At 40.1% G+C, this 72,089-nt stretch overlaps 3 protein-coding genes across 3 annotated transcripts; all 3 read right to left on the bottom strand.

The window, feature by feature from the left end:
• Positions 1-28,358: 28,358 nt before the first annotated feature.
• On the bottom strand, positions 28,359-35,459 carry LOC118591620 (leukocyte immunoglobulin-like receptor subfamily B member 3). The gene is made up of 11 exons (XM_036200076.1): positions 35,299-35,459; positions 34,771-35,055; positions 33,749-34,051; positions 32,817-33,113; positions 32,291-32,593; positions 30,978-31,097; positions 30,587-30,662; positions 30,471-30,502; positions 30,178-30,230; positions 28,808-28,963; positions 28,359-28,725 (listed from the first exon to the last, which is right to left on the bottom strand). The coding sequence occupies exons 1-11, from the start codon at positions 35,456-35,458 to the stop codon at positions 28,615-28,617; spliced, it is 1,896 nt and encodes a 631-aa protein (XP_036055969.1). The 5' UTR covers position 35,459; the 3' UTR covers positions 28,359-28,614.
• Positions 35,460-35,722: 263 nt separating this feature from the next.
• On the bottom strand, positions 35,723-38,373 carry LOC118591098 (leukocyte immunoglobulin-like receptor subfamily A member 6). The gene is made up of 6 exons (XM_036199183.1): positions 38,298-38,373; positions 37,789-38,073; positions 37,345-37,647; positions 36,944-37,033; positions 36,306-36,608; positions 35,723-36,021 (listed from the first exon to the last, which is right to left on the bottom strand). The coding sequence occupies exons 1-6, from the start codon at positions 38,371-38,373 to the stop codon at positions 35,723-35,725; spliced, it is 1,356 nt and encodes a 451-aa protein (XP_036055076.1).
• Positions 38,374-58,952: 20,579 nt separating this feature from the next.
• Positions 58,953-64,235, bottom strand: LOC118595407 (leukocyte immunoglobulin-like receptor subfamily A member 2). Its single transcript, XM_036205901.1, is given in 8 exon segments — positions 58,953-59,472; positions 59,575-59,625; positions 60,974-61,276; positions 61,994-62,278; positions 62,522-62,821; positions 62,960-63,244; positions 63,551-63,853; positions 63,995-64,235. Coding segments are annotated over 8 exon segments (1,785 nt in total). The 5' UTR covers positions 64,113-64,235; the 3' UTR covers positions 58,953-59,332.
• Positions 64,236-72,089: the final 7,854 nt, after the last annotated feature.

The following is a 72,089-nucleotide window of genomic DNA, read 5'->3' as shown; positions in this document are numbered from 1 at the left end:
CTTAACGCACAGTGGGGAAAGGTACACATACAAACACAATGTGTTTGTGACAGCATGCACAACCCCCATGTAACCTCAGTCCAGACCAAATAATAGCATGCAGATGGAAGATGGAAATCATGCCATACTCCTAGCATAGCAGCTATTGGAAATTAATAGTTTGGGGGAATGCCAGCTTTCCTTAAGAGTGTAGGTTTACCACACATATGTATAACACATGTATAGTACGAAATGCACGCCAGTGAAAGGTCTCATGTCCATGAATACATAAGCAATGCAAATTGGGTCTAAGAGGAAGAGATGGGGTAGAGGCTATTCAGTTAGGTAGAAAAGGGGGTGGATCTGGGAGGAGTTGGGGGAATCAAAACTCACTGTAGAAAATTCTCTAAGAACTAATAAAAATAATTATAAGAACAAGGACATACATTGGTTGATACCTTAGGGAAATGGGTGTAACTGAAAATCATTCTGTAAAGGGAAACAAATGAGATTTATAAGTCCAACGCTACATATACCCAGAGTCTAAATATAAAATTATGTATATGTGTATTTATGTATTTGCAGATCATATAACTAGGAAGTGAGGCAGGAAACAGAGAAGGTAACAGAATTCACTTAATGGGATAATATAGAAGTAAGTCAAAGGGTGAAGAAAGGAACACTCTTATATGAAATCTGTAGAACAATGCGTGTGATAACAGATGACAATGAAATGTAATGACATATATGTATGAAGATGTCACAATGAAACCCATTACTATGTATGATAACTTAAAAAAATCAAAAGACTCAGTAACAAAGCAAATGAGCTAAGTCTTTGGGTTGAATCCATGAAGCAAAAGGAGGGTGTTGAAGCCTGAGCACAGGGCAGGACAGACATGGGGGAAGTTAATTAGCACAGAAGAGGCTTAGCTGTTCTGAGAAGTGAAACTCAACTGAGATCCTGGGGCCCTATTTCTCAGAGTCTTTGGTACATAAATGTGTCCTGGAATCTTTTCTTGATGTGGATTAGCTGTTCTGAGAAGTGAAACTCAACTGAGATCCTGGGGCCCTATTTCTCAGAGTCTTTGGTACATAAATATGTCCTGGAATCTTTTCTTGATGTGGATGAGAAATGTTTAAGAAAACTTACGTGTCAACTGGCTGCTGCTGTGAAAAGACTTGCACTAGGTAGGGAACAGACAGTAGAGGATCATAGTTATAGATACATCTTGTCCCAGCCACAATGGCTGCTGTTGAAGAAGAAGCAGTAGACAATACTGGTCAAGATTTGAGGAAATGAAACATGTGCCCTATAGCTGTGATGTGAACTGCTGCAACTACAATGAAACCTCTGTGAAGGTTCCTCAGAAGATTAAAAATAGCATGACCTATTGAACTAGCTATACCAATCAAAGTTGGCCTGTTGTAGAGATAGTTGCACATCCATGTTTACTGTGGTGTTATTCACAATAATGAATATATGGTATCAGCTTAGATATTTATCAATGAATAAACAAAGAATTTGTCATAAGGAGTTTTACCCAGCTATACAGAATGAAATTATATAATTAAACCAAAATGGATGAAACTATAGATCATTATGTTTTTGTGTGTCATCTTCTAATGCCACATGTGATATTACATTGGAACTGGCAGTTTGGCCAAGAAGAAATTTAATTCAGTAATAAGCAAATGCCACATCTCAGGAGTTTAAGAAAGTATTTTCTTTAAAAAAATTATTGAATTTGTTCATGCAATATATTTTGATCATATTCTTTTTTCTTCTGTAGCTCTTTCCATCTCCCTACCTACCCAACTTCATGTCCATTCTCTCTTTCAAAAAAACATGAAAAACAATAAAAAACAACCACAAATCAAAACAAAGTAGATAAAGAAGAAAGAAAATAGAAATAGAAGAAATAAAGAAAGGCAAGAATACCTAAATAAAACTCTAAAAACCACACATGCATAAACACACACACACACACACACACACACACACACACACACACACACACATACACATTACAAAACAAAGTTATGGGGAGTCTATTTTGGGTTAGATAAATAATCTCTGTCATGGGGGCCTGACCTGGAGTATGGTGGATATACCTGATACTTCTAACATGGCAAAGAACCTGAGACTAGATATGATGTTGTTTTTTTTTTTTTGCATCAATATTACTACGATTATTCTACTTAAAGAACTTAGCCATAAAATGACTCCTAATTACCTATTGAAATACCTACAGATTAGTGCATCACTCAGATAACAGAAGCTTCTTCTTGCAATAGTTGGAATTATCAAAGCGATTCGCCATTAGACCAGGTATGGAGAGTGAGAGACTGAGAGACTTTTCAAGTACTCAGCCCTGAATGTTTGTTTGTTTGTTTGTTTGTTTGTTTGAAGTAACTGAGGACACAAAGTTGGGTGGGCATGGAATGGGATTTGGACCTGGGAGGAAATTGGAGAGTAGGATGAACATGATTAAAATATGTTATACAAAACTCTCAAAAAACTAACAAAAATGAGAAAAATAAATCAGTATACAATATATAAATATATTGAAACATTACACGCCATACCCCTAACATTTGTATGTTTTGTTCAACAGGCAAAACAATATAATGTAAAACAAAACAGTGGAAATAATACCTTTAAATTTAAATTTAAATTTTTTTCAAGAATTTAATGAATTAATAACTTATTTATGTATTTTCTACCCTTCCTCTCTCCCTCAACTCCCCCTATGTTCCTTCCACTCCCTTCCAAATTCATAACATCTATAATTATTATTTTCCCATACACGCAACCTACTTTCATGAAAATGTCATAATGAGATCCATCATTTTATAATTCACATGTATGCTCACTTCTGAGGTGATCCTTGGGAACAAAGACTGTGAGGACCAGGCACAATAATGTTCACAGAAACGGGCAGTGGGCAATGATTCTGTGTAGCAGTGCTGACCTGTGGCTTGAATTGTGGAAGCCAAAGCATCTATGGTGTTGGTACACTTGGAATCATGTCTTTCAATAGATTTGTTAGTGGTTCCACCTTAATAAGTGTTACTGTTCCACCAAGTCCCAGGTACTGCTGAGATCCGTAAAATCTCAGCTTCCATAATAGTATCAACAGAAGTTGACATTAGCCACAAGTCAAACCACAACCCTGGCTTTAGAGTTTTCACGCAGCGTTATGCTGTGTTTTCCTAAATTTACATTAATTCTAGGTCAGTGGGTTGGCAATGTCTAGAGATAATATTTCTTCTCCCTGTCCATCCAGCCTGGCCTCTCTTATTTAATTTGCTTCAGTGGTATCACTAAAGTCCCATTGTGATTAACTGCAAGAATGCTTCCTTTTCCAATCCTATTTTTCCATACATCTCAAATCTTCTTCTTATTTTATCTGAGATTTGTAATTCTCAATGAGACTGAGAGCATCTACTGAAGCAAATATCATAAGCAAGCTTTTACCTAGAACAGATGAACCTACTCACCTCAATATCATGATACCCTGTGTAAAACTGCACCCTGGAACTCTTGAAAATTGAGTCTGAAAACCTCTAATCTTACATTTGCTCTCTTCTCTTCAGTGGAGGGATGATGGGGATAAATGTATTCAGAGTGGCTGGAAACCCAGCATAAGTGAGATCTGACAGTTTCTTCCTAAGAGTCCTTGAGAAGTTCAGAAGTGACTAAGTGGAAATGCAGGATTATGTCTTTGACAGGTGGAAGAACAGAATCACATGGTTTTTTTGTTTTGTTTTTTACAGTTTATCAAAATCTGCATCTTAGCAATTGGTGAATCAACTCACCTTTGAAGAATCACTCTCAGTTAATTCCCAAGCACACATACAAGGCAGGCATAGCTCTTCAAGACTGTAATTGCCACCTGGTATGTGTGTTGGGAGTGTTGAATTAGAATGATTCCTACAGGGTTATATATTTGAATATTTGATTCCTAGTTAGTGGAACTATTTGGAAAGGGTTAGGGAGGTGTGGTCTTGGTGGAGGTGTAGCACTATAGGAGGGCTTTGTGGTTTTCAAAGCACATACAAAGCCCAGTGTCTCCCTCTCTTTCTGTGTCTAGAGATTAGCATGTAAAGTTCTCAGCTACTTTCCCATGCCTGCTCACTCCCATTCTTCCTGTCACAATGATCATGAATTAACCCTTTGAAATTGAGACAGGAATTAAGATGAGTTTTCATACCTTTCCTGAATAACCACTTGAACTTTTTCATAACTTACCACCTTACAAGTGACCTTCTGGAGACCAGCCAGGAAGCAAGATAAGAGTCAGTTCCTAGCTAGCGTGTCCCCTGGAGTACTATAATCTCATTCAGGATCGTGGTCATAGATTGCCCTAGCTCCAACTAGGTAGATGTTGTCAGTTTTGTAGATTTCATGTGCATGGTCCCTAGCCTGTTTCCAGACTTTCCTGTGCTCCTCTGGGAGAAGATTCTTGGTGAGAATCATGTAAACATCATGGAAGGTGAGGTTGAAAGATTGAGTAATATATTGGATACTCGATTGGTTAACATAGAACAAGGCCTTATACGTGATAGTTGAGTACTCTGCATTAATATCATGTACTAAGCTCTGACTGGGTGGGCAGACTATTGCTGAGAAGGGAGAAAGTGAAACCAGAGAGACTGGGGAGGAAGAGAAAGATTGTGGGTTGAGTACAATAAGGGGGATGCTTGTTAGTGTGATTGAAAAGATTGGAGTAACCATCTGGTTTGGGCTTCAGTTAGGAGTTGTTTCTTCCCCAGTTGGTTTATCTCAAAATGGCATCACACCACATGGTTCCATTATGATTACCTATATATAGATTTTTAACTATCAACCCCAATGTTATAGACCTTTCAGATTTGTAACCTTTCCCAATAAGCTTGTAGACCTTTGGGTAATATTTATACCTTAGCAAAAGTTTTAAAGAGTTATAACAAAGCCAAAAATGTATGAGATGAATAGCAATAGTCCCCATTGGAAATAACCTATACCCTTTATTTTGTTTCACTCTCCTTTCTCTGTTGAACAGCAGTTGGCTAGGCTGATATAGGACAGAGATCTTCAAGGAAATCTTTTAAACAAACATACTTGCATGTAGAGGTTGGGAGACATACCCCAACTCCAGAATCAGCTTTCAATTAAAGTGAGATAGCATAAAGCAACAGTCTAATGTCACTCATACATACAAGACACCTAAGTCCCTGGAAACCTGAATCCAGGAAGATGAGAAGAAAGAAGGCTTAGAAGGAAATTTTTAAGTCCTAGTCATAGACAGAGGACACTGCAGGAGAGAGCTTAGAGATGCACCAGCCAGGGAGGAGTATATGCCAGATATATGCATACTGCAGCCGGCCTACACCTTTGCTTTCTACCCTCCTAGTTCATCTAGCTTCCAGATGCCACTTTGCAATAAACTTATAGATACATCAATGGTAACTTTGGACATTTACATAATTGTGTGTGTGTAAACGGTTAGAAAAAAAACTGGGATAGAAGTGGAGAAAAGATATAGCTTGAATGTACATGATATGGAAACTTTCAATTTTTCTGATTGCTCACAGTAGCTGTAAAGATTCCAAATAATATTAGGACCTAGGGTATAATTAGCCAGGCATTGGATTGATTGTAAGGAATATTGATGCCAAATTTGTTTGCAAAAGCAAATAAATTTAGGTTCCTCAAGGTACCAGGTGCACAGGTTGGACATTTTCTGAGAGGCATCCCAAAGGGTGAATGCGATGGTATGGAAGACACCATTCCCATGGATGAAATAGGGAAAATGTTATTGCAGGTTGTGGTCACAGGCGTTCCCAGGATTCAGAGAGGACCAACAAGTACCAAGCCACTAAGTGTATCATCACCACCGTATGCAAAACCACACTCAATGGGGGTCTGGGACTTAGTCTGACTAAACCAGAGAACTGGCTCAGCACCTGGTACCAGGGCTTTTTAAAAGCCAGAAGGCAGAGAAAAAACTGAGCTCTATAGGATGGTCTCATCCACAGGAAAGGATCAGGGATTGGGCTGCAAATGTCACAAGTTGCTGTGGGATTATGGGCAACTCCAAAGCAAAGATGAGGGAAGAGAGGAGAACTGGGGAACCAAATGTAAGCTTTGCAACTCAGATGGAAAGTTATCCTGGCAGTCAGGAGCCAAGGAGTAACACAAAGTCACTACAAGTGTAGCTGTTTACAGGCTCTGCTCTGAGGAAATGCAAGTGTAACAACTCTGCTACAGCAGGGGTTGGTTTTCACATTCAAGTTGTTACAGCTCAGCTTGGTTCCTCTCCTGAGAAAGCTTCAGCTCTGCTCAGGTCCAGCGAAGCCTACAGCTCTGCTCCACTGGGGGAAAGTTTCCCCAGGAAAAGTGTTACAGTTCTGCCTGGCTCTGGTTCCCTTGAAAGCTGTTACAGCTAGGCTCTGCTCCTGTGGAAGTGTCACACTGCACAACAAAACTCACTCAAGAGATTTATTTATTGGGAAGGGAAAAATCCAGGAAGATGACTGCATCTAGGGTGAGCAATAGAAGCAATCTGAACAGGGTACAGAGCATATATAGGGTTTCTTGGAATTGGGGGGGAGGCAGATTTCCAAGGTAGCTTGGTATTGGTAGGGTTTGTAGCCTGATTTGGGGGCAAGCTCAAGGACTGGTGGGATTCCATGCTAAGGGATCTCAGACATTGGTGGGATTCTGTGCTCAGGGATTGATGGGATTCTGTGCTCAGGGATTGATGGGATTCTGCAACCTGACTCTGGGGCAATCTCAGGGACTGGTGGGATTTCAGGCCCTGGTCCTGTGGTCAAGTCATGTCAGGGTGTTTTTCCTTGGCCCAGGTCTTGATTCTAGTCAGTGAAATACTGTTTTTCCTTGGCTCTTTTCACCCTATAGCGAGACCTTGTCTCACAGAATTAGGCGAAGGCTAATAAAAAAGAGTTATAAAATGTCCTTCTCTGGCTTCCCCATGTGCATACACCACACACACCCAAAAAATCCCACACAATAAATAAATAATAAACAAAAAATAAAAAATAAGCTGGACACACAATGTAAAGTTAGAGATATTGTTTACTTGTTCTGGGTGACAGGGTTTCATTTTTTTTTTTTTTTTTAGCCCAGACTGGCCTGGAACTCTCTATGAAGTCCAACCTGGCTTTGAGCTCATAGACATGTGCCTACAGGTACTAGAATTAAAAGCTAAGAGATGATGATTCAGGATTCTGTCATGTCTATGGTCTCCAGACTCTTGTTGGTACATGTTAGAAATCCACAAGAACAATTATGTCCTAGGATTCTGTTACCTTGGCAACCTGCAGACTCTTTCTAGGAATGATGAGGACTGTGATTGGCTCAGTGTGAGGTCAGATGCTCACATTCCAGGACCTTTTCCAGTTTTCTACCTGTGAACTCATGTCAGCCCTGTGGAAGCTCTGACTGACCCCAAGTGAGAATGAAAGTCCGTGACGCTATGTGTTTATCTATCACCAGCTTTATGTATCACTTTTGAACTTCAAAAATGTGATATTAAATTTGGCATTAAGACTGTTAGCCACAAAGAGTAAAGAACTGTGAATAAAAGAGCTTGCTGTCAAGCCTAATGACCTGGGACTGGTTCCAAGGAATCCTTATAATGGAATAGAGAATTGAAACCTCTGATTTCTACAGACATACCATAGGATATACACACTCATACACATATTCTCCACTCTCCAAACTACCCATAATAAGCCAATGTTTTCCAAAGAGTGATAAAGGGAATGTAGAAAGTAATTAGGAAACACATCATAAGGATTTTGTTTTTCAAAAGATGATTCCAAAGCTGTGTCAGCAGTGTCTGACCAGTGAGTTCTTTCTAACACTGGTGTATTGATGACAATCTTTTCCATTTTAAGAGAAATCACATAATAAGTGTATGTTAAAATGAAAGATGTTGAGGCTTCCAGGAAGAGCTTTATGGCATAATTCAAATTAGGTTACTTATTTTTCATTCTGGATTTTTTTTTCACGTTTTAAACAACGTTAAATTTCTTGATAGCATTCATGGTAGATTTATTAATAAAAGCAAACCAGAAAAATAAGTCACAAAAAGGCAAATGTAAGCAGACAACACTATGGAGCCCAGAGGTTAAGATGTGTGAAGTAACTGTTCACAATGAAATTATGTGCTTTCACACGGAGCCAAGTGAACCCAAAACTAGGTCTGTCTGTAGCAGAAATGACCATCTGTGTTACTTTCTTTTTTAAAACTAATATTTGTATTGATTCTTGGGAATTTTGCCTTTTACACTCTGATCACACTCACCTTTCTGTCTTTCTAAGTCTGTCCCCCTGCTCTTGTGGCCTCCCCTCCCAAATTAAAAAAAAAAGTCCAATTTGTGTTGTCCTTACACTTATTGGAACACAGTCAAACTCCCATTTGCCTGTCCCCTAAAGAAGATTGAGTATTTCTCAATCTGCACCTTCACCAGAAGCCATCAATTGTGGAGAGCTAGACCTCAACATTCCTGTCATAATTTTAAGATTTCTCAGTAATGACTTCCATTTTAGGCTGCTAATTTGGGTGGGGTGTTGAGGGTATAGGGGTTATCACAGAAGCCTTCCATATTCCTCCTTCTCAATTACACATATGGAATCATTGGTATCACTCTCAAAGTAGTTTCCTTGCACGTTACATTCAGCTTTAGCTCTGATCACGGCTTCCTCACGGTTTCTAGTAACAGCACATACCACAATCATGGCACTCAGCTGCAGTAGGACCATGGTCCCAGACAAGGCCATCAGAGGCAGCCCAGACTACAGACATCAACATGACCTCAGCTGGCATCATAGGCAACTCACATCAATATGGCCTCCAGTGGCAGCACTGCCCATAGACATCAGCATGGCTTCAGGCTGCAGATTAGAGCACAGTGTTCAATTTTTCGCATTCACAAAGCAATTCACAACTGTCTTTAACTCCAATTCCAGGATATCTGAGCTTACATCTGGCCTCTGTTAAAACTATATGTATGCATCACACAGACACACATTCAGTCAAAACACCCATATACATACATTTTTAAAAAATTAAATTTAAGCCCCTACTTCAAAACAGAATTGCCACCTATAACTTATTTATAAATACGATGCAGTGTTTTCAAGGCAGCAGTAGATTTACAGGATTTTACAGTAAATATCTATGTATCCTTATAGTAATTTCTCAAGAATGTATTTTTTGAAAACTTTTAGAAAAGTAATAATATACAAGTTTAAACACAAAATCCAGAATGGAAGCAAGGTGACTTTCACAAAAAGACAGACTAGACAGATTCTGAGGTATTGAAATCAGCAGGTGCACAGTTTCTCCCTGTTCCCAGGTTTGCATTGAGTATAGAGTCCAGGTGAACTCAGGACAAACCATGTAGATTGGTATCCACAGTGCTGGACTCTTCTCCCTAAAGGGATGTGATTTCTTGGGCAACAGCATCCCACCAAAAGAGACCCAGGCTCTCAGATGGGAAAAAGGAAAAATACCAATATACACACAGGCAGTTGCTATGTTTTTATTACCATATATGTCCTTGCTATGATCTGTAGGGGAAGGGGACTTCTGACCACTTGGAGAAAGGACATTAAAAACAAAGAGAAAATCTTGGCCCTCTGAGAAGCTATTTGCTGTCCTCCACTGTTGAGTACATTAAAAATTATGACTCTCCTGAAGCAGGAGGTAACCAGATTGCTGACCTGATTGCCTGGCAAATAGCCATAATACCAGTGGTATCTATAGAAACTATGGTGACATACCTTGACCTGGTGCTACCAGAGACTCCATGGTACAACCAAGAGGAAAGAGAGATGCAAATGTAATTGGATAGCTTGAACATACAGGCTTGTGGAAAGCAGAGGGAAAGATCATTCTCCCTGAAACAATTAGCTGACTTTGGTAACCGACCTTCAACAGGTTACTCAGCTGGGGTTCACAAAACTTTCTGAGTTGCTCTGTTCAAGGTATGTTCTGCCTAGATTAGATAGCCAGGCATGGAATGGGATGTCTCAGGTAGGTACTAGGTTTGTGCTCAAGTAAATTCAAAATAGAGTCCTTATTAAATAGATAGGGGTATGGATGAGAGGCCAACACCTGGGAAAACTCTGGAAAACTGATTTCACCAAGAACTCACCTGCCAGAGGAGGATAGATATATTTTCCAAGTGAGTAGAAGTTTTTCCCAACCAGAACTGTTCAAAGGGTAGTTTAAAGGCTCTTCTAGTAGCTGGTCCCCTGATTTGGCCTCCCCCTAACAATAGGGTCCATCAATGCCCTAACTTTTGTAGCCAAAGTCTCCCAATTACTAGCAAAAGCTTTGAACATGAATTAAAACCTTCATTATAAATATAGACCTCATAATTCTGGGCAGGTATAAAAAAGTAAACATGATGTTAACAAAGGAACTTAACTCTCACCAGAGTCTAGTGAAGGGGGATAGATTCCTTTACTTTATTTCAGGTCTGATGCACTACATACAGGGAAAGATTTCCCAAATATGAGATTAAATTTGAAAAACAAACAAACAAACTCTCCCACTACTTCCCCAGATCAGAGTTCAGCAATTGACATAACTCTCTAACCGTTCCATTCTCAAGTCAATACAAGTTCTCCAGTCCTCAATAAAGGCTATTTGTAGTAAGTAGCCATGCCAGCTTTGATCTGGAAGTTCCAGCCCCCACTCAGGCTCTGGTAACTGTCACGCCTACAAGGTGGAGCTGAGAATGGACCCTGAAGACCCAAGATCAGGATGCACCTGCGCTCTTGGTTCCTGGACCCTGGATGCTGGAGGTAGACTGAGCAGAGTTCTCCAGAGAACACCACCAGACAGCACTACACCTTTCCCAGACCCTGTAACTTATCCCTTCACTTGTAAGTTACCCCACAAAATAAACCTCCCTTTTAACTAAGTGGAATAGAATTAATAATTTCACCAATAGCTATTCACAGATCTATCTGTAAGAACCAGCTGATCTTTCTGATTCCACTATCAGTAGTGCCTCATCTGAGCCAGGTGATACTGTCTGGGTCAAGTAGATATTCAAGGGGTGCTGAAACCAGATTGAAAAGACCCTAAACAGTGATTTTCTCCACTCCTATTGTCACGAAGGTAGCTGGCATTATGCCTTAGAACCACCATACCTAGATCAAGAAAGTGGAAGCCAACAACAGTCGTGCCAAATGGACTCTCTACAGACTATGGACTCATTAAAATTAAGATTTCATTAGTCCCCAGGCCATTCCACTTCCCACTCCTTTAACTCCTCCAGAGACTTGTGTATTCCCTATACATATAAGTGTAGTGTTGTGGTCCAATTCCCATCAGCCTCAGTACTTAGCCTGGAAACTGAGGAAGACAGATACAGAAAGATGATAGCTAGCATGACGACAGACCAAAACCCATATTCCATCATGACTATTGTTCACTGATGCTCACTTTAAATATCTGCTTATGCTGAAGAAAGAAAAGATTGGAAATTTACTTTATGAAATAAAAAGAGAGTTTGCAATTCTATGCATGCCCTGTAGCTGGACCCTCTAGTTGGCAAAGGCAAATGAATTTATATTACAAAAATTCAGGTTGTGAAACAGGTTTCCTGGAAAACTCCTTAAAAATTACTCTGGTCTTTGGGAAACAGGAAACACCTGTGGAATCAGACTCTATGCCACAGGAATGGATACTAGAGACAGATTTAATATACCGAGAAATAAGTGCTCCCTGAGGTCCCAAGACCTTTGGGTCCTAACAAAGATCCCTTATTAAGGCCTGGACATATTTTCGCCTTCAAAGCACTTAACATACCAAGGGTCAGAGTCCCACCTCTTGATATACAGGCAGCTGAATGTTGCCCATCACTAATATTTTTTGTACCTGTCAGAATGGCAAAGATAAAAAACACAGAAGACAGCTTATATTGGAGAGGATGTGGAGCAAGGGGAACACTCTTCCACTGTTGGTGGGAATGCAAGCCACTTTGGAAATCAGTATGGTGCTTTCTCAGAAAATTGGTAATTAATCTCCCTCAAGACCCAACAATACTACTCTTGGGCATATACCCAAGGAATGCTCAATCATACCACAAGGAAACATGCTCAACTATGTTTATAACAGCATTATTTGTAATAGCCAGAACCTAGAAGCAACCTAGATGCCCCTCAACTGAAGAGTGAATAAAGAAAATGTGGTTCATATACACAATGGAGTACAACTCAGCAGAGAAAAACAATGACATCATGAGGTTTGCAGGCAAATGGATGGAACTAGCAAATATCATCCTGAGTGAGGTAACCCAGACTCAGAAAGACAAACATGGTTTATACTCACTCATACATAGATACTAGATGTAAAGCAAAGGATAACCAGACTATAACTCACAGCTCCAGGGAGGCAAACAAGTAAATAGAACCCTAGGAAAGACACAGGGATTGCCTGGGGGCCCCTTAAGCAGATCAAGCTACATAACTGTCTTGCTTATGCAGAGGGCTTAGTCCAGTCCGATATCGGCTCTACAGCTATTAATGAAAATTTCATGAGTTCCCACTAGTTTGGTTTGGTCATCTCTGCACGTTTCCCCATCATGAACTTGTTACCCTTGCTCACAGCATCTCTCTTCTCTCTCTTCGACTGGACTCTTGGAGCTTGGCCTGGTGTTTGGCTGTGGATCTCTGCATCTGCTTCCACCAGTTACTGGAGAAAGGCTCTATGATGATAGTTAGGTTATTCATCAATCTGATCACTGGGTTAAGCCACTTCAATTCAGACATCCTCTCCACTATTTCTAGTAGTCTAAGCTGGGGTAATCCTAGGGTATTCCTGGGAACTTCCCTAGCACCCAGTTTCTCCCTATCCCCATGATGTCTCCATCTATCATGATATCTCTTTCACTGCTTTCTTACTCCATCCCTGTTCCAGCTCAACCATCCTGTTTTCTTGTGTTCTTATCCCCCATCCTCTACCTACCTTCTACTGCCCCCATCTCATGCCCAGTTTAGTCATGGAGATCTCATTTATTTCCCCTTCCCAGGGTGATCCATGTGTCCCTCTTTGGGTCCTCCTTGTTAGCTAGCTTCCCTGGAGCTGTGGGTTGTAGTTGGATTATTCTTTGTTTTATATGTAGTATCCATTATGAGTGAATGCATACCATGTTTGTCCTTCTGAGTCTGGGTTACTGTTGTGAATATTGCTCTGTATGCTGTGAATGTGTTGCTCTGATTTGGTTGATAATTAAAATGCTGTATGACCAGTAGCCAGTCAGGAATTATAATATAGGAGGAATAAGCAGCAAAGAGAATTCTGGGAACAGGAAGACTGAGTCAGAATTCACCAGCCAGATATGGAGGAAGCAAGATATAAAAGTACCAGTAAGCCACAAGCCATGTGGCAACTTATAGATTAATAGAAATGGGTTAATTTAATAAATAAAAACCAGATAACAAGAAGCCTGCCATGTCCATACAGTTTATAAATAATATAAGTCTCTGTGTGTTTACTTGGGTCTGAGCAGCTGCCAGAGCTGGGTGGACACAGGAAAACTTCAGCTACAGGTTACCTCGCTCAGAATGATATTTTCTAGTTCCATCCATTTGCCTGAAAATTTCATGATGTTATTGTTTTTCTCTGCTGAGTAGTGCTCCATTGCGTATGTGTACAACATTTTCTTTATCCATTCTTCAGTTGAAGGCCATCTAGGTTGTTTCCAGGCTCTGGCTATTACAAATAATGATGCTATGAAAGTAGTGGAGCATGCACAGTTTCTACTACTGACAAAGTCCACTTCTTAGACAGATATAAGCCAGGATTGCTGATTATGCTTAAAGTGTCCCCAGCCCTCTTACTATACAGAGTTGAGAACTAACCAGACCATCAGCTCATTGACTAATAAGATTAATTGTGACTGGAGGCATCCCAAAGTAATGTTAAAGGTCCTACAAGTAAATAAAATTTGTTTCATATTCACAATCTTAAACTGAGCACTTCCCTTTGTCTATTGCCTGCTATTCTACCTTGATGTTTAACTTATCTGGACAATAGCAATGTTCCTGGACCCCTGAGATGACTTGATTGGCATGTACTAATAGTTTGACTAAATGTGCCTTTTCTGAGGCTTTTCAAGTGGAGAGACTCCTTTTGTACATCTTGGTGAACATTCTGTCCCAAGTATACCTACATAATGGGAAAACATATGGATTCTAGACTACAATGTAAAACAAGAGCTGGGCCTAACCAAAGCTCAGTCTAGGCTGCAGCATAGCCAGCCCGATATCTCCAGACAAATCAAGCCTTTATTATAAACTTTAAAATACTAAGTAATCAGGTTTATCAGGACCTAGATGGGTTAAACATTTCTTTTCTAAGTTAAAACAACTAGATTCTCTTACAGAAATGGCCCTACAAAATCAGAGAGGCATAGACTTATTTCTCATGACAAAAGGGGGATTACTTAAGGTTTGGGGTAAAATTGTTTCTGTATTTCAATCAAGAGTAATTAAAAAATATTTCCATCATTGGGGAAAATGTGAAAGAGAGAAAAAGGTAAAGACATGATACAAATAATTGTTACCAGTCACTCTTCTCTTAGCGCCCCCATATAACGACTCTGATATCAGCATTTGCTGGGACTATAATTCTCATTCTGACTGGATTAAAGGTAAGGTTCTACAGCTTAAAACATATTGCCAATTATGTATTCATTATCCTTAGAACCTCTACATCAGGATGAGTCCATGGTTTAACACATCCACTAAGACCAGAGTGGAATGCAACAGGCCCCCAAACCTTAGTAGGAACCCAGACTTTAGCACAATTTACTCCACAATTGAAGTACCATCCAGGCCATAAAACTCATCATGTAATCAGCGCTACTTGCTTAAATTAAAACACAAAACCTCATCCATCAAATCCATAGTTCTGTGAAAGACTCTAAATGTACTACCCTTGCTTTTTTGGCTTCTTGAGTTCTACTTCTTGCTAAGTGTTCTTGTTAACTAACGTATGTCAAACCAAAATATAGTTTTTGTACTGAAAAGCTTAACCTGAGGAAGGCTGGGGCTACACTGAAATCACAAATACCCAGTGCAGTCTTAGGCCAGCTAATAAAGCGTTTCTATTGACTTTAATCTGTGTCCCAGTTGCCTTCTTTTGTGGCTACCTTATAGCAATATATATGTATAAAATTCTCAAAGAATGAAAACCCATATATGGAAATCAAGTAGAACTGGGTAGTAGAAAGCCAGGTGGTGAGGACGCACGCCTTTCATCCCAGCACTCAGGAGGCAGAGCCAGGCGGATTTCTGTGAGTTGTAGGCCAGCCTGGGCTTGAGTTGGAGGCCAACCTGGGCGAGAGTGAGTTCCAGAAAAGGAGTAAAGCTACATGGAGAAACCCTGTCTTGAAAAAAATGGGTAGTAGAAATATAATAAGAAATACAAAATTTATGAATTAAACTATCAGCCTTAATCATAGAAGCCTCTCTTCCCAGCATACAACCATGAAGGTAGAAATTTTGACCTCACAAGGTTCTGAGAGGATGTGACTATTGAGTTCTCAACTCTAAACTAGACACTTGCCTTCCCCTCAAAGGCTCAAGAAACATTGATGAAGAAGGGCCTAAAAGATTTAAGAGACAAAAGATACAAAGGACAATAAAATATCACTGAGTTATACACAACCATTTCAATCACGAACTCCCAAGCTCAATAGGCACAGATAGATGGAGAAGAGTCACAGAGGATTCTATCCTTCACTGATAAAATACTTCCTACCTTTATATTCAGAGAAGGAAGGGGTCACGTACTCTGTTGTGTCCCCACTGGTTACCCCACCAGGCTTAAGGGCAAATTCCAAATTCACCTGTCACATATATGACCCTGAAAAATAAAATGGGTCACACTTCACAACCCAAACTCATGAATATGGGAAAGTGATTGGATTATAGGGTTTCTGACCCCTAGGAAAATAGCATAGACTCAAAAACAAGTATAATTAAAATGTATTGATTAGTACTAACAGGACAACCATCTCTGAGACAAACTAGTGATTCCCTTGCAAAGGATGGTGAGGAGGGAAGGATATTTAAAGTAAAAAACCACAGTATAAATGTGAGGGTTTTGCTCCCTCTTACCAGCTGCTTGATGCAGGGATGTGGGAGACAGAGTCAAGACAAGATTCCCGGGAAGCAGGCTCTGGAGACCAGCACTGAGGTACAGATTTGTTTTAATGTGTATGTCCCCTGGCACATATGCATACATTACCCAGTCAGCTAAGGTCATATCAAGTTACTGTTCAATAAATCCCAATGACACACAACCCATGTTATATGAGGGTGTACAAGCAATATGTCCTGGAAGTGTGTCTGCAGAAAAAGGACAGGAAGCAGGCAACAACCTTAGCTTTGACACTGAATTGAATGGCCTCCAGTACCTGGGACTCCATTAGGAGTCATCTAGTGTTCCATAGACTCAGTTCTGCTCAAATAGTCACAAGAGGTGTTGTCACTTCTCATGTTCCTTGTGTTTTAGTGACACCATCTGAGCAGAGACTGACCCCTCATATGTCATTGAGTATTTGCACAAGCAAGCCAGGAGCTGTTCTGCTCTGCCAAGATCAAGTAGTTAACGTGACCTCAAATAAGTCCTCAACTGTCTGCATCAGCAGGTTACAGAAACTGAAAAGAAGTTAGTCATAATGTAGCAAGTAGATGGTCATGGCTTGTATAATTCTAGGTAGGGGAGAGTCACCAATCCAGGGTTACTAGGTACTTACTGGATTCATAGACAAACAACTAGTAGGTACCAAGATGGATGCCTAGAATAAAATGGAAGCGTTTCTTTAGACATCATATTTATCTAGGACTAGAGTATTATATTTTGATAGTGTTAACTTTTTAAATATCTGTAAGTAACCAGTTTATGATATAAGGGCCTATGATAATCTTCAGGAAAAAAAGAATGAGATGATCTTAGTCCTTTACATCTGCCATTAGCTCTAAGAAATGAGTGGTGGAATTTAATTTTAAGGTACCTGGTAACTATGCTGCCTGACACTGACATTTGTAAATGATCATTAAGATAAATAAAGAAGTGAGACAGAGAAAATAAACATTGGCTTTCCCCAGGGAAATTTGGTAACCACAAATTTGGTAACCGTTCAATCAGATCCCTGCCCCCATCTTGAATAACCCTTTTTGTAAATTTCATGACCATTAATGAGGAATATTTTTATAAACAAGCACTGAGAAAGGAGGAAGAAAAAATCTAGATATCTGTTGATAGCATTTAGCCATCATTTTTATATTATTTATTTTTAACAAATTTTGCACATAAACTAATATCAGAGAACATAAATCATAGCAACTACATGTACATGACAAAATACCCAAATGTGTGTAGAGTCAAGAAGTTGAATTTCTTTGAAGAAATAGCTGAAAACATGAGTAGTACTGAGATGCAAATTTAAGGCAAAATAATGATATACATGTACATTATTGAAAATCTAATTGGAAATTATGACTTATTATATGACAACCAATGTAGTAAAATGATTATGAAAATTGATCTTCTATTTTTATAATTACTCATGGCAGGTTGTGAGAGGTGCAATATCTTTCAATATTAATATCTTAAAATGTTAGACGAGCTTTTAATATTTTATTCACTGATAAAGCATTTAAGTAAAATGTGAGGCTTTAATTTATTTATTTTTATAAGCCAAGGATAAACATTTGACATTAGAATACTAACTTTACTCCCAAATGTATTCAGACCAGCCCTTTCTTTCTTATTCAGGCTCATTCTTAGTTCTCAGAAAAACACAAATTAGTCTTCAGTTACTGTGTATTGGGTATTTCTAAAACATTTATTCCAGGAGAGAGACGAAGAATAACTAAACTCATAAGAAAATTACAGCATTAAAGTAAATATTACTGTGATTATGCAAGAAGTCAGTAATATGGGAGACACTCTTCAGTAGAACTTCCTGCAAGTTGTGCTTGAAACTCTAGTGAGTCTAGGGTTAGTTATGAAATGGGGTAGGAATTTTGAAGGTTGCCTTGAAGTCTTCAACTATCATGTAAATATTCTTTCACACTACTTTTATTAAGAAATCTTATTAACTTACAAGAATCATTAAAAGAAAAAAAAGATGGCCAAAAGTTTTAAAGTTTTCAAAGAGTTAAAGGACATAAAACATATAAGAAAAAATAAAATAAAAATATTGAGAAAAGCATGTGTAAGAGAAACATGTATGTATAAGCAGTTAAGAGACACAATTAAAATTGAGCAAATTATAACTAATTCTAGTAAGTTATTACTAGAGAAAATGGTTCAGATTCATAAGAGATTCAAATTAAAAGTAGCAGTATTTCTTTCTTCCATCATAATTTCATGTAAATATTTTTATTAAAAAATTTAATAAACACGAGTAACAGTAGCAAAAAATTCTAAGAAATTTTTCCTAAGGTCAGTGTCAGACACTATCTGGATCCTTTATCATTTATCACATATATATATATGTGTGTGTGTGTGTGTGTGTGTGAGAGAGAGAGAGAGATGTGATATATATATATATATATATATATATATATATATATATATATATATATGTATATGATATGTATCAGCTTTTTCATTGTATAGGTGGATTTCCTCCTTATTCTTATTTTTAGGTTGTATACCATAGTTTTTCCAGGAAACCTTGAGGCCTCATCCAATCAGGATCAAATTACATTCATTCAGCTGAGAGGAGTGACTGCATACTTTGGTGAAATTCCAATGACCTTGTCTATTTTCTTCTTTAAAGGAATATTAACTCTTAACACATCCATCTCTGGTTGTTTTAAGCAGGCATATCTGAGGTTATTGCTGAGAGATTTTATACAGAAAGTTTTTTTTATTTTATAATCAGTTTTTGTATATCTTCAGATAGGAACAGACAACTTATAAACCTTAATAAGTATTTTTCATAAAGTCATCAAGTTGCAAAAAATGTAATTATCTGTAAACTGGAGGCCATTAAAGAGAGAATTATAAAAACCAGACATCAACAGGAGCTCAGAAAATGTTCACATCAGGTTATTCTTATTTTTATTTTTCAGAATTTTAACTATATTAAATAGGTTTACAATTCCTAAGTTATTGCACTTTTAAAAGCACCTGTTTTAAAGCACACAGTGTCCTTTCTTGGGCACTTTTGTTTTGTCTCTTTGCTCTAGAGTCAGATGGACTTCCTATATAAGACAGAAGTTTTGGAAGAAATTTTTAAACAAGCATGTTCTAATGAGCCATAACCCAAGTCTAGAGCCAGATTTTTAAATAAAGTAGAATAGTATAAAATAATACTTCAACATTATCCCTACCCAAAAGGCACCTGGATCCCTGTAAAACAAAATCCAGTCATCAGAGGGAGAGACCAAAGCATGCAGAGAACAGAGAATGCTTAGAGATAAGGAACTCTGTGTGAGGGCCAGAAGTAGTGTGGTCAGCTGCAGCATCGCAGTCAGCATCAAGCATCAGAACAGGAAGCTTGTGTGTGCCTGGGTCACATGCATCACCCCTGCCTGGTGATACAGGAGTGGTGGTAGCCAGAGCTCCGTTGTCAGACACAGCAGCCTGTTGGGAGATACAGGAAGCAGGGAAAAAAAGACATCCTTCACAGGCAGAGTGAGAGAGAAGGATCACAAAGAGAAGGGTGTAGAAAAGTGTCCAATGTACCAGGATTCAGTGAGACAATGAGAGGGAGAGAAACAGAGCAAACTGACAGAGGGAAAGATAGCATGGAAGCAGCCAAGAACAGTCCTCATCTCAGAAGTCCTGAAAATGTTATACTATGGAGCTCAGGACTGACTTGGCTGTTTTCTGTTTAATTCACATCTTTGCAACTAAACTTGAAAACAAGTCCAATAGAAAACAGAAAACAACACAAAACAACACAACAATGCAATGGGGGAAGACCAGATGAGCTCAGACAAGTGGTGGCCACCTTCGTCCATACACCAAAACCAGAGGTCAGTAGGTCATCCTCTCTGCCCTGGGTGCTAGGTCTGCTCATCAGATCTTGCCTTTGTCTCTCCGAAAGTCCAGACTTCAAAGCAGAAGAAACAACTCACCAATTGGTCTGAGCTTCAGAAGCACATCGGCCAGAAATTCTTACTTTTGTCTTGCATACTGAGCTCCCTGTGGCCTAAGAAGTCCACCTTAGACTTGCTTCCTCTGGGGCCTAACAACTAGTAGCAGCATTTAATTTGTGGCAGCCATGGTCTCAGGCTCCCCAGACTTCCAAGTGAACCAGGGCCTAGCCAGAATTCATGTCCCAGAGTCTGCTCTATTCCAGGGATCTTGCTGGGTTATAAAATTCCCAAACCCTGGATAAAGATCATAGATTTAATCCAATTACACTTAAAATTTTTTATTGTTTATTGTTATCAGGGCAACAATCTCTGAGGCAAATGAGATTGCCTTGTTAAGTGGGGGGCAGGGGAGGTGAGGGAAGTATTTTTAAAGGTAAAAACCACAGGAAGAACTTGAGTATCTTCTCAAGTAAGCCAGGAGCTGTTTTGATCTGCCAAGATTAGGTAGTCAAGGAAATCTCAAAACAGTCCTTGAATATCTGCACAAGTAGATTACAGAAGCCAAAGAGATGTTAGTCATATCATAACATGTAGATGGCCGTGGCTGTACATTTCTGGGTGGAAGATTACTATGAACTTCTCCTCAAGGAACTGGAGTCAATGATAAATAGCTAGTAGGTACCAATGTCTAGAAAAGATAAGGTTTTTTATCCACCACAAGGGGATGGGGTTTGATAAAAGTAGAAAATAAAGAAAAAGGAGTGGAGAGAGCACTAAATACATGCAGAAGCTTGTAGGAGATTATTAAAGAACTAAATTAATATTTTTATTATTCTCTCATATAGTACATCCTGACCATAGTTTTCCCTCCCTTCTCTCCCTCAATATTCCCCATCCCTAGTCTCTCCCATCAACCTCTCTTCTCCTGCATACACATTCCTCCTCTATTTACACTCAGAGAACGACAGACATCCCAGAGGCATCAACCAAACATGGCATGATGTGCTACAATAAGACCAAGCATATACCATCACATCAAGGCTGGATGAGGCAACCATGCAGGAGGAAAAGGGTCCCACAAGTAGGAAAAAGGGTCAGCAACCACCCACATTCCCACTGTTAGGGATATCACAAGGCACAAATCTAATCAACCATAACATAAAAGCAGAGGACCTTGGTCAGATACCTACAGGCTGGCTGATCTCTGAGAGTCCCCATGAGTCCCACTCAATTGATTCTGTGGGCTGTGTGTGTTTGCATCACATCCTTGATCCCTCAGGTTCCTGAAAACCCTCTTCCCCTTCCTCCATAGGACTCCCTAAGCTCTGCTCAATGCTTGGCTCTGGGACTCTTCATCTGCATCTGTTAGTGGCTGGATGATGTCTCTCTGGTCTCTTTGATGAGGATTCTGCTAGGCTCTGGTCCCAAAACACACTGCAGGTAGGACAAACTGTGGGTCAAAGGGCTTGGAGCTGACCTGGTGTCCCAGTCTCTCCATTTGAGGTCTTTCCTGGTTACAGAATATGGCCACCAGTTCAGACTCCATGTCCCCCATTACCAGGAGTCTTTGCTAGGGTTACTGTTGTAGATTACATGGATTTTCCATTGTTTGAGTTTTCCAGCTTTCAGGGGAGGGACCCTGAAATGCCCTCCAGTTTCAATCATTTCTCCCAGTATTTTCTCCTTCCCCCAAGTTGATCCCTTCTGTTCCCAATCCTCCATCTATAGCTTCCCCAAATCTATTCTATTTCTCCTTCCAAGGGAGATTCTTGCGTTCCCCTTAGGGTCTGTGGATTGTAGCATGATTACTTTGTTTGCAACAAATATCCACTTATAAGTGAGTACATACCATGTTTTTCTTTCTGAGTCTGGGCTACCTCACTCAGAAAGATTTTTTTAAGTTCCATTCATTTGTCTGAAAATTTCATGATGTCATTGTTTTTAATAGCTGAGTAATACTCCGTTGTGTAAATGTACCACATTTCTTTCTTTTTTTTTAACTTAAAAAACATTAATTTTTATTTATTTTCTTCTTCTTTGTCTTTTATTATTATTTTTTATTGTGTGTTTTAATTTTATACATCAGCCATGGGTTCCCCTGTCCTCCCCGCTCCTGCCTTCACCCCCCCCTTCCCCCGAGCCCCTCCCCTCCATTCCCATGTCCTCCAGGACCAAGACACCCCTGGGGATTCATTTAAACCTGGTGGATTCAGTACAGGCAGGTCCTGTCCCCTCCTTCCAGGCTGAGCATGTGTCCCTTTGTAAGCCGAAGTTTTCAAACAGCCAGCTCATTCACTAAGGACAGGTCCTGGTCCCACAGACTGGGTGCCTCCCAAACAGATCAAGATAGTCAATTGTCTCACTTATCCAGAGGGCCTGATCTACCTGGGGGCTCCACAGACATTGGTTGATAATTCATGTGCTTCCATTCAATTGGCTATTTGTACCTATGCTTTTTGCAATCTTGGATTCAACAATTCATGCTCTTACAGTCCCTCCTCTTTCTCAACAGTTGGACACCTGGAGCTCCACCTGGGGCCTGGCTGAGGATCTCTGCATCTACTTCCATCAGTTATTGGATGAGAGTTCCAAGACGACTGTTAGGGTGTTTAGTCATCTGATCACCAGACTAGTTCAGATCAGGCTTTCTCTTGACCATTGCCAGCAGTCTACAGAGGATATATCATTGTGGATTTCTGAGGACCTCTTGAGCACTCTGCCTATTCCTGTTCCCATGTGGTCTTCATTTATCATGATGTGTGAAGGACCTATATGACAAGGACTTTAAGTCCCTGAAAAAAGAAATTGAAGATGTCAGAAAATGGAAATATCTCCCATGCTCCTTGATAGGCAGTATTAACATAGTAAAAATGGCAATCTTACCAAAATCAATCTACAGATTCAACACAATCCCCATCAAATTACCAACACATTTCTTCACTGATCTGTAAAGAATAATACTCAACTTCATATGGAAAAACAAAAAATCCAGGATATCAAAAAGAATCCTGTACAATAAAACAACCTCTGGAAGCATCATGATCCCCAACCTCAAGCTCTACTATAGAGCTACCATAATAAAAACAGCTTGGTACTGGCATAAAAACCGACATGTGGACCAATGGAATGGAATTGAAGACCCTGACATTAACCCACACACATATAATTTTTGACAAAGAAGCCAAAAGTGTACAATGGAAAAAAGAAAGCATCTTCAACAAATGGTGCTGGCATAACTGGATGTCAATGTGTAGAAGGCTACAAATAGATCCATATCTGTCACCATGCACAAAACTTAAGTTTAAGTGGATCAAAGACCTCAACATAAATCCAGTTACTCTGAACCTGATAGGAGAGAAAGTAGGAAGTACTCTTGAATGCATTGGCACTGGAGGTCACTTTCTAAATATAACACCAGTAGCACAGACACTGAGAGAAACAATCAATCAATGGGACCTGTTGAAACTGAGAAGCTTTTGTAGAGCAAAGGACACAGTCAACAAGACAAAGCAACATCCTACAGAATGGGAAAAGTTGTTCACCAGCCCCACATCTGACAGAGGGCTGATATCCAGAATATATAAAGAACTCAAGAAATTAGATATCAAAATGCCCAACAGTCCATTTAAGAAATGGGCTATAGAACTAAACAGAGAATTCTCCACAGAGGAACCTCAAATGGCTGAAAGACATTTAAGGAATTGCTTGGCATCTCTAATTATCTGGGAAATGCAAATCAAAACGACTCTGAGATACCACCTTACACCTGTCAGAGTGGCTAAGATCAAAACTACAGAAGACCCCTTATGCTGGAAAGGATGTGGAGCAAGGGGAACTCTCCTCCACTGCTGGTGGGAATGCAAGCTTGTACAGCCACTTTGGAAATCAATATGGTGTTTCTTTAGAAAATTAGGAATCCATATCCCCCAAGACCCAGCTGCAGTACTCTTGAGCATATACCTAAGGAATGCTCAATCATACCACAAGGGCATTTGCTCAGCTATGTTCATATCAGTATTGTTTGTAATAGCCAGAACCTGGAAACAACCTAGATGCCCTTTAACTGAAGAATGGATAAAGAAAATATGGTACATATACACAATGGAGTACTACTCAGTAGAGAAAAACAATGACATCATGAGGTTTACAGGCAAATGGATAGATCTAGAAAAAATCATCCTGAGTGAGTTAACCCAGACTCAGAAGGACAAACATGGTATGTACTCACTCATAGGAGGATACTAGATGTAAAACAAAGATGACTAGACTACTACACAACTCCAGGGAGGCTACCTAGAAAACAGGACCCTAGGAAAGACCCAGGGATCACCCAATGACAGAGAAATGGATGAGATCTACATGAACAACCTGGACAACAGTGGGAGTAATGAAGGGCATGATTTGAGGGAAAGAAAGCTTAGGGGAGCAGGAGATCCCAGCTGGATCAAGAACAGAAAGGGAGAACAAGGAGTACTACATTTCTTTATCCATTCTTCTCTTGAGGGACATCTAAATTGTTTTGAGGTTCTGGCTATTAATGAATAAAGGTGCTATGAACATAGATGTGTAAGTGTCATTGTGATATGATGGAATGTCCCTTGATAATATTCCCAAAAGTAGTATAGCTGGGTCTTGAGTTAGATCAATTCCCAGATTTCTGAGAAACTGCCATATTGATTTCCAAAATGGCTCTACAAACTTGCACTTCCACCAGCAAATGAGGATTGTTCTTCTTGCTCCACATCCTTGACAGAGTGAGCTGTCACTTGTGTTTTTGATGTTGTCTATTCTGAGAGTTATAAGATGGAATCTCAGAGATATTTTGATTTGCATTTCCCTGATGGTTAAGTATGTTGAACATTTCTTTAAGTGATTATCAGCAGTTTGAGATTCTTCTGTTGAAAATTTTCTGTTTAGATGTATACTCCATTTTAATTGGATTATTTGGTTTGTTAATATCTAGTTTCTTGAGTTCTTTATATATTTTGGATATTAGTTCTCTGTCAAATGTGGAGATGGTAAAAATCTTTTCCTACCCTGTTGGTTGCCCTTTAGCCTGATTGAGTGTCCTTTGCCCTACAGAACCTTTTAAGATTCTTGTGGACTAATCTGTGGATCTTAGTGACAGAAAAATTGGTGTTTTGTTCAGGATGTAGTCTTCTGCAACAGTGCGTTCAAGGATATTCCCCACTTTCTCTTCTATCATGCCCAGTGTATCTAGATTTATGTTAAGGTCTTTTATCCATTTGGACTTGAGTTTTGTGCATGACAATAGATATGGATCTATTTGCCTTCTTCTACATATCAACATCCAGTCTGCCAGCACCATTTTTTGAAGATGTTTTCTTTTTTGATTGTATATTTCTGGCTTCTTTATTAAGAATCTATTGTCTATAAGTGTATGGATTTGTATCTGGGTCTTAAATTTGATTCCATTGATCAACGTGCTTGTTTTTATGCCAATATATTGCAGAAGTTTTTATTTTTATTTCTTTTTTTATTCCTGAATCTCTGTAGTACAGCTTGAGATGCAGGAGGAGATACCTTGAGGAGTTCTTTTATTTTGTAGGATTATTTTAGCTATCTTGAATGTTTCTGTTTTTCAGTGTGAAGTTGAGTATTGTTCTTTAACAATCTGTAAAGGATTGTGTGAGAATTTTGATGAATATTATATTGAATCTGTAGTTTGCATTTAGTAGGATGGCCATTTTTTCTTTGTTAAGTCTACAAATGCATGAGCATAGGAGATCTATCTTCTGATATCTTCTTCAAAAACTTGAAGTTTTTATCATACATACCTTTAACTTGTTTGACTAGAGTTAATCCAAGATATTTTATACTATTTGTGGCTACTGTGAAGGGTGTTGTTTACCTAGTTTCTTTCTCAGTGTGTTATCATTCATCATTTGCATATAGGAAGATTACTGATCTTTTGACTTAATTGTGTATCCCATCACATTACTAAAGATGTTTATCAGCTGTAGGAGCTCCCTGGTAAAAATTTTGGAGTATTTATGTATTCCATCATATCATCTGTAAACAGCGAAAGTTTGCCCTCTTCCTTCTGTATCCCCTTATATCCCTTTTGTTGTTTAACTACTCTAGCTAGAACTTCAAAAACTACATTGAGTAGATATGGAAAGAGCTGACAACCATGTCTTGTTCCTGATTCTATTGAAATTCTTTGAGTTTCTCTCCATTTAATTTTATTTTGCCTATAGGATCTCTGTAGATTGGCTTTATTATGTCTAGGTATGTCCTTGTATCCCTGATTGCTCAAAGACTTTTATCCTGAAGGTGTGTTGGATTTTATCAAAGGCCTTTGGAGCATCTAATTAGATGAGCATGTTTTTTCTTCTAGTCTCTTTATATGCTTGATTATTTTGACAGATTTTCAGATGTCAAATGGGATTAAACCTATATAATCATGGTGGATTATCTTCTGGTTTGTTCTTGGATTCAGTTTGTATTTTATTGAATTTTTTGCATCTCTGTTCATCAGGGAAATTGGTCAGTAATTTTCTTTGTTTAGTATTTGTGTGGTTTTGGTATCAGGGTGACTGTGGGCTCATAAAATAAATTTTTTAATGATCCTTCCGTTTCTATCTTGTGAAATAATTTGCAGAATATTGATATTAACTTTTATTTGAACAATTCTGGAACAATTATATACTAAAACCAGCACACTCTGGGCTTTTTTTTTTTTTTTTTTTGGTTGGGAGACTTTTAATAACTGCTTCTATTTCCTCAGGAGTTATAGGTCTATTTAAATTGCTAATCTGATCTTGATTTAAATTTAGCAATGGGTATGCATCAAGAAAATTATCCATTTCTTTCTGATTTTCCAATTGTATGACATATAGGTTTTTGGAGTGTGGCCTAATGATATGTGGATTTTCTCAGCGTCTGTTGCTATGTCTCTCTTCATTTCTGATTTTGTTAAATTAAATATCCTCTCTCTGCCTTTTAGTTACTTTGCATAAGGGTTTGTCTATCTTATTGATTTTCTCAAACAACCAACTCTCTTTTTTCATTGATTTTTCATATTATTCTTTGTTTTTATTTTATTGATTTCAGCTCTGAGTTTGATTATTTCCTGCCTTCTACTTCTCTTGGGTGAGTTTGCTTCTTTTATTCTAGAGCTTTCAGGTGTGCTTTTAAGTTGCTAGTGTGAGATCTCTGAAATTTCTTTATGAAAGAACATATTTTATTGAATTCTAGGAAGTCTTTATTATCTTTATTTTTGCCTTCACACAGTAGTCAAGAACTGAATTTATTTACAAAAATAAACATATAACAGAAGTGCCTGTGGGGCCATCCACTACTTATGAAGAATCAATATCAGCATGCACTTTTTCTCTCAGACTGACATTAAACTCACTATGTAGCCCAGGAAGACATAAAATATGTCTTCCATGCATCAGTCTTGCAATTGGCTGAGATTACCAGACCGTGTTTTCCACTTATAACCTCTTTCTGTATCATTTATATCTTTATTCCTAGTTTGTGATATGTTGCTATTCTCTTTGTATAGTCTCAATATGAGATTTATGGATTTAGAAAAGTTTTTGCCATATTTATTTGTGATTCTGTACAGTAAGTTGTAATGACCCAAGACTTTCTAAGGGGCCTTGACTAAAGGACAGTGGTAACTTTGGTTATACATTTTCATCCAAGACCAGACTTGTTGGCCAGTCTGACACTTAGGCCAATGTCTCCCAGGAGTTGAAGTTGCAGCTTCTGAGGACAGAACTCTGCTTCCCAGGCAATGGTTATCCTCCTAAGGAATCTGTTTGAAATTTCTCAAGTTCTCTTTTCAAGCATTGTCTGACTTGCCTCTCTGCTAACCTTGTTCATTTGCCCTCTGTAAATATATATAAGGTAGTCTGCTTCTTAATAAATTTGCTTAATAAATATTCAAGACCTTCTAATCCAACTACTGCCTCCATCATCTTTATTTCTTATCCCTGGCTTTCTCAGTCCCTGTTTGGGACTATTATTCCTCTGTTTCAGACAAGTTCTGATTTTTCCAGTTTCATAGTACAATATGCTACAGATATTTCATCATTCAATTTAGAGCTTTATTGAAGTATGATTTATAATATGATATATAGAGACATAGACACACACATGTATATATATATATATTCAGAGAAATTTTTTCTAACTTTGTACATACCTATTCACATGTACATGCAATAACAATGAAAAAGGTCATGAATTTGAAAGAAAAGCAGAAACCAAAGAAAAGCACAAAAATAAAACCAGAAATTTCCTTCACTCCTGCTTTCTTCCATTTTATCCATTGAGTACTTACAAAATATTTGCTTTATTTATAAAATGCATGGATATTACTTATCTCTGACTACATAATCAATTGAGTCCCCACAGTTAACAGTCTCTGTGCAATATATCTGCAAAATGGCTGTACACCTGTGACATTCTATTTTCTGTTCTCCCTGAGTCCTACCTCCCCCAAAGAATATAGAGGCTGGATCGCCCTGGACCTGGATCTCCCTGGACATCAGAGTAGTGTCTCAAGTGGGACTTTTTGGCCTGAGAGATGCAAGGTTCAGCTGCCTCTGTCTTGGAGTCATGATGTGCAGCTGGGCATAGGTCACATCACAGAGCTCCTTGGATGCAGTACTCTGGAGTGGGAGAAGGTAGAATAATGTCTGTGTTCAGCACTGGGGGGGGGGGGGCTAGGGAACTGGAGAGGTCAGGACCCACCTGATGGTCTCTCTCTTTGTCTTCTTTTGCCTTCCTGTCCTTTGAAGCCAGTAATTCCTTTGGCATGAGGGAAGGAGAGGTGGACTCTGCCCTTCTGAGTCTCGAGGGTTTCACCTGGGCATACAAGTCTTTAGGGTGATCTTCTTCATGTTGGCTCTGCAGAAAAAGAAAACAAAGCACAGGGAGTGTATACTGATGCCCCAGATGCTCTACTCCCACTCGATTTCTATGGGGTGGAAAAGTAATACTTTAGACATCTAAGTCAAACCATGCCATTGCTGATGATGGGGTCTCTGGAGCTTCCTAAGACCTCTGAGTGCTTGGCAGTTTCTTCCTGAACTTCTGACATATTCTCCATGCAAGGTGATCTCACTCCATGGGCTCCGTTTTTTAGAAAGAGAATGTTCCTTCCTACATAACACTTGTACCTGCCATGTCCTGCCTATACCAATCCATCACATGTTTCTAGTATCCTCTCCACTCAGACGTCTGTTCAGAAGCCTATTTTCAACAGTCCCTTTAAATTCACATTGATGATGTTCCCCACACAACCACAATTAATTCCCTCTAATTCATTTCCCTCAAACACTTTACAAGGCTCAGTCTCTGTGTTGTCTTCATCATATTTCATCCTACACCTTGTCCCAGTGTGTGGAATTCTGTTCTCTCTGTATCTGCCACCCCCAGAGGAGGCAGTCAAGAGCAAGATCCCAGAAATTGGAAGATGAATCAAGCAGCAGATGGGTGGCTTTGCAAATATGAGTGACCGAGTTACATACCCAGTGCCCACACTTTTAAAAAAGCCGAGCAAGAATGCATATGCCTAATACCCAAGCACTGGGGAAGGGAGACTGGTGTCCAAGGCTCAATGGTAGCAGTCTAGCTAATCAATGATCTTCAGAGTCATTGAGGGACTCTGTCTCAGAAAATGAAGTAGAATAAAATAGAAGAAGACATCAATTATTGACCTCTATCATCTACCTGTTCTTATACATGTGTGCACACAAACATTGTCAGGTGCAGGGTTCTCATATATTCATAGTTTTTGTTCACTTGCTTGTTAGTAGTGTCGATAAGATTAAGCCTTATGCATTCAATAATCACCTTACCATTGACCTGGCTTCAGACACTTACATATTCTTCTGAGACCAGGATGCATGCTAGCAAGCAGAGAGATGCTGTGAGGACAGAATGTATGGCCACATGGTCAAAAGTAAAGAAAGAAAGTGTGAGGACATAGCACACAGAAGACAAGTGTTTCCAAAATCAAGAAGCCAGCTGTGTGTAATGCTGAGGGCTGAAAAAGGACAGTGATTGATCCCAGAGTAAACTGGGTCATATGTTCATAGCATTGTGGAAAACAGTCTCACCATAACATCCAGCTCCATGCTCTCTTTAATCGGTGTGTCCTTCACAGTGGCATCTGTCATAACAGAACATACAGGTCTTCCCCTGACCAAAATCCTAGGACTTCTCGCCTCCCCAGTAACCTGTCCTCTCCCAGATAGCAACAGAGGAATGGGAATGTTGGGAAATGGTCCATAATGAGTGTTTGGCAAGTGTCATAGAGACTTGGTGACTCAGTGAAGTTACCCAGACCCTCCATCACCCCTGTGATGCTAAACCTCAGACATTTCCCTCCCAGGGGTCCTCTTTCTCTCACACAAGATTTCTTCCTGGATAGCAGCAGCTGGGCTAGATATGGAGAGAAAGGAAGTTGTCAGGTGGCAGTGAGGGGAGTCAGGCAGGTTGGGGTCTAGGTTGCTGGCCTTGAGTTACCTCTTCTGGATGCCTCTGTCCCTGGTCACTGGCTCTCCAGCTCCTGCAGAATGTTGCAAGTTGGTGGCTGTCTGGACTGCAAGAAAGAGAAGAGTCTCAGTCATGAGGGTGGAACATCCTTACCTAGTACCTTTAGGGAAGGAAGGGAACTTCGCAACTCATTTCATATGTGTATGTGTTCAAATGTTCCAGGAGATGGAATAACTCACATGATACTTGATACTGCACAAGTTTCAAGATCATATTGATGATCTGAGTTTCACAGAAGTGTTTCTAAAGTGATGTCTCCCTGTCTGGGCTTTCTACAGGGCTGGCTTGCCTAGTCCCTGCTTGAGTAACCAACAGGGTATGTACTACCCCCTGAGACCATGACCACCCACACCCTACTCACCTCCCTTGCTGCGTTTTTTCTGGTGCCTGTGTCTGAGCAGAAGGAAGAAGGCAAGAAGGAAGAGCAGCAGGAGGAATCCCACAGAAACCCCAATCAAAATCTTCTCGCGTCTTGCTAGTCCTGGGACACAGGTGACATGAATGAGTACTGGTGTGAGAGGCACATACTGAGTCTTTGTATTCACTACCTCTCACCCTCATAGCCGTACAATATGAGACTGACTCTCACTCATCACTCCAGACAGTTCACCTGCTGGTCACCCAGCAGGAAAGAACATTGCTGAAGACTGAACACAGAAAATCCAGCCTTCAACCTTATTCCCTACTCTGGAGCTAAACTGCTAAATGGAAGGAAGGAGCCTGAGTGCTCTGAACTGACTGTGTCACATACGAAGGTGTCACAATCACAATGTCAGATGGGGCAAGACAATTGCAGAAGTGGTTTCTAGAGAATTTCTCTGTATGAGAAGGACACAGATAAGATCAGCACTAAAAGGAACTTAACATCTAGTCCAGAGCACACTTATAGAAACGGAATCACACAGGAGAGGTGCTTGCCCATGTGAACCTCTCAGAAAAGACTGCATATCCCCCATATCTAGATTGAGTCCCTGGACCAATCCTGGAACAGAGTTCTAGTTTAGAGCTCTGTGGTCAGATTCCATGGAGTGAAGGACTGGTTTTCAGGGTATCATGGGATGAGACAGGGAAATTGTGGGGAGTTACTTCCTGCTCTCATTCACATGATTCTCTCTCCTAGGATAGATCTCAAATATCACTCTTTGCCAGGATGATTCTGTTACATCCTAGGTCTGTAAGCCTCTTTGGTTCTGGGGACCATGTTGAGCACACTGCTAGAATTTCAGCATCCTGGTCAACATGCAAGCTGATACAGAAATAGAGACTTACAGGGCCTGAGAGTTTGCACTGGGATGGAACAAACTCCCTAGACAGGAAAATCTAGCACTTCTACTGGTATGAGTTTTGGGGCTCCAGGAAAGTGTTGGTAATAGACAATGGAAGAGGGTGGTGGGGAGAAATGTGGTCTAACTATCTCAGCTCTTCTCAGTCTCACATCCACATTGAAGCCTTTCCAGAACCTTGCAGCTGCCTACCTGGAGCATTCTGAATTTCCTTGAAGAAGGTAGAATGGGAATTAATCGAGGAATCCCACTTTGCCTCTGTATCATTGGCTAGTAAACCCTTTATGATTAGCCATGCTTAAGATAAATCTACTACCAACACAGTCAAGAGCTTTCAAGGTCAAGTACCCAGTGTTATCCTCTGATCTCACACATATCACGGTCATCTCACCTGAGACTATGATCTCCACAGGAACACTGGGTTGTGACAACAGGTAGGAAGATGAACTTTGAGAACTAAAGCACATATAGGTACCCCCAAGCGATGGGGTCACAGCACTCATGGAGAATTCTGCCTGATATTGTGAATCTTGGAGCTTCGATATTTGACGCATGTGGGAATGCAATGCACCCTTCTTGACCAGAAGGAAGCTGTATACTGGGATTGATGATTTACACAACAGGGTCACTTTCTCTCCTGAGGACACAGTGGTGCCTGGATGCACTGAGAGGTTGGGTGTGACAGAGTGTTGTCCTAGAGAGAAGAAGGATGAGTGAGAGGCTACAGTCATTGTTCTGAGACTCCTTTTCATTACCTAATCTCTGTTTCCCTGAATACCATGCATCTACTTCCCTCTACACAGATTTGTTCCTCCTGAGATGATGATCTTCATCATCTTGACCATCAATCACTGGCCTCCTCAAAGCTGAGCCAGTTCAGAGTCTGAGTCCATGAGAGAATGCACTATGTTCCTCACCTGTGATCAGGATATCCAGAGGGTCACTGGGGGCTGACCACTCAGAAGAGATGCTGTATGAACCATGGCATCTATACCGGCCACCAGTGGTGAAATTCACAGAGTTGAATGTGAAGTTTGCCTGAGACTCTCCAGCCTGGGAAAGATGGCCAAACATCTGTGGGAGATCACTTCCACCCTCCTTGGAAAGAGCAAATCTGTCATAACTCATGTCTGAGCAACACTGGAGAGTCAGCCTCTCTCCAGGTGCCAGGAGAGGTCCCTGCTGGCTTAGCAGGGAGGGCTTCCTGGATGACCCTGGAAGAAGGATAGGTATAAAGGCATCAGGTCAGCTCTTACTAGACATTCATGAGCTGGCTAAATTAAGTCAGCTGGACATAAGCTAGAGTTACTGGAGAAGAGGGAACATCAACTGAGAAAAAGCTTCAATAAGATTAGGCTGCACACAATCCTGTATGGCATTGTTAGATAGGAATTGATGGGGGATGTTACATTCCATAGTGTATGGTACCAACCCTGGGCACATAGTCCTGGGTTCTACATGAAATCAGGATGAGCAAGGCAGTAAGCAGCACCCTTCCAGCACTTCTGCATCGACTCCTGCCTCCAGGTTCCTGCCCTGTTTGAGTTCCTCTCCTAACTTCCTTTGAGGATAAACAGTGCTGTTAAAGTGTAAGCCAATTAAAGCTTTTCCTCCACAACCTGATTTTGTTCATGGCATTTATTTTCAACACTAGGAACTCTAACTAAGACAAATCTCCTTCTTATTCTGCTCTGATAGTGTCTGACAGTATCATGGTCTCTCATAATCTGGGTGATAGCAGTCAAGAGATCCCTTCAGCCATCATGACTAGAACCATCTTTAGTGCAGCAGAGCTAGTAATAAAGAGGTCTCATGTCAAAAAACAGTTGAATGAATGAGATTTCCTCACCTGAGACAAATATCTCCAGAGGGTTACTGGCCTCTGACCAGACATGTGGTCTACTTTGCAAGTATCCATAACATCTAAAGAGCCCACTCTTGTTGGATGTCACAGGGATCTCAGGAAACAGAGCCTGGGACTGCCCAGTGTGTGTGTACTGTGCCTTGAGGAACCTGGAGAAATTCTGGTCTTCCCCAGTTAAAATGAACCAATCATATCCTTTTGATGAGACACACTTGAGAGTCACATTCACACCTGAGGTCACCACAGGGCTGGACAAGGCTGACAGAGTAGGTTTACCATGGTAGAAGCCTAGGAGAAGATGATGTGTCATGTTAAATGATATATTGTCTCCAGCAGCTGAGCTGTGGGTGAAAACATTTGGGAGATATATTTCTTGAGGGAAATGTAGAGTATATGATGTAATTGGTCTCACAAAAAAACATGATAGAAATCAGGAATGCTATTCATGCGGTGTGTTTGCTCAATTGATGGAATAAATACCTGTTTTCCATCAAGAGACGTGGGAGTGGATCTTGTTAATAACTGGGTAACCATTTTATCTGTAGCTCCAAACCTCACCTGAATACCCCATAATGTTTATGTCAGACTCTTTCTCCCTAGACTTTATCATTACAGCTCAGTTAATAAAGCCCATTCTCAGGGAAGATGTACTTTATAGCCTGCTGACATTTACACTATCTCAGTCAGAGACCACACCAGATTAAAGGCCCTTTAGCTATAGAACCCATCTTCATGGTCACTTCTGAGTTGAGTTTTGATACAATTACGTCTAGTTGTTCGCTGGAGTTTCTATTACACCAGGAATCTTTTTTTCCAAATTTGTGCTGTGTTTAAATTTGCTTACAATCAACCATCTTGTGCCAGATATTTTAGAAGTGTGAACCAGCAACTACTATATCAGCCCAATCTAAGTTTTCCTTATGTGGGTCATTTCCCTGCCAGCAGCAGAGCTTTCAGGGACCCACACACAGAAAACGTGAAGACTATGACCTTTAGCGTCCACTCACCTGTCATCACCAGCTCCAGGGGGTCGCTCTGCTGTGTCCAACCAGCAGAGTTATAACAGTAACAGCTATATCGTCCTGCATTATGCGCTCTCATGGACGGGATGAAAACCTTGGCCTTGTGATCAGGCACTGGTGCAGTTAATCTGTCCCTGGGTGCTGGGCTTCCTTCTTTATACAAGAAATATATTTGAGTTTCCATGGTTCCCTCACACCAGATTGTCACAGGTTTCCCTGAAGTGATCAAAGAGCCTGGCTCCGCCCAGATGCTGGGTTTCTGGAGGGTTCCTGAAAAGAAGTAGGTGAGAGGTATGTGGGATTTTAAACAGTTGTACAATGAATGCAAAACTTGGATTTGACCCTTGAACAACAAAGGACACATAGAACCATGTGAGGATCCATCTTTCTCTGCAGTATGCTTACTGTATCAGTGAGCTCAAGAACCTGTCCTTTCTTGTATTCATCACACAGTAGAACATCTAGGGGAAATATGTTTCAGTGTCATTCAACAGAGAGCTGGAATTTCCTCACCTGAGACTAGAATCTCCAGGACGTCACTCCCTTCTGACCACACTTGAGGGTTGCTTGTGTTATAGCCATAGCATCTGAGCCTCCATCTTTGGCGGGAGGTCAAGTGATGCACTTGGAACCTTGCAGAAGACAGCCCAGTATTTACATTCTGTGAGCCCATGGAGATGGAATGCTTCTGCTTGTTCTTAATTAAACTGAACCAGTTGTGTCTCTGATTTGAGGTACACAAGAGGGTCACAGACTGTCCTACGGTTACAACAGGACTGTTCTGAGCTATCAGTCTGGGTTTGGTGGAGACTCCTAGAAGAGATCAACATGGAAAATTAAATGAGCTCATACCGTCTGCATTTTCCCGTGAAAAACTGATGAGTGGGAATACATTCAGACCAGACATTTTAAGAGGCATGCCTTGGGATACAATTCCTCATATGCGTTCACCTGTCACCACCAGCTCCAGGGTGTCACTGTGCTCTGACCACCCAGCAGAGGTGTAGGAGTAACAGTGATATTTCCCTGCATGCAGCATTGTCACAGATGGGATGGTGAATTTTGCCTTATTGTTGTCATTCTTTTGGGTCTGTCTGTCCCCTGATTCTTGGTCTCCCTCTTTATGTAGCACATACATTTGGGTTTCTCTGGACCCCTCACACCAGATGGTGACAGTACTCGCTAATGTGATCAGAGTGCCTGGCTCAGCCCAGATGGCGGGTTTGTGGAGGGTCCCTGCAAAGTAGAAAAAAAAATATGAGATACATTTCTTAGGATACTTGTGCAAAGGTTAAACTTGTAAATGACACTTAAGCTGATAGGCAAAGGCAGAGGGACACATGAAGATCCAATCTTATCATGGACTCCTAGGTTCTACTGTTATTATCCACCCTTGTCTCCACATTCTGTGACATTGGATTTAGGAGCTTGTGTTCACTAGCCCACCATATATCAGATCCTTCTTTGTGATGCTTTGTCAAATCAATTATCATTCAGAGGAAAGGCTAGGGTTTCCTTACCTGATACTAGGAGCTCTAGGTGGTTACTGGGTACTGACCACAGCTGGGGGCGGTTCCAGTAATAGCCATAGCATGTGAAAATCCATCTCTTTTGGGGATTCACAGGACCCACAGTGAACAGGGCCCAGGAGTGTCTGTAGTATCTCTCCTGTGAGTCCATGTGCCTGGAGAATTCCTCGTCTTCCGTAATTAGAATGAACCTGTTATAGGCATGCTGCGAGGAACACTTAAGGGTCACATACCCTCCTGAGGTCACCACAGGGCTATGCTGGGCTGACAAGGAGACTTGGCTGGGATAGACTCCTGGAGAGAAGAGGAAACCAGTCAAGTTTATTCGATATAGTATGCATTTGCCACTCTTACTGAACTTGAGAAAGGGACCTCAAAGTTAATGAATTCCCTTTTTCAAAGCAGGTCCTGAGATTAGGGATGAGTCCAATCACCTGTCACCACCAGCTCCAATGTGTCACTGTTTTGTGACCACCCAGCAGAGTTGTAAGAGTAACAGTGATATTTCCCTGCATGCACTTTTGTCACGGAAGGGATCGTGAATTTTGCCTTATTGTTCTGATCCTTTTGGGTCTGCCTGTCCCAGGGTTCTGGACTTCCCTCTTTATGTAGCACGTACATTTGGGTACCTTGGGTCCCTCCACACCAGATGGTAACAGCACTCTCTGATGTGATCAGAGTGCCTGGCTCAGCCCAGATGGTGGGTTTGTGGAGGGTCCCTGCAAAGAACAAGAAAAAAAATGTTTGTATGCTAAGACAGTTGCACAAAGAATTTCACACTTGCAAATGATAGTAATCCTGATCTGCAGCGCCAGAAGGACACATGAAAACCTCATTTTTCCCTGGACCTACTGCCTTCTACTTTTAACGTCCATCCTGGTTTTTGAACCTTAATCACAGCTGTATCCCAAGTTCTGTGACATTGGGCTCAGGAGCATGAGCTCATGAACCCACCACATATCAGGTCCTTCTCTGTGACCTTGTTTGTATGTGCAATTGTAATTCAAAGCAAAATCTAAAGCTTCCTTACCTGAGACCAGGAGTTCTAGGCTGTTACTGGGTACTGACCACAGCTGTGAGCTGTTGGAGTAATAGCCATAACATGTGAATCTCCATCTCTGTTTTCGAGACACAGGACCCACTGTGAACAGGGCCTGGAATACACCAGTGTATGTGTTCTGTGAGGCCCTGGGCATAGAAAAATTTTGATCTTCCTTCACTAGAATGAAACTGTTATATTCCTCTTGTGAGGAGCACTGAAGAGTCACATAACCTCCTGAGGTCACAACAGGGCTGGGCAGGGATGAAAGGGTGACTTTGCTGGAGTAGACACCTAGGAGAGAAGAGGAATCCTCCTAAGTGGATTTATATTGCTAACCTGGCCACCCCTGTTCCAGCACTCTCAAAGGGACCCCACAGTGAATATACTCATTTCCTCAAGACAAATCCTATTGTTGGGGAAGGGTCTTTTCACCTGTCACCACCAGCTCCAGGGTGTCACTGTGTTCTGATATGCCATTAGGGCTCTTATAATAACACCAATAGTGTCCTGCGTCATGACTTCTAATAGATGAGATAATGGACTTGTTTATTTTTTCAGTGTCTTCATAAGCTGTTGGTATCTGGAAATCTGGATTTCCTTCTTTATAGAGCTTGTATTCCTGGGCATCTAAGGGTCCTTCACAAATTAGAGTTACCTGCTCCCCAGTGGTTACCACATTACTTGGCACAGCTCTGAGTGTGGGTTTAGAGAGGACCCCTGAAAACACAAAAAAAAAAAAGAAAAAGAAAAGAAAGAAACAACAACAAAAAATGGAATTTTGGTCAGAAGACATTCTGCTTAATTCCAAGCTTCCTGTCACAGGACTTTGCAGGAAACACCAGCAACAACCCATACCATCTCTTCTCCATCTCTTTTCTTCAGAGGTGAACTTTGATCCACACTGAGAATGTACACCTTAGAAAAGCTGGGAAGACACTCACCTTTCAGCACTGGGTTCCTGGCACCCACACTCAGTCCTGCAAGAGAGTTACCTGTGAGTGTATATACTTGAAGCATGAGCAGGACTTCTACTTCCAGATCACTTCTGAGCTACTGAGACACCCTGATGGATTACTGCTCAACTGTAAGGTAGATTACTTCTCAGAACAGAATTCTCTCTCCAAAACTTCATTTCTCACCAAGACAAAGCAGAACTGTGAGAGTGGGAATCATAGCATCTTCCAGTTGCAAAAGTTTGCAGATGGTTCCTCCTCTTGCCAAAACAACAGACACAAAGTATGTTACCAGTGCAGTATGGTGTCCCCTTGTCATGAGTATATATACAGGCAGACCTTGCAGAAAAAAAAAGGGAACTGCTCTTTCTAGACAAGTGGTTTTTGTCCACTGTTCTGAAGGGTGGGGCTCCAAAGCATGTGGTATTTGTTCCTGTGGGTTTCTTTGGTTTTGGTTTTGTTTTCTGACAGGAAGTCTCCTGAAACTCTGGAACTCTGGCAGGTCTAAATCTTCTCCCCCTTCTCCATCAGCTTCCTGTCTGCTAGGTTTACAAACCCACATATGATTGTGGTCTCTTCTTTCAGACCATCTCCCATATACCCATCTGTATGTGCTTGTATGGTCCTCTTCAATATTCCTGGAATCTTCCTGAATCAACACCTTCAGTTGAGGGTGCTCAGAGCTGATCTTTTCCTGTCAGAGTTATTGCTTGGTTCTCTATCATTTCAGCCAGATGACACTCATAATGCTGTAGGTTCCTTATCATGGACAGTTTCCTACCCAGCCATAGATATGCTTTGGGTGTTTTGTGAGAAATCTTCTTGGGGATACATGAATACAATGGCTGCTTCCCCAAGAAGGTTCATCAATGACAGAGACAAAGACATGATACTATCCATATTAAGTAGGTGACACAATTAGTTTTATAAGTGATCCTTAAAGGGATATGAGCAAACATTTTCAAATTTGTTTCTGTTTTTGAGACAGGGTCTCAGTGTTTCCCTCTGGATGTTCTTGAACTCACTCTGTAGAAAAGATGGACCTGACTCATGAAACCTGAAGGAAGAATTCTCAGTTTGACACTGGAGTGTTAGCATCTAGCCTTAATCTGCCTTTTGTGATGGGTACCCCTGTCTTTGTACCTTCCCTTTGAAGTTTAACCTGAGAGTTTTCCTAGAGGAACAAAGCCTATGCAAACTTAATAACAAAACGCCAACTCACCCTCCCCCCAAAAAAACTATGGTAAAACTGAGAATTTGCCTTTCGCATTATCCATCTTGGGACTTAGGTCAAAGACTTTTATATATAAAACTGACTTGTTAAAGGTATGATTTGTAAAACAATAAAAGGATTCTTTACTCACCAAGGGTGTTTCTGTCCATAGAAGTGAATGCAACCTACAGCCTGAAAGGGATAAAAATTCATCCTTGATGTGCCTTTGTACAACTTTTCACATATCTGCCTGAACCTATACCCACATTCAATATACAACATATTAATGCCCAATGTGGAGCTAAAAGAAGGACAAAGGATTCCAGACATCTCTGAGAACTGAAGGAAATCACTCTCAGGATTAGCAGGGGTTCATGGGAAACTTGTCTTCTATGGAACAACAATACTGTAATTATTAAAATGACTGCTAAATGGAAATGTAGTGAAAGTGAAGGAAAATAGCTTACATAGCTCTTGGTATTAATTAAACAGCACTGCCATTAATTTCAGGCAACTCCTGATGTTCAGTTATAACTGAAGATATGGAAGCAAGTGTTGAGAACTTTGAGGAGAGCTCATCAGAAAGAAGAATCAAAACCAAGCTATAGTAGAGCTTGAAGTCAGGGATGGTGATGCTTCCAGAAGATGTTTTATTGGACAGGATTGTTTGAGCTATCCTGGGTTGTTTTTTTGTTTTTCCATATGAAATTGGATATTATTCTTTTGAGGTCCACTTCCTAAACATAGCACCAGTAGCACAAACACTGAGAGCAACAATTAATAAATGGAAGCTCCTGAGACTGAGAAGATTCTGTAAGAAAAAGGACATGATAAATATGACAAAATGACAACTTATACATCAGGCAAAGATCTTCATCAACTCCAGAAGTTGGCATCCAAAGACATAAAGAACTCACAAAACTAGCCATCAAAATACCAGACAATCCAATTAAATGGGCTATAGATCTAGACAGAGAATTCTCTTCTAAAGAATCCCAAATGGCTGAAAGACATTTAGGCAATTGTTCAACATCCTGAGTCATCAGGGAAATGAAAATAAAAGGACTCTGAAATACTGTCTTACAACTGTCAAAAAGGTTAAGATTAAAAACACTGAAGGCAGCTTATGTTGGAGAAGATGCGGAGCAAGGGAAACTTTCCTACACTACTAGTGAGAATGTCAACTTGTATAGCTACTTTGGAAATCAGTATGGTGACTCCTCAGAAATTTTGGAATCAATCTACTTCAAGACCAAAGGATACAATGTTTGGGCATATATCCACTGCATGCTCAAACATACCAGAAGAACATTTACTCCACAATTTTCATAGAAGCATTATTCATAATAGCAAGAACCTGGGAACAACCTAGATGCCCCTCAAACAAAGAATGAATGAAGAAAATGTGGTATATATACACAGTGGAGTATTACTCAGCTGTAATTGAAGAATGACAGCATGAAATTTGCAGGCAAAATGGATGGAACTAGAAAATATCATCCTTAGTAAGGTAACCCAGATTCACAAAGACAAACAGTATATGCACTCACCCATAAGGGGATACCAGAATACAACTGACAGTTTCAAAGAAGCTAGCTAACACAGAGGACTCTAAGAGGGATGCATGGATCATCCTGGGAAAGTGATGTAGATGAAATATCCTGAGTAAATTGGGGATCAGGGGTACAATAGAGAGTAGGGGATAGGAGATGAAAACAGGAGGGAAAGTGATGGTTGAGCTGGGGGAGGGATGGCATGGCAGAGGAAGGAAAAGAGATATTCTGAAAGGGGGAGACATTGTTGGGTTATGGAGAAAGCTGATGCTAGGGAAATTCCCAGGAATCCACAAGGCTGACCCCAGTGTAGACTACTAGCAATACTTGAGAGGGTACCTGAACTAGCCTATCCTGGATATCAGATTGGTGAATACCCTGTCATCATAGAGACTTAATTGAGTAACTGATGGAAGCAGATGCAGAGATCCACAGCCAAGCACCGGGCTGAGCTCTAGGAGTCCAGTTGACGAGAGGTAGGAGTGAATTATGAGCAAGGGGGGTAAAGATCATGATTGGGAAAAATACAGAGAGAACTGAAACTAGCTTGTGGAACTCATGAACTTTACTTCTGCAGCTGTGGAGCCTGCATAGGACAGGACTAGACCTTCTGCATATGGGAGACAGTTGTGTAGCTTGGTCTCTTTGAGGGGCCCCTTGTAGTAGAATCAGAATCTATCCCTGGTACATGAGCTGGCTTTTTGAGGCCCAATGCCTAGAGTGGGATGTCTCACTCAGCCCTAATACAGGAGGGAGGAGCTTGATCCTGGCTCAACTGAATGCACCAGGCCCTGCCTTTGGAAGCCTTACCCTTTTGGAGGAGGGGATGGAGTGGATCAAGGGTGAAGGCTGTGGTAGAGTGGGAAAGAATGAAAGGGGGATCTGTGGTTGGTATGTATAATAAATAAAAAATTTCTTAAAAAAACAAATTTAATCATCAGGGAAATGCAAATCAAAATGGCTCTGAGATACCATCTTATACCTGTCAGAATGACTAAGATAAAAAACACTGAAGATAGCTTATGTTGAAAAGGATATGGAGCAAGGAGAACACTCCTCCACTGTTGGTGGAAATGGAAGCTGGTATAGCCACTTTAGAAATCAGTATGGCGCTTTCTTAGAAAATTGGCAATCAATCTCCCTCAAGACACATCTATACTACTCTTGGGCATATACCGAAGGAATGCTCAATAATACCACAAGGATACATGCTTAACTATGTTCATATCAGCATTGTTTGTAATAGCCAGAACCTGGAAACAACCTAGATGCCCCTCTACTGAAGAATAGATAAAGAAAATGTGGTACATATGCACAATGGAGAACTACTCAGCAGAGAAAAACAATGATATCATGAGGTTTGCAGGCAAATGGATGGACTTAGAAAATATCATCCTGGGTGAGGTAACCTAGACTCAGAAGGACAAACATGGTATGTACTCACTCATAAGTGGATACTAGATATAAAACAAATGATAACCAGATTGCAATCTACTGCTCCAGGGAGTCTAGCTAGTAAGGCTGACCTCACGAAAGTTACAGGTATTGGCAGTGATGGAGAAATGGATGAGATCTACATGAGCAAACTGGGGAAGGTGGGGGTTATTGAAGGGCAAATGATGAGGGAATGAGAGTGTAGGGTTGTGGGAGGTCCTAGAAGATTCAGGAACAGAGTGGGAGAACAAAGAAAGAGATACCATGATAAAAGAAGACACCATAGGAATAGGGAGAAGCAGAGTGCTAGGGAGGTCCCCAGGAATCCACAAAGATGTCTCCACCATGGACTGCTGGCAGTGAATGAGAAGGTGCCCTAGCTGACCTACTCTGGTGATCAAATGGCTGAATATTCTACCTGTCTTCATAGAACACTCATCCAGTGGCTGATGGAAGCAGATGCAGAGATCCGTGGCTGGGTCCCAAGCAGAGCTCCAGGAGTCCAGTTGACAAGAGAGGGGAGGGATTCTATGAGCCAGATTTTGAGACCATGGAAAAATTACATAGACAACTAGCCAAACTAGTAGAAACATATGAACTGTGGACCAGTAGCTGAGGAGCCCCGATGGTACTAGACTAGGCCCTCTGGACAAGCAAGGCAGTAGTTTAGCTTGAACTGTTTAGGGGGTCTCCAGTCATTGGGCCCAGGTCCTGTTTCTAGTGCATGAGCTGGTCTGTGGAACCTAGTACCTATGTTGAGACACTTTGCGCAGCCTCAGTGGAGGGAGGAGGGTTGTGGACCCGCCTCAACTGAATGTACCAGGCTCTGCTGACTCTGCATGGGAGACCTTGCCTGGAGGAGGTGTGAATGGGTTGTGGGTTGTGGGGGAAGGCTGGGGCTTGGTAGGAGAGAGGACAGGGGAATCTGTGGTTGATATGTCAATTGAATAGAAAATTTCTTAACTAAAAAAAGAATGAAGATGTCTGAGGAAAAATAAACAAATTAAAAATTAATTTAGGCAAATTGTTTTTCATAATGAAATAAACTTATATAGATAATGTTTGTTGTGGTGATATTTTATTTGTGCTGAAATATGATGATATTTTATTTTTATGTTAATAAAATTTCCCTGGAGATCAGAGGACATAGCTATCCATAAACAGAAATGATGAGGTGATAGCACATGCCCTTAATCTGATCACATGGCAGGCAGAGTGTTTGTGTGTTCAACTATACAGCCAAGTGTGGTGAAACATGCCTTTAATCCTAGTATCAACAATACAGACCTGGAGGTCTGTACAGACAACCAATGAGGAGGAAGTGAGGTGACTGGGCAAAGAGCCATTGAGAAGGAAGAACATCAAGGCAATGAAGGCACAGGTTAGAGAGGAAGAAGCTGGTTCTCTCTGGGGAAGCTGCAATGGCATGGTGAGTAAGGTCAGCTGGTGTCTACCACTATTTCTGTGATCTCTATGCCTTTCACCCGTGTATTTGGCTCTAAGTTTCATATTTAATAAGGCTGTTTAGAAGTTCATCTATAGAATGGCTTATATATAGGAGATATATACTGTTAAAAAGTTGATCTTTATGTAATTTAATTTCAAATGTTCTGATGCCATTGCAGAGTGAGGAGTCAGTTAAAGCTGTATCTAAAGTAGAACAAAGCAGTAAAAAAAGACATTCAGGCTAGAAATTGTCAGTCAGATGAAGAGAATATACCATCACAAGATGATAGGAAAGCTGTTTCAAAGGACATTGAAATTGAGGAAACCAAGAGAGAGGAGATGACTCTCCTCCTTCATCAGATGAAACAGGTTCAGAAATAAGAAAGGCTGAAAGGACAAGTGCATGTTTAAAACCACAATAGCATCTGCGACAAAAAATAAAAACGGAAAAAAGAAACTTCCCAATAGAGAAAAGGTAAAGAAAAGAGAGAAAATAGAAATGTTTCTTAGGGTCCTGTTTTCTAGGTAGTCTCCCTGGAGTTGTGAGTAGCAGTTTATTTATCTTTGTGTTACATCTAGTATCCTCCTATGAGTGAGTACATACCATGTTTGTCTTTCTGAGTCTGGGTTACCTCACTCAGGATGATTTTTTCTAGGTTTTTTTTCTTTGAATTTGTTTATATGGTGTATTACATTGACGAAATTTATATGTTGAACCACCCTTTCACCCTGGGATGAAGCCTACTTGATCATGGTGGATAATTGTTTTGATGTGTTCTTGGAGTCTGTTTGGGAGTACTTTATTGAGTATTTTTGCATCAATGTTCATGAGGGAGATTGGTCTGTATTTCTCTTTCTTTGTTGCATCTTTCTTTGGTTTGGGAAGCAGAGTAATTGTAGCCTCATAGAAGGAGTTTGGTAGTGTTCCTTATGCTTCTATTTTGTGGAACAATTGAAAGAGTATTGGTAATAAGTCTTCTTTGAAGATCTTGCAGAATTCTGTGCCTACGACCCTCATGATGTCATTGTTTTTCTCTGCTAAGAAGTACTCCATTGTGTATATTTACCACATTTTATTTATCCATTCTTCAGTTGAAGGGCATCTAGGTTGTATCCAGGTTCTGGATATTACAAACAAGGCTGATATAAAAATAGCTGAGAAAGTGCCCTTGTGGTATGATTGAGCATTCCTTGGGTATATACCAGAGAGTGGTATAGCTGGATCTTGGGTGAGATGGATTCCCAGTTTTCTAAGAAAGCGCCATATTGATTTCCAAAGGGGCTATACAAGCTTGCATTCCCACCAGCAGTGGAGGAGAGTTCTCCTTGCTCCACATCCTCTCCAGCATGAGCTGTCTTCTGTGTTTTTGATCTTAGCCATTAAGACGGCTGTAAGGTAGTATATCAGAGTTGTTTTGATTTGCATTTCCCTGATGATTAGGGATGATGAGCAATTCCTTAAATGTCTTTCAGCCATTTGAGGTTCCTCTGTTAAGAATTCTCTGTTTACTTCTATAGCCCACTCCTTATTAGGACTGTTGGGCATTTTGATGTCTAATTTCTTAAGTTCTTTATATATTCTGCATATCAGCCTTCTGTTGGATGTGAGGTTGGTGAAGATCTTTACCCATTCTGTAGGTTATTGCTTTGTCTTGTTGACCGTGTCCTTTGCTCTACAAAATTTTCTCAGTTTCAACAGGTCCCATTGATTGATTGTTTCTCTCAATGTCTGTGCTACTGGTTATATTTAGGAAGTGATCTCCTATGCCAATGCATTCAAGAGTACTTCCTACTTTTTTCTTCTGTCAGGTTCAGAGTAACTGGATTTATGTTGAGGTCTTTGATCCACTTGGACTTAAGTTTTGTGCAGGGTGAGAGATATGGATCTATTTGCAGCCTTCTACACATTGACATCTAGTTATGCCAGCACCATTTGTTGAAGATGCTTTCTTTTTCCCATTGTACCCTTTTGGCCTCTTTGTCAAAAATTTATATTCATAGGTGTGTGCATTAATGTCAGGGTCTTCAATTCAATTCCATTGGTCCACATGTCAGTTTTTATGCTGTTTTTTTTGTTTTGTTTTGTTTTGTTTTGTTTTTTATGGTAGCTCTATAGTAGAGCTTGATGTCGGGGATTGTGATGCCTCCAGAGGTTGTTTTATTGTACAGGATTCGTTTGGCTATCCTGGGTTGTTTTTTTTTTTCATATGAAGTTGAGTATTATTCTTTCAAGGTCCACAAAGGATTGTGTTGGTAACTTGATGGGGATTGCATTGAATCTGTAGATTGCTTTTGGTAAGATTGCAATTTTTTACTATGTTAATCCTGCCTATCCATGAGCATGGGAGATCTTTCCATTTCCTGACATCTTCTTCAATTTCATTTTTCAGGGACTTAAAATTCTTGTCATATAGGTCCTCCACATGCTTAGTTAAAGTAACCCCCAGGTATTTTATATCATTTGTGGCTATTGTAAAGGGTGATGTATCTCTGATTTGCTTCTCAGCCTGATTGTCTATGATGTATAGGAGGGCTACAGATTTTTTTGAGTTGATCTTGTATCCTGCTATGTTGCTGAAGGTGTTCATAAGATGTATCAGTTCCTTGGTTGAATTTTTGGGGTTATCATGTCATCTGCAAATAGGGAAAGCTTGACTTCTTCCTTTCCAATTTGTATGCCGTTAATCTCCCTCTGTTGTCTTATTGCTCTGGCTAGAACTTCAAGTATTATATTGAATAAGTATGGGGAGAGTGGACAGCCTAGCCTTGTTCCTGATTTTAGTGGAATCGCTTTAAGTTTCTCTCCATTTAATTTGATATGGGTGTTGGCTTGCTGTAGATTGCCTTTTATTATGTTTAGGTATGTTTGCTGTATTCCTGAGGGCTCCAAGACCTTTATCATGAAGGGGTGTTGGATTTTGTCAAATGCCTTTTCTGTGTCTAGTGAGATGATCATGTCATTTTTTTTTCTTTTCTTTGAGTTTGTTTATATGGTGTATTACATTGATGGACTTTTATATGTTGAACCAACCTTGTATTTCTGGGAGGAAGCCTACTTGATCATGGTGGATAATTGTTTTGATGTGTTCTTGGAGTCTGTTTGACAGTATTTTATGGAATATTTTTGCATCAATGTTCATGAGGGAGATTGGTCTGTAGTTATCTTTCTTTGTAGTATCTTTGGGTTAGGAATCAGAGTAATTGTAGCCTCATAGAAGGAGTTTGGTAGTGTTCCTTCTGCTTCTATTGTGTGGAACAATTTAAAGAGTATTGGTATTAAGTCTTCTTTGAAGATCTGGTAGAATTCTGTGCTGAAACCATCTGATCCTGGGCTTTCTTTGGTTGGGAGATTTTAATGACTGATTCTATTTCCTTAGGGGTTATTGGACTATTTAAATAGTTTATCTGGTCTTGATTTAACTTAGGTTATCCAGAAAATTATCCATTTCTTTTAGATTTTCCAGTTTTGTGGAGTAGAGGGTTTTGAAGTATAACCTGATGATTCTCTGGATTTTCTCATGGTCTGTTGTTATGTCCCCCGTTTCATTTCTGATTTTGTTAATTTGGATGCTTTCTCTGTCTTTTCGTTAGTTTGGATATGGGCTTGTCTATCTTGTTGATCTTCTCAAAGAACCAACTCTTTGTTTCATTAATCCTTTGTATTGTTCTCTTTATTTCTATTGTATTGATTTCAGCTCTCAATTTGATAATTTCCTGGCATCTGCTCCTCCTGGGAGACTTTGCTTCTTCCTGTTCAAGGGCTTTCAGGTGTGCTGTCAAGTTACTAGTGTGAGATTTCTCCAATTTCTTAATGTGGGAATTTAGTGCTATGAATTTCCCTTTTAGCACTGCTTTCATCGTGTCCCATAAATTTGGGTATGTGGTGTATTCATTTCCATTAATCTCTAGGAAGTATTTAATTCCTTTCTTTATTTCTTCCTTAACCCATTGGTGATTCAGTTGAGCATTATTCAGTTTCCATGAGATTGTAGGTTTTCTGTAGTTTTTGTTGTTGTTGAAATGTAACTTTAATCCATGTTGGTCTGATATAAGGCGGGAGGTTATTCCATATATTTTGTATCCGTTGAGATTTGCTTTGTGGCCAAGTATGTGGTCGATTTTAGAGAAGGTTCCAGGGGGTACTGAGAAGGTATATTCTTTTCTGTCGGATGGAATGTTATGTAGATATTGATTAAGTCCATTTGAGTCATAACATCAGTTAAGTTTTTATTTCTCTGTTAAGTTTTGATTTGGGAGTTCTGTCCAGTGGTGAAAGTGGGGTGTTGAAGACTCCCAGTATTAATGTATGGGATTTTGTATGTGATTTTAGCTTTAGTAATATTTCTTTTATCTCTGTTGGTGCCCTTGTGTTTTGGGCATAAATGTTCAGAATTGAAACTTCATCTTGGTGGATCTTTCCTGTGATGAGTATGTAATGTCCTTCTTGATCTCTTTTGATTGATTTTAGTTTGAAGTCTATTTTGCTGGATTTTAGGATGGCTACACCTGCGTGCTTCTTAAGGCCATTTGATTGGAAAGTCTTTTCCCAGGCTTTTATTCTTAGGTAGTGTCTCTCTTTGAATTTTAGGTGTCTTTCTTGTATGCAGCAGATGGGTCCTGCTTTTGTATCCATTCTGATAGCCTGTGTCTTTTTATAGGTGAATTAATTCCATTTATTAAGGGATATTAATGACCAGTGATTGTTGATTACTGTTAATTTTTTTTGGAGGTGGTGTGTTTGTACTGCTCTTCCTTGGGGTTTACTGCTGTGGTATTATCTATTGCTTGTGTTTTCGAGAGTGTATCTGACTTCCTTAGGTTGGAATTTTCTTTCTAATGCTTTCTGTAGTGCTGGGTTTTTGGATAAGTATTTTTTAAATCTGGCTTTGTCTTGGAATGTCTTGTTCATTTCATCTATGATAATTGAAAGTTTTGTTGGGTATATTAGTCCAGGCTGGCATCCATGGTCTCTACGTGTCTGCATTGCATCTGTCCAGGTCCTTTTGGCTTTCAAAGTTTCCATTGAGAAATTGGTGTTATTCTGATGGGTTTGCCTTTATAAGTCACTTGGCCTTTTTCCTTGGCTGCTCTTAATATTCTTACTTTATTCTGTACATTTAGTTGTTTAATTTTATGTGGCAAGTGGACTTATTTTGTGAAGGGGGTCTACTCTGTTTGGTGTTCTGTAGACTGCTTGTATCTTCATAGGCATTTCTGTCTTTAATTTGGGAAAGTATTCTTCTATAATCTTGTTGAATATATTTTCTTTGTGTTTGAGTTGGTATTCTTCTCCTTCCTCTATCCCTATTATTCATAGGTTTGGTCTTTTCATGGTGTCCCAAATTTCTTGGACATTTTGGGTCATGATTTTGTTGGCTTTAGTGTTTTCTTTGACTGGTGAATCTATTTCTTCTACTGTATCGTCAACACAGAGATCCTCTCTTCCATTCTGTTGGTTATAGTTGCATCTGAAGTTCCTGTTTGTTTACTCAGATTTCCTATTTCCAACATTCCCTCTGTTTGTGTCTTCTTCATCTTTTCTATTTCCCGTTTCAGGTCTTGGACTGTTTCCCTCATCTGTTTTATTGCGTTTTTATGATTTTCTTTCAGGGACTTATTGTTTTCTTCTGCTTTATTTGTCCTTTCCTCTAGTTTTGTATAGCATTCTTCCCATTTTTTGTTTGTCTGTTTCTCCATATCATTTTTGATTTCTTCTTTATAGGCCTCTAGCATCTTCATGATGTTATTCATAAGGTGTTTTCCTCTGCTTCTTCCATTCTGTGATGTTCAGGTCTAGCTGTTGGAGGAGAGCTATGTTCTGGTGATGCTGTATTGCTCTTTATTTTGTTGTATGTACTGCTGCCTTGACGTCTGCCCATCCTCTAGTGGATTTGTTCTTGGTCTTTCATCACTCTTGGTCCAGACAGAGGTGACAGATGCAGGAAGCCTCTCCCCAGTCCAGATGGAAGCTCTGGGCCAGTTGGGAGCTGCGAGCTGGTCTCTGAGTTTCAGTCAGTGGCTGGGGTCTTGGCAGGATAGGTGTGGGGCCTGGGCATGGAGATTGCAGGCACAGCCTGGGGTCTTGGAAAAGGACAACCTTCCCTTGGGGCCCACCGGATGGCTGGAACCTGGGCCCAAGTTGGGCCAGTCTTCCCTAGAATGGCTGGTGCCCTGGGATCAGAACTAGGGGCAGGCTTCTCTGGGTATGACCACAGGCACTCACCTCTGGTCCAGATGGGAGCTCAGGAGCTGGATCAACCTTAGACAATTTTAAGAGCAGACTTATCTTGAGAATAGATTCTGGAGCTGAAACTCTCAGTGATTGATGAACACCACTTCTAGCATGTCATAGCACGTTGACCACCCAACAAAGTCGTAACAATACAGTTTTATTGTACTGTATGATGGGCTTCCTTGGTTGTGATAGAGAACTTGATTTTGTTACTAGTCTCCTGTGGAGCTTGTCATTCCAGGGGGCTGGTCTTCCTTATTTATAAAAGAGTATATTTGGTTTTCCATGGTTCCCTCATACCACATGATCATAGTGTTCCCTAAAAGGATCACAGAGCCTAGCTCACCCCATAGGGAGATTAGAGGACAGTCTCTGCTATAAAGTAATTTAGAAATAGGGGAACTAAGGACAATTGTACAGTGACAGTTATACTCCTGGTCTTCTTCTTACATTTTCAGTGTCACTGTGCTCTGTGAGTTCAGCAATTGTGTTTCAGTCACTTGGAAACAGTTTCCTTTACTTGTAGAAACCCAAAATCTGTGATTAAACATGTTCACACATTTCACTAATAAGTCTTCGTGTGCTTTCCACTGCACCTGGGTGCAGGATAATGGTAGGTAATTGCACTGGATAAGGATTTCCACTCAATCCCCAAAAGAGGGTCCAACACTGGGAGTAAGAATTGCTCCTTGGTGGACTCCTAAATGTCATGAGGACAAAGGAGTAAGAGTTGTGGAATATCTTCCCTGAGGAAATATCCAACAGTTCCAAAGTTACTGCACAATCTGCCCATGCCCTAATCATTACATAATTAGAAGTACCTATAATTTCATCCATTAAAATACAGAGATGCAAACATATATGTATATATAACATATGTCACCTAATTTTTAAGAATGGTTACATAGCTATATATGTAAAATTATCAGGTGTGTAATATTAAGAGGGATCTTTTTTCAAATTTATACACTACATGTAAATACATAATATGTTGGAATGTAGAAGCATTTCTAAAGAGTCATGTAACACATATGTGATAGCAGATGAGTGCATTTGAAGCAGAATTCTTAGGGACGTGGATACAAGAGAAGATAAGCATATTAATTAACATTAGTCAGACACAGAAAGAAAACCATGATATTTTATCTCACTTATGGGGTCCAATGTTTACACATGTACATAAAGGTCACAAATGTCCATATGTTTCATATGATGTCTGTTTTTGATTGTCAACTGGAATAAATCTGGAATTAACTAAAACCCAAGTTGGTAGTTACACATATGAGTGAATTTTTGTTGGTACACATGTGAGTGATTTTCTTAATTAAATCATTTTATGTGAGAAGACTCACCTTTAATTTGAATTTTGAGGTGGGGATTTTAATCAGGGCCACACCTTTCAGTGACAGCCTATCTGAAGTCATAGAAGAAGGAAACTTGCTCTGTTTGCCTGCTTCCCCTTGCACTTGCTGACAATGTCATTCCTTTACAGTCATTAGAGCCTACTTCTTTAGGATTCCTGCAGATATGAAAGACCAGCTGAGACATTCAGCCACACTGAATGAGGAGGAAGATACTTGGAATTTCAAATGGTAGATGAAATGGAACTAATTAGAACAACTACTTTCTCCAGTGAGAAGCTGCTGAAACATATCACCCTATGAGAGGTTTGTACCTTTTTGTAAATATAGCATCAGATATGTGTGTGCATACAAGTACATATAATTTTTATCTGTCAGTTCTGTGCCTTTTGAAAAATCTGATAAAATACAACATGAAGTTATTAACATGCTTCTGGAAGGAATGATGGGAATAGTGAAAAGGGTAGATAAAAGAAAGAATAAATGTGAATCTGGTTAACATACATGGTATAAGATAGTTTGCAAATGCCTATGAATCCCACCGCAATATACAGAATATACATGAATAGCAACATTTAAAAAGGAAGCAACACTTATATCTTATAGACATTGATAGCAATTTTATCAGGCAATAAAACTATATTTCTTTGGGGCTGTCTCTGATTCTGTATCCTACATTTTGGACCCCTTTATCCTATTGGGTTTCCTAGTCCAGGCTTGATGAGGGAGAGTTGTGTAGTTTTGTTGCATTTTGGTGTGATATGGCTGCCTGATGTATGTGGAAAGACTATGTTTTCCTAGTGAGAGGAGAAATGGAGTGGATGAGGGAATCATATGAGAGGAGGGACTTGGGAGCATGGGGAAGCTTTGATTGGGTTGGGATGAAATTAATTAATCAATTGGTTAAAAAAGAAAAGAAAACTAAAACTCCTACACCAACACACACACACACATATATGCTTATATATATATATTGCCCTAGAGGGGGTAGGACCAATATATACTATGAAAAATAATACAGAGAACTAAAAGCATAACCTATCCTTAATTATCAGAAGTTACAAAACACATTATTAAAGTAGCTTAAATAGTTCATCAATGTTCCCAAATTATGCATGTTTACATGAAAATTTTCATATACATTGAGCCCATCAGTAATCATTGATTTGTAGTTTTGTTGATAATAGACTTTAGGTCTTATCTCTGGGTCTCTGTTTTCTCTGACTCAATTACTCCAAACCCTTGACTGTTTCAATCTCTCCCTCCCAAAAATTGCCAACCATTTATTAGGGTTTCTTCATAATGGCATACATGGAAGAAATATGTGTTGTAGAATATTATTTTAAGATGTGTTACTTCTGTTTATGTTGCATCTGTTTAACTCTGAATCTGTGATATTTTGCCTGTCTAAAACACCTGATGATCTAATAAAGAACTGAACACCCAATAGCAAAGCATGAGAGAGGATAGGTGGGAATTGGAGGCAGAGACAATATACAGAAGGAAAATTTTTGGAAAAGAGAGATGTAGTAGCCAGAGAAGGAGGAGGACTCAGGGAACAGCCACTTAGCTACAAAGCCAGCCTTGAATAAGAGTAAGATTTACCAAAGTAAGAGAATGGGAATAGCCCAGGGGAAAAAGCAAGACAGGATAATTTAAAGTTATGGAAACTGGCAAGAAACAAGCCAAGCTTAGTCCAGGCATTAATAATTAAGAAAAAGCCACCATGTGTGACTGTGGTCTTCTTAAAAAAGCAAACACAGCTACAGGTCTGTGCTGGGCCTAGGACATGAGAAGAAGAGATGGGTTCCTAATATGTGATCAGAATGTTGAGCAGGTGGCCAAGGACAGAAAACTCAGAGAAGTGGCTCCACGTGTCTTAGCATCTGTACCAGCATCAAATGAAAGCTTGTTAGAGGGTTCAGAGACAGGTTGGTCCAAGAGATCCCAGTCTGAAGCTTTTTGGCTCAAGGCTGGGTGATGTGAGCTCTTCCAAGCTTATGCAGAATGAATCTCCCATGGCTGACATCAGGGAGACCATGGGGACAATACAGAGCCATTGTGAATCACTAGTAATAGCTTTCAGGAAAGTCCTGTAAGGAAGATGGCCCAAGTATCTAGGAATAATTCTCTAATTTTCTCAATCAGGTCTTTATATCTCTCATAATCTGACTCATGAGACCTTAGTTAGCTCTGTGCTGTCACACTCTATCTTTGCTCTCTTTGGGTCAAGGCTCACAGCAGAACACTTAGTAATCAAATACTCCAGTCAAGGTTGGGTTTCCTTCACCTGACACTAGAAGATGCAGGAGGCCCCTGGGCATTGCCCATACCTGTGGATTGTTTTTATTATAATTATAGCATCTGGATATTCCCTTGTAGTTTCACAATAATTGAACACAGGATGAACATGGCTTATGTCTGGTGGAATCCATGTGATAAGTCGTATTCTCCTCAGTTGGACAGAATTGAGATTTGGAGCCCACAGGCCTGGGTATCTCTGGTACTCCTCTGTATATGCTGGAATCAAACCAAGGGTTCTTATGCTAGTAAAAGAAGAGACTTTTCAGTAAGTATGAGAGCAAATTCACAAAGATCAGACATTTGTGTCTGTATTATGAAAAATGTACAGGAGTGTGGCAGTATGATGTCTGTCTCTAACAAAATCAATATATTGTGCTAAAATTTTGAGAACAAAAAATAAAGTTTCCCATGGAAATAAAGTCTGCATTGAATCACTGACTAACTCTGTTCCAGGCAATGGTAAAAGGAGAGTTTGAGTGCCTCTCCAGGACCACAGTCACTAACAATTCATGGAGGAGTGTGATGTTAAGAGTCAAGATGTGTCTGTAGCTCAAGTAGGGTTGACCCTGAATTCTCAGGCTCACTCAATGAACAAGTGCCTTCTCGATGGGTAAGAGAGGGGAGGATAGAGAAGTGGCATTTGTTCCTGGTCATCTTATTCTGCAGGGCTCCAAAGAGGGGTAGGATGGCTGTCACTGAAAAAGAAAGAGTCTGTCATGGAGGATCCACATCAGTAATCACAGCCAGTGTGGGAGAATATGAGAAGTGTCTATGTATCAGGGGTGGGTTGTGGGTGGTGAATACATGGCACATTTCAGAATTAAAATATCTTTTCAGAACCAGATAGATGGCTTGGAGATGGGCTGCTCTTGCACAAGACCACATTCTTAGCACCCACGTGGGTCCTCTCAGCTGTCTGTGAGTTTAGTTGTGAGGTACTTGACACCATCTTCCAGCTTCCTTGCATAATTTCTTCATGGAGTACACAAATACAGGAAAAACGTTCATAAACAAGAATTAAATTAAAGTTGAAATGCCCTTTTATAAAATTTGAAGTCTAGACACATTTCTTCATCCAATCAACACTCAGAATCTTTACTTTGAAGAAAGAAAAGGAGACTAACTATCTCAGTCAGACAGGACAAAGGGAACATTGGTTTGTTTCTATCACTTATGGATAGTTTAGCCTTGCCAGTGAAAGTGAATCATTAAGAATGGTTTTTTAAATAGTACAGCCCATTACCAGTTCTCTCTCTGCTGACTGTGGATTATATTTGAGCAGTACTCTGCTTTCCCAGCCATGGTGGACTGTACTATTTTCTTTAGCTATAAAACAAAGTATGCAAGAGCATGAATGGTTGAATCCAAGATTGCAAAAAGCACAGGGACAAATAGCCAATCAAATGGAAGCACATGAATTATGAACCAAAGGGTGTGGAGCCCCCAGCTAGATCAGACCCTCTGCGTAAGTGAGACAATTGAATAGCTTGATCTCTTTGGGGGGCGGCCAGGCTGTGGGACCAGGACATGTTCTTAGTGCATGAGCTGGCTCTTTGGAACCTTGGCTTACACAGGGACACATGCTCAGCCTGGAAGGAGGGGACAGGACCTGCCTGTACTGAATCCACCAAGTTTAAATGAATCCCCAGGGGTGCCTTGGTCCTGGAGGACATGGGAATGGAGGGGAGGTGCCTGGGTGAGAAGGAGGAAGACAGGGGAATCCATGGCTGATGTATAAAATTAACACACATAAAAAAAACCAAAGTAAACTATTCCTTAATTTGTTTCATATCATTCTGTCACAACAATTAGAACAGTAATAATACAGCACCTTTGTAATGAATACAAAGACAGTAGACACTCCTAATCCCATCTCCCAGGTTAGAAAGAAGGAAATATAGCTCCTCTCCCCTCATACTCATGGTTGTATTTGAAACCCTAAAATTTTTTCAGCAATTTTAGAACTTATTACAAGGTACTGGATGAGTTTTGGATTGATTCATTTGCCAGATGAGAGGCAGGAATTTGAATTCACACTTCAGTGTGTAGAAATTAGTTTCCCACTGACATCAATTAAATAGGTTAGTTTTTATTGTTATTTCTCCAAAGTACATTTAGAAAATCTTAGCCAAAATTTATGTGACTATAAAGGAATGAGCTTATTTCTTGGCCATCTATTATATACTTTGGCCTCCATGTCTATATAATGTTTATTTTATAGACAGTCTTTATTACATGGAGGTATGTTGGTATACATATGAGGAAGATTGTGATGTTTTGATTCATGAACATAGTGGTATTCACCAATTTACAGAAGTTAACATGTGCAATACATTGAACTTTACCATAGATTCATTATCTGCCCAGAATGGGATAATATGCTATTTGGATTTTACTAGAAATGTTGTGACTACTAGTAACTTCACATGAAATCTGCAACAGTTAAACCCATTAGTTACAAACTCAGGGTCACTGATATTCCCACATCATAATAAAGACAGGGATCAATGAAACAACCATTGCAACTATGAACTCAAGCAACTGAAGTTAACTGCAGTGGACATGTGCAAGATTGACCCTGAGAACAGTAGTCATGGAATGAGAGGGCCTCACTGGACCTTAACACTTAATACTGAACAATTGGTTACTGAATGATTGTAGGAGACATAGGATCTTTGTCTTCAGTTGTGCAACCACTACTACTACTAAGCTTGCCAGACTCCAAAGGATATCACACAGATGGTCTTGTTTAAACTTGTGAAGTTGACACACAAAATGAATGGGCAAGAAGTTTATTGGGGGTATTAGAGAGGATGTGGGCTTAAGTGGTCACTATGCATCATGTACATAATGTAATTGTGCATGTGAAATTAGAAAAATACAAATTTAATTAATAAAATAATAATGATTATATTAAGAAAGGATTCAGTCTTACTTTGTAAGAGTTTGACCAATACTGAATATTCCACTTTTCTCTCAGTTGTCAGTTTCTTTGTACATTGTGGTTTCTGGATTGTCTATAACTAGTTCTTTCTATTTTGTCTGTGTCACCATGTCTTCTTGATGTCCTTCTGTGAGTCTCTCACAAAGGGCTTTTGCTTTGCCATTAACTGAATAGTGAAATCTTTAAGAGTTTTATAAGAGATTTAAGTCAACGACTACAGCTAAAATTCACTGACTCCTCTGAGCACTGAATGACCCAAATATCAAACAGTACCACAAATGTACTTTCATAATTAATTTCTGCATTCTATTTTCAACATTGATGGTGGATTTTTCAAGGCCATTATCTACCTATTTCCTTTTTTCAGCAAATGATTATCACAACACACGTACAGACACATACATTGCTCTCTGGTTCAGGGCTTCAAAGGTGCCTATCTGAAGATAAAAACTACGTATCAGGTTGGAATATCAAAGTTGTTGACATAGGAAATCTATACCAAGGAAGGTTGGTTGTTGCATAGTTTTCTTAAACACTGGTTTAAAAAAACAAGCTGTGGTCACAGTAGCATATCAACCTTAAAACTTAGGTGAGTTCAAGATGCATTAACTCTGGCTTGGGGTCCAGAAAAAGTTCCAGTCTCTTTGAATTGAAGAGGTTTTCAGTGTAGTCTAACTCTATAAAACTAGCCTTCCACTTAAGAATTAGACACCTTGACAGATAAGTCACAAAGATACTGTCACCAAAAAAATGTGCTATGATCCTGAGGAGACAGGTTTGGAGAGAAACATGAAAAATAAAATTACTTTAATTACTTTGAGATCCATTTTTTATCTAAAACTTTCCCTTAAGAGAATATCAGAAGATCTGAAGAAGTGGATAAGACTAGACGGAAGCAGGATACAGGAGAGTGGGGGAGAGTGAATATGTAAACAACACATTATACATATGTATGAAACTGTCGAAAAATGGCAAAAAGAGAATGGCTATCATGGAAAAATAAAAGATATTAAATGCCAGTAACAAACTAGAGGAACATTTACATGCTTCTTGTTGTCACTTAAATTCCTTCAGTTGCTATGAAAACCAGCTTGGAATTTCCTTATAAAATTGAAATTAGGACTAGAATTTGACCAAAATATAGCACTCCTGGTGCACACCTAATGAATTCTAAGTCAAAACACCAGAAAGCTAGTTACACATCTATTTTTATCACTGTAGTATTCACAAAAGTGAAGAAATGAAACAAGCCTAAATGCCCATCAACTGATAAATGGATAAAGAAAACATGGGACCCATGGAAGAGCTGGAGGGGTTGTAGGAGCCAGAGTGTTTGAGGACACTAAGATAACATGGCCCAGAGAATCAACTCAGCAAAGTTCAGCGTCTCACAGAGCCTGAAACAGCAATCAGAGACTGCATGGGTCTATGTGTGCTAAGTCCTCTATGTCTATGTTGTGGGTGTTTAGCTTGGGGTTTTTGTGAAACTCCCAATGTTGGAAATGGAAATGTTTCTTGGGACCCTTTTGATCCCACTGGGTTTCCTCATCCATAATTGAAATGAGGTTTGTGCCTAGTCTTATTTCATCTTGTTATTTAGTTTTCAGTTGATATCTTTGGAAGCCTGCAGGAGAAGGGCCTTGAATCACCTCTACTAAATGAAGCAAGCTCTGTTGACTCACCATGGGAGGCCTTACCTTGTTGGAGGAGAGAATGGGGTGTTGGTTGGGGGAAAGGATGCATGCACAGGAGGAGGGAAGAGATGGGGATAGGTGGATGGTATATAAAATGAATAAAAACTTTCTTAATAAAAATAAAATAAAAAATGTGTTTAAGATGAGGTAAAGGCTATACAGAGAGTAATCATGAAATACTTCACATTAAGACTTTACTTTTAAAAGCAATGATTTCAAAGCCATGCCAATATTATCCTGCCAATGAGCTCTTCTAACAGTGGTATATCAGTGGCAATCTTTTCCATATTAAGAGAATCACAGAATGGACATACGGTAAAAACTGAAGGACCCAAAGCTTGCAAGAAGAGTTTCAGAAAATCATTTGAATAAAGTAACTTATCTTTTATGCTGGTGGGTTTTTTTTCTACTGATGTTTATTGTAATTGAGTGAAGGAGTTTGCTCTCAGTAGAAAAGAAACTGAAATTTGTAATGTTGATGGGAACATAGTAATTTAAAATAATAGAAGTTACATAAAAGTAAGACAATCCAGAATAAGTACAAAGATTAGGAGCCAACCCTGTTTGGTGGTGCAGGATGTTTGCCCATGTCATTAGGTGAGGAGAAAGGAGGCACTTGTCAGCAAAAGTCTACAGCAAGATGTAAGGGAATAACTTTGATTGGTGGAGAAAGTACTCTCCATCCCAATAAACAGACATTTATTTATCTTGGTCTCAATTCTCATTGACCCCTAGTCAGTTCTCCAACATGAGCACTGTATTTTCTTACAAATCCACCCTAAATCCCCACATTTAGTGTCCAGTCCATGACACTGTAAAAGATGTGTTGCTGTATCCCCCATTCACAGTCCATTTCTGTGTTGAATTTGTCTACTGCTGTGATAAGCATCAAACACCAGTATTCCAAGGACCACAAGGACCAAGCCTGCCATCCCCATTCTGAGCAGATTCTCCACTGTACGATGATCCTGTGTCTCTGAGTCTGTGGCTGTGGACAAAGAATGAAGGGAAGAAGAAAATCACCAGGGGAAGATCAGGTATCAAAACCCTTAGAAAAGCTGTATGAGTGAGAATTCTTACTCACCTGTCTTTGGTTTGGACATGTTTTGTGATGCAGTGATGTTCTCAGCAGATCCTAGGTACAGAAGAGAACGCGCAGAATTAATGAAGTGCTTAAGAGAGCAGAGTCTTCTCTGAAGTAAACATTCTTATTTCCTGTAGTTTTCATTTCTTATAATTGCACATTAGACTAATTACAAAACTTCAGAGGGATCCAGTATCAATCCTTTCCCTTGGGTGCCATGATTCCTTCTGGATTCTTCATACACATCAAGTTGTTTGAGTTCATACTTCAGACTAAGACACTTGAACATGGAGGTTATATCAACACAAGAACTAGGTATTGGTGAAGAAAATCACCTCCCATTTCCTATTCAGAATTAAGGATGCCTTCCTATGCTCTCTGTTCAGTCTGGGGCATGGAAATATGCAACTAAATTCATGAAGGAGAAATAGTGTGTGAGGTCCATACCGAGTCTTTGTACTCATGACTTCTTACTCACAAAACCATGCAAAGTAAGACTGACTCCTGTCACTCCTAGACATTTTACCTACTGGTCACCCAGCAGGAAGGCACACTGTGGAAGATTAAATGCAAGAAATCCAAACTTCAACCTTTTCCCTACTTTGGAGATAAAATGCATGAACTGAAAAGAAGGAGCCTGAATGCCTTGCCCTGGCTCTGTTGTATACCCATACACAATGTCACCATTATAGTGTCAGATAGGGCAGGACAATGTCAGAAGTGGTTTCTGGAGACTTTCGTCTGTATGAGAAAGACACAGATAAAGTCAGAATTAAAAGTAACTTAACATCTAGGACAGGGCTTTCCAATTTACAGTTGCGGAAACTGGAATTCCAACGGAGAGGGGCTTTTACACGTGTCTGTCACTCTCAGAAAAGAATCCAACTATCCCATATTTGGATTGAGTCCCTGGACCAATCCTGCAACAGACTTCTAGTTTAGACTCTATGGTGAGACTCCAGGGGTTGAAGGGAGGGTCTAACCCTTTGTGGGTGATACCATCGTTGAGGTGTTGGTCCTGGATTCTGTACGAAATCAAGCTGAGCAAGCCATGAAGAGCAAACCAGTGAGCAGCACCCATCTATGGCTTCTGTATCAACATCTGTCTCCAGGGTCCTGACCTGTTTGAGTTCCAGTCCTGACTTCCTTTAAGAATTAACAGCACTGTGAAAGTGTAAGCTAAATAAACCTATTCCTCCACAACTTGCTTTTTGATGGTGATACTTCATTTCAAAACCATCCTCCTATTCTCCTGTCAGTGGCAGGGGCTCTCCCCTCTGAGCAAGAGCTGCCAAGAGCTCCCTGCAGCCATCATGACTGGAACCATCTTTAGTGCAGCAGAGCTAGTAATAAAGTGGTCTCATGTCAAAAAACAGTTGAATGAATGAGACTTCCTCACCTGAGACAAATATCTCCAGAGGGTTGCTGGCCTCTGACCAGATATGTGGTCTACTTTGCAATTATCCCTAACATCTAAAGGGCCCGCTCTTGTTGGATGAAACAGGGATCTCAGGAAACAGAGCTTGGGACTGTCCAGTGTGTGTGTACTGTGCCTTGAGGAACCTGGAGAAATTCTGGTCTTCCCCAGTTAAAATGAACCAATCGTATCCTTTTGATGAGACACACTTGAGAGTCACATTCACACCTGAGGTCACCACAGGGCTGGACAAGGCTGACAGAGTAGGTTTACCATGGCAAAAGCCTAGGAGAAGATGATGTGTCATGTTAAATGATACATTGTCTCCAGCAGCTGAGCTGTGGGTGAAAATATTTGGGAGATATATTTCCTGAGGGAAATGTAGAGGATATGATGTACTTGATCTCACAAAAAACATGATAGAAATCAGGAATGCTATTTATGCAGTGTGTCTGCTCAATTGATGGAATAAATACCTGTTTTCCATCAAGAGACGTGGGAGTGGATCTTGTTAATAACTGGGTAACCATTTTATCTGTAGCTCCAAACCTCACCTGAATACCCCATAATGTTTATGTCAGACTCTTTCTCCCTAGTCTTTATCCTTAGAGCTCAGTTAATAAAGCCCATTCTTAGGGAAGATGTACTTTATAGCCTGCTGACATTTACACTATCTCAGTCAGAGACCATACCAGATTAAAGGCCCTTTAGCTATAGAACCCATCTTCATGGTCACTTCTGAGTTGAGTTTTGATACAATTACGTCTAGTTGTTCACTGGAGTTTCTATTACACCAGGAATCTTTTTTTCCAAATTTGTGTTGTGTTTAAATTTGCTTACAATCAACCATCTGGTGCCAGACATTTTAGAAGTGTGAACCAGCCACTAAAGTATCAGCCCGATCTAAGTTTTCTTATGTGGGTCATTTCCCTGCCAGCAGCAGAGCTTACAGGGACCCACACACTGAAAACGTGAAGACTATGATCATTAGTGTCCACTCACCTGTCACCACCAGCTCCAGGGGGTCACTCTGCTGTGTCCACCCAGCAGAATTATAACAGTAACAGCGATATCGTCCTGCATTATACTCTGTCAATGATGAAATGATAAATTTGGCCTTGTGATCAGGCACTGGTGCAGTAAATCTGTCCAAGGGTGCTGGGCTTCCTTCTTTATACAAGAAATATATTTGAGTTTCCATGGTTCCCTCACACCAGATTGTCACAGGTTTCCCTGAGGTGATCAGAGAGCCTGGCTCCACCCAGATGCTGGGTTTCTGGAGGGTTCCTGAAAAGAAGTAGGTGAGAGGTATGTGGGATTTTAAACAGTTGTACAATGAATGCAAAACTTGGATTTGACCCTTGAACAACAAAGGACACATAGAACCATGTGAGGATCCATCTTTCTCTGCAGTATGCTTACTGTATCAGTGAGCTCAAGATACTGTCTTTTCTTGTATTCATCACACACTAGGACCTCTAGGGGAAATATGTTTCAGTGTCATTCAACAGAGAGCTGGAATTTCCTCACCTGAGACTAGAATCTCCAGGACGTCACTCCCTTCTGACCACACTTGAGGGTTGCTTGTGTTATAGCCATAGCATCTGAGCCTCCATCTTTGGTGGGAGGTCATGAGATGCACTTGGAACCTGGCAGAAGACAGCCCAGTATTTACATCCTGTGAGCCCATGGAGATGGAATGCTTCTGCTTGTTCTTAATTAAACTGAACCAGGTGTGTCTCTGATTTGAGGTACACAAGAGGGTCACAGACTGTCCTACGGTTACAACAGGACTGTTCTGAGCTATCAGTCTGGGTTTGGTGGAGACTCCTAGAAGAGATCAACATGGAAAATTAAATGAGCTCATACCGTCTGCATTTTCCCGTGAAAAACTGATGAGTGGGAATACATTCAGACCAGACATTTTAAGAGGCATGCCTTGGGATACAATTCCTCATATGTGCTCACCTGTCACCACAAGCTCCAGGGTGTCACTGTACTCTGACCACCCAGCAGAGGTGTAGGAGTAACAGTGATATTTCCCTGCATGCAGCATTGTCACAGATGGGATGGTGAATTTTGCCTTATTGTTGTCATTCTTTTGGGTCTGTCTGTCCCCTGATTCTCGGTCTCCCTCTTTATGTAGCACATACATTTGGGTTTCTCTGGTCCCCTCACAACAGATGGTGACAGGTCTCGCTAATGTGATCAGAGTGCCTGGCTCAGCCCAGATGGCGGGTTTGTGGAGGGTCCCTGCAAAGAACAAGAAAAAAAATGTTTGTATGCTAAGACAGTTGCACAAAGAATTTCACACTTGCAAATGATAGTAATCCTGATCTGCAACACCAGAAGGACACATGAAAACCTCATTTTTCCCTGGACCTACTGCCTTCTACTTTTAACGTCCATCCTGGTTTTAAACCTTAATCACAGCTGTATCCCAAGTTCTGTGACATTGGGCTCAGGAGCATGAGCTCATGAACCCACCACATATCAGGTCCTTCCCTGTGACCTTGTATGTGCAATTGTCATTCGAAGCAAAATCTAAAGCTTCCTTACCTGAGACCAGGAGTTCTAGGCTGTTACTGGGTACTGACCACAGCTGTGAGCTGTTGGAGTAATAGCCATAACATGTGAATCTCCATCTCTGTTTTCGAGACACAGGACCCACTGTGAACAGGGCCTGGAATACACCAGTGTATGTGTTCTGTGAGGCCCTGGGCATAGAAAAATTTTGATCTTCCTTCACTAGAATGAAACTGTTATATTCCTCTTGTGAGGAGCACTGAAGAGTCACATAACCTCCTGAGGTCACCACAGGGCTGGGCAGGGATGAAAGGGTGACTTTGCTGGAGTAGACACCTAGGAGAGAAGAGGAAGCCTCCTAAGTGGATTTATATTGCTAACCTGGCCACCCCTGTTCCAGCACTCTCAAAGGGACCCCACAGTGAATATACTCATTTCCACAAGACAAATCCTATTGTTGGGGAAGGGTCCTTTCACCTGTCACCACCAGCTCCAGAGTGTCACTGTGTTCTGATATGCCATTAGGGCTCTTATAATAACACCAATAGTGTCCTGCGTCATGACTTCTAATAGATGAGATAATGGACTTGTTCATTTTTTCAGTGTCTTCATAAGCTGTTGGTATCTGGAAATCTGGATTTCCTTCTTTATAGAGCTTGTATTCCTGGGCATCTAAGGGTCCTTCACAAATTAGAGTTACCTGCTCCCCAGTGGTTACCACATTACTTGGTACAGCTCTGAGTGTGGGTTTAGAGAGGACCCCTGAAAACAAAAAAAAAAAGAAAAGAAAAGAAAGAAACAACAACAACAACAACAAAAAATGGAATTTTGGTCAGAAGACATTCTGCTTAATTCCAAGCTCCCTGTCACAGGACTTTGCAAGAAACACCAGCAACAACCCATACCATCTCTTCTCCATCTCTTTTCTTCAGAGGTGAACTTTGATCCACACTGAGAATGTACACCTTAGAAAAGCTGGGAAGACACTCACCTTTCAGCACTGGGTTCCTGGCACCCACACTCAGTCCTGCAAGAGAGTTACCTGTGAGTGTATATACTTGAAGCATGAGCAGGACTTCCACTTCTAGATCCCTTCTGAGCTACTGAAACACCCTGATGGATTACTGCTCAACTACTACTGAGAAGTAGGTAGACTACTTCTCAGAACAGAATTCTCTCTCCACAACTTCATTTCTCACCAAGACAAAGCAGAACTGTAAGAGTGGGGATCATAGCATCTTCCAGTTGCAAAAGTTTGCAGATGGCTGGTCCTTTGAGCAATTGAACAGACACAAAATATATTGCCTGTGCAGTAGTATGGTGTCCCCTTGTCATGAGTATATTATACAGGCAGTCATGAAAAAAAAGGGAACTTCTCATTCTAGGCAAGTGGCTTTTGTTTTCCCACTGTTCTGAAGGGTGGGGCTCCAAAGCATGTGGTATTTGTTCCTGTGGGTTTCTTTGGTTTCGGTTTTGGTTCCTGACATGAAGCCTGTTGAAACTTGGACAGATCTAAATCTCCCCTTTCTCAGTCAGCTTCCTGTGTGCTGGGTTTACAAGCCCATATCTGATTGTGGTCTCTTTTTCAGAGCATCTCCCATATACCCATCTATATTTGCTTGCATGGTCCTCTTCACCAAAGATTTCACTTAACTAGAAATAATCCTGGGATCTTCCTGAACCAATACCTGATCTTTTTCTGTCAGAGTTTCTGCTTGGTTCTCTATCATTTCAGCCAGATGAAACTCGTAATGCTGTAGGTTCCTTATGATGGTCAGTTTCCTACCTAGCCCTAGATAAGTTTTGGGTATTTTGTGTGAAATTTTCTTGGGGATACATAAATACAATGGCTACTTCCCCAAGAAGGTTCATCAATGACAGAGACAAAGACATGATACTATCCATATTAAGTAGGTGACACAATTAGTTTTATAAGTGATCCTTAAAGGGATATGAGCAAACATTTTCAAATTTGTTTCTTTTTTTGAGACAGGGTCTCAGTGTTTCCCTCTGGATGTTCTTGAACTCACTCTGTAGAAAATATGGACCTTGGACTCTTGAAACCTGAAGGTAGAATACTGTTTGACACTGGAGTGTTAGCATCTAGCCTTGATCTGCCTTTTGTGATGGTTACCCCTGTCTTTGTACCTTTTGTTTGAAGTTTTGTCTGAGAGTTTTCCTAGGGGATCAAAGCCTATGCAAAGTTAATAACAAAAAGCCAACTCACCCCCCCCATGAGGCAACTCCTCATGTTCTGTTATAACTGAAGATATGGAAGCAAGTGTTGAGAACTTTGAGGAGAGCTCATCAGAAAGAAGAATCAAAACCAAGCTATAGTAGAGCTTGAAGTCAGGGATGGTGATGCTTCCAGAAGATGTTTTATTGGACAGGATTGTTTGAGCTATCCTGGGTTGTTTTTTTGTTTTTCCATATGAAATTGGATATTATTCTTTTGAGGTCCACTTCCTAAACATAGCACCAGTAGCACAAACACTGAGAGCAACAATTAATAAATGGAAGCTACTGAGACTGAGAAGATTATGTAAGAAAAACGACATGATAAATATGGCAAAATGACAACTTACAGCATAGGCAAAGATCTTCACCAACCCCACATCTGACAGAGCGTTGATTTCCAAAGACATAAAGAACTCACAAAACTAGCCATCAAAATACCAGACAATCCAATTAAATGGGCTACAGATCTAGACAGAGAATTCTCTTCAAAAGAATCCCAAATGGCTGAAAGACATTAAAGCAATTGTTCAACATCCACAGTCATCAGGGAAATGAAAATAAAAGGACTCTGAAATACTATCTTACAACTGTCAAAATGGTTAAGATTAAAAACACTGAAGACAACTGATGTTGGAGAAGATGTGGAACAAGGGAAACATTCCTACACTACTAGTGGGAATGTAAACTTGTACAGCTATTTTGGAAATCAGTATAGTGACTTCTCAGAAAATTGGGAATCAATCTACCTGAAGACCCAAGTATACAACGTTTGGGCATATATCCATGGCATGCTCAATCATACCAGAAGAACATTTGCTCAACAATTTTCATAGAAGCATTATTCATAAAATCCAGAACCTAGGAATAATCTAGATGCCCTTCAACCAAAGAATTAATGAAGAAAATGTACATATACACAGTGGAGTATTACTCAGCTATAAATAAAGAATGACATGCTGAAATTTTCAGGCAAATGGATGGAACTAGAAAATATCATCCTGAGTTAGGTAACCCAGATTCACAAAATAACCCATTATATGCACTCTCATAAGTGGATACTAAATGTTAGTCTAAAAATAGCCAGACTACAACTCACATTTACAAAGAAGATAGCTACAAAAAGGACTCTAAGAGGGATGCATGGATCAACCTGGGAAGGGGAAATAAGTGAAATATCCAGAGTAAATTGTGGGTCAGCTGAACAATAGATAGTAGGGGATAGTGGATGAAAACAAGAGGAATGTGATGGTTGAGCTGGGGGAGGGATGGAGTGGGAGAGGAATGAAAAGACATATCCTGAAAGAGGGAGACATTATTGGGTTAGGCAGAAACCTGGTGCTAGGGATATTCCCAGGAATCTACAAGGATGACTCCAATTTAGACTAATAGCAATAGTGGAGAGGGTGCCTGAACTGTCCTACCCCGGTTATCAGATTGATGAATACCCTAAATGTCATCATAGAGACTTCATGCAGTCAACAGATGATCTACAGCCAAACACCGGGCTGAGCTCTAGAAGTCCTGTTGATGAGAGGGAGGAGGGATTTTATGAGCAAGGAGGGTCAAGATCATGAGGGGAAATCTACAGAGAGAACTTACATAAGCTTGTGGATATCTGCAGCTGTGGAGCCTGCATAGGACAGGACTAGACCTTCTGCATATGGGAGACAGTTGTGTAGCTTTGTCTCTTGAGGCACCACTGGCAGTGGAATCAGGATATATTCCTAGTTCATAAGCTGACAGTTTTGGGCCCAATAGCTAGAGTGGGATGCCTTACTCAGTCCTGAAGCAGGAGACAGGAGCTTAATCCTGGCTCAACTGAATATACCAGGCCCTGCCTTTGGAAGCCTTACCCTTTTGGAGGAGGGGATGGAGTGGATCAAGGGTGAAGGTTGAGGGAGATTTGGAAGGAATGAGAGTAGTCACTATGGTTGGTATGTAACATAAATTTAAAAATGTCTTAAATAAAAAATAAATTTAATCATCAGGGAAATGCAAATCGAAATAATTCTGAGATACCATCTTATACCTGTCAGAATGACTAAGATAAAAAACACTGAAGTCAGCTTATGTTGAAGAGGATGCAGAGCAAGGGGAACACTCCTCCACTGTTGGTGGGAATGGAAGCTTGTACAGCCATTTTGGAAATCTGTATGGTAATTTCTCAAAAAATTGGAAATCAGTCTCCCTCAGGACACAGCATTATTACTCTTGGGCATATACCCAAGGAATGCTCAATCATACCACAAGGGCACATGCTCAACTATGATCATAGTTGTAATATGATCATTATTTGTAATAGCCAGAACCTGGAAACAACCTAGATTCCCCTCAACTGAAGAATGGATAAAGAAAATGTGGTACATATACACAATAGAGTACTACTCAGCAGTGAAAAAAAACCAACAACAATGATATCATGAAATTTGTAGGCAAATGGATGGAACTACAAAATATCATCTTGAGTGAGGTAACCCAGACTCAGAAGGACAAACATGGTATGTACTCACTCATAAATAGATACTAGATGTGAGGAAAGGGATGGCCAGACTGCAACCTACAACTCCATAGAGGTTAGCTAACAGGGAAGGACCCTAGGAGGGTCACATGGATGACCCTGTGAAGGAGAAGTGGATGATATCTACATAAGCAGACTAGATGTTTGTGGCAGCGTGTGAGGAGTAGGAGATGAAAACATAGGGAAATGGGAGGGTCAAGCTGGAACAGGGACAGAGTGGGAGGGCAGGAAGGGAGATACCATGATAGATGAGGACATCATGGGAATAGGAAGAGGCAGGGTGCTAGAAAGGCTCTCAGGAATCCACAAGGATGATCCCACCTTGACCTGATGGCAGTGGTCCAGGGGGTTCCTGGACTGGTCTACTCTGTTGACAGGCCTAATAAATAACCTAGCTGTTATCACAGAGCCTTTGTCCAGTGACTGATGGAGGCAGATGCAAAAATTCACAGCCAGGCACCAGGCTGAGCTCTAGGAATCCAACTGACAAGAGAGAGGAGGAATTCTCCAGGTGGGGGACGTTGAGATCATGATGGGAGGAGGAGCAGAGATGACTGGCCACACTAGTATGTAGGGCCCTGGAACTCCCAATTTGGGTAACTGCCACCTTGCTTGTCGACCTTGACCTTGATGTCCTCCCTATGCTGATTCTCTGTCAGTCTCCACCCTCCTGAATGCATAGGGGAAGTTTTTTGTTTATGTATGCTACATTTGGGCGTTAACAGCTTAGATGTAATATTGTAAACATCACTAGCGAACTTCTGGCCCCCAGGGCTTCTCCCATTGTGTTGTGAGCCTGTATTTAAGGTTTCCTCCCTCTTTAAAAAACACCATTCAGCATTCTGTTTTTTGATCCACAGCCCCTCGCTCTGACATGGTGAACAAGTGGTGGTAGCGCAGGCATTACTGCAACCAATGGAGGTTCCACCAAGATGCAAGAAAGAAGAGATGTCACTAATGGACACCCAGGTAAGGCTGGCCAGCAATTTAAAGAACAGAAAAGAGAAGAGAAGGGTGAATTGAAATGGTGCAGCTAGCTCACAGTCAGTTAATTGGACTGCTGAAGCAGGAAGGCACCAAAGTTAAGAAAGGGCAAGACAGCTAAAGATTTAAAATAAAAAATGGAAATCTTCCCTATAGAGAAGAGGGAAGGAAAGGAAATTTCCTGCTAGAAGAGGGAGAAAAATTTTAATCAATAAAAAAGGATTTTCCTGGTAAAAGGGGGAAAAAGCCTCTTCCCAGTGGTAATAGAGGAAGTAAGAGCTCTTTGCAATTTAAAAAAATTCAGGATAGCTGAAACTCTGAGCTCTTTCTGCCTGCCAGCATAGAAAGGCAACATCTGAGTTACAAGAGTCACTGCTCCTTGCTGAACAAGCAAGCGAACCCAGAGCTTAAAATTTTGTTTAATTTTGGTTTAGGACCCCTTTGTGGGAAATGTTTTTCTGTTTTTCATTTATGGTGGGAATAACTCATTATTAGGTAATCCCTTCATGGGACTAAGAAATTTAAATGAGACTGTGCAGGGTGCATTGTGGACAAAAGTGTGTGCTGCTACAGTGTGCAAGATGGCCGTGAACAGTGGGCAGACAAGTACGCACACAAACAAGAGGTATAGCTGCAAGGCCGATAAGGAAAACAGACTTATGGGCGAGCAAGCAAACAGAGACCTGGAGAGGGACAGGTGCTAAAAGTTTAAATGGGCCCAACTTCTAGTAAAAAATAGTTTTGGTCAGGATGTAGAATGCTAAGTCAATACAGTTTAAATTTCCAGGAATATTAATCATTCATTGCATAAAGAATGTTATGTTCTTTGATTGTCTTAATAAATGTTTGGATAAATGGTTGACTCTCATAGTAGATCAGCTAAAAGAATAAGATACATAATTTTAAACTATAATAAGCTAAAAACCAGGATTCATAATTTTAAACTATATATATTAGGTATACTCTTGTCTGTTGATCATTACTGAAAATTTGGCTCTGCTCTTTAAGTTGCTTTCTAAAATTCTATAAAAACATAACACCTAAAATGTATTGGGTTGTTAGATTATTAAATAATGTTGCTAAGATAAACCCATAAAACATAATCTCTTACTGATAAAGAGGCTACAAAATTATTTCTCCAGTAAATAAAGATACAGGTAAATTGTTTAGTCCACATTGTCAATAATTGATTTTGCATTAATATATTACTTGGGATCTCTATAAAAGATTCTCTTTTTAAGATTTTATGAAAATATTCAAGATTATTACTTAAAGTTACCTCTTAAAATCCTATCGAGATTGTATTTAATGCTTTTATAATTGACATATGTAAAAAAGACCATCAAAGTAAAATCTGGTGATTAATTGCTCAATTATTATTGCTTCATATTTTAAATACAAAATGGCACCTATATGTAGAACTGGAAGCTTTAGAAATACAAGAAAAAAGGTGTTTTGACAAACACTTATCAATGACAAACAGCCTAAATTAAAAATAAAATTATATGGGATTGAGATTAAAAGATTATTGGATTCTGGTCTTAAACATATCTATAATTTCACAAGAATCCTGAAATACCAACTGGCCTCTACAAGGAGTCAGGAAAATGGAGGCTATTATAAGATCTTAGAGCTGTAAATAAGACCATGCTTCTCATGGGAGCAACACAGCCTGGTTTGCTTACACCTGTGGCAATTCCTAAATATTGGCATTTAATTGTGATTAACTTATATGGATAATTTATTGGCTGCTAAAGATTAAAAACTTGATTTTTATGCCTTTTCTAGATTACAAGAGGTTCTTAGCCTTGCTAATTTACAAATATCCCCAGAAAAGGTACAAGTATCCTTTCCTTATCACTATTTAGGTCATGAATTGTTACACACAGACATATGTCCACAAAAGATTACTCTGTGTACCGATCAGATATGCATGGTTAATGATTTCCAAACCTTTCTGGGAGATATTCAATGGCTTTGGTCCACTTTAAAGATTCCTACAGGTCAGCTTCACCCTTTGTATGATGTCTTAAAAGGTGACCCAGATCCTTTATCTCCCCATAAATTAACAGCTGAAGGGTATACAGCCCTACAATGTGTGCAAGAGGCCCTGGAACAGGCTCACGTGCAATATATAGATCTTTCTTCTCCCTTATTGTAATTGATATTTTGTTTTACTCATTCATCTACTGGAGTGTTTTGGCAAACAGGTCCTATTCTATGGGTACATTCCCCAGCTTCTCCGGCAAAAACCATTACTCCTTATCCTCAGGCTGTTGCTTAGATTATATTTAAGGAAATCAAGATCAATGTTCAAACTTTTGATAAGGAGCCAGATATTGGGGTGACCACATACACCCAGTCTCAAATAACATGGTTACAAGCTAATGGTAATGACTGGACCATATTGACATGCTCCATACAGAGTCAGTTTGATACTCACTACCCCTCCAATGGTGTATGTCAATTTTTTTAAAAATTGCATCCTGTTATATTTCCCAAGATAGTACAGATGAATCCTATTTCTCAGGCTCATGTGGTATTTACTTACTGATGGCACTTCACATGGTTTTGCTGTGGTGGTTTCTAGTAACATAATAAAAAAAATGAAAGTCCAAGGCACTTCTGCCCGGATAGTGGAGGTACAAGCACTGTTGCTTGCTTTACAGATGTTTTCTGATGAGTGTGTAAATATTTATACTGATAGCCAATATGTGGCACATGCAATTATGCCTTTGGAGACAACAGCCTACATGCCATCCATTTCTCCCATTCATGAATATTTGTTGCAAGTGCAAGGACTCATATGGTCCCGCTCACATAACCTTTATG

This window comes from Onychomys torridus, chromosome 1 (genome assembly GCF_903995425.1).
Source record: "Onychomys torridus chromosome 1, mOncTor1.1, whole genome shotgun sequence".
NCBI classification, from domain to species: domain Eukaryota; kingdom Metazoa; phylum Chordata; class Mammalia; order Rodentia; family Cricetidae; genus Onychomys; species Onychomys torridus.
The sequence above is the reverse complement of the archived record's forward strand: the minus strand, read 5'-3'. Positions and strand labels throughout refer to the sequence as shown.

Excerpts from the sequence above, each read along its gene's own strand:
- LOC118591620 (XM_036200076.1), bottom strand. The coding sequence starts at position 35,458 with ATGGGCTCACAGAATGTAAATACTGGGCTGTCTTCTGCAAGGTTCCAA. Across the intron at positions 34,052-34,770 it reads CCTGGAGCTGGTGATGACAG|GCTTCTACCATGGTAAACCT; the intron begins GTGAGTGGACGC and ends ATCTTCTCCTAG. Across the intron at positions 32,594-32,816 it reads TCTGGATATCCTGATCACAG|GACAACACTCTGTCACACCC; the intron begins GTGAGGAACATA and ends TCTTCTCTCTAG.
- LOC118591098 (XM_036199183.1), bottom strand. The coding sequence starts at position 38,373 with ATGCTTCAAGTATATACACTCACAGGTAACTCTCTTGCAGGACTGAGT. Across the intron at positions 38,074-38,297 it reads CAGGAACCCAGTGCTGAAAG|GGGTCCTCTCTAAACCCACA; the intron begins GTGAGTGTCTTC and ends TTGTGTTTTCAG. Across the intron at positions 37,648-37,788 it reads CCTGGAGCTGGTGGTGACAG|GTGTCTACTCCAGCAAAGTC; the intron begins GTGAAAAGACCC and ends CTTCTCTCCTAG.